The 53,953-nt window shown below is 40.8% G+C and overlaps 1 protein-coding gene across 1 annotated transcript; it reads left to right on the top strand.

Moving 5' to 3' along the window:
• The first annotated feature begins 1,274 nt into the window (after positions 1–1,274).
• On the top strand, positions 1,275–47,108 carry get3 (guided entry of tail-anchored proteins factor 3, ATPase). The gene is made up of 7 exons (XM_060899035.1): positions 1,275–1,443; positions 10,570–10,717; positions 13,102–13,250; positions 14,211–14,361; positions 27,805–27,912; positions 36,897–37,094; positions 46,950–47,108. The coding sequence occupies exons 1-7, from the start codon at positions 1,301–1,303 to the stop codon at positions 47,076–47,078; spliced, it is 1,026 nt and encodes a 341-aa protein (XP_060755018.1). The 5' UTR covers positions 1,275–1,300; the 3' UTR covers positions 47,079–47,108.
• The last annotated feature ends 6,845 nt before the right edge of the window (positions 47,109–53,953 follow it).

Genomic DNA, 53,953 nt, shown 5'->3' with positions numbered 1-53,953 from the left:
TAGTTCGAACACTGGTTGTACCAATGTTTTTTTTTTTTATTGCAGAGCATAACACGTCTTGTCACAGCCACTGCAAAGTGGGGCTGGAGCTGCCGATGGGAAAACGAAACCTAAGCCGAGCACCGTGGCTCTTCGGGGGAGGGCAGAGGACTCTGGCTGTGCGGGGCGTGGCATTACAGTCTAGCTGCTATCGTTTTTCTAAGCAAAGTCTCTGTTACAAGTTCCTGGCAGTTTCAAAAGCTTATGAAAAACCTACATCATATCACAGAGCGTTAATCTCGCGATAAAAAAATTATCGCCGTTAAAATTGAGTCAAGTTAACGCGTTAATAACTCGACATTTTTGACAGCACTAATATATATATATATATATATATATATATGAGTGATTCCACGCTTATGGGTACTGAAATGGGGACATGAACTTATTCACCTAAAACCATTTCTTTTTTTACCATCAGGTCACAAAACATGTAATCTTTAATGAATGATATGTTAAAAGATAACTTTAATTTTCTGAGATGTAATAAAAACATATTTATATGCCAAAGTCAAGCCTATGAGTTCCAAAATGATGTCTGTTACATTACTTCTGTTACGATTGTCCATCTCGCGTCTGTTACAAATTAATCACAATCTAGCTATATACCATGTTAATCTTATTGAAAGAATGTGTATGTTTATTCTACTACACATGTTTATTAATTATATTTGCTAAAACATCACCTTCCTATGTTTCAAAAAGTAATTCTACATTGTTAAAATTGAGAATCTATATGTCCACAACACTTCTGTTACGTTCTGACTTTGGCATATAAATATGTTTTTATTACATCTCAGAAAATTAAAGTTATCTTTTAACATATCATTCATTAAAGATTACATGTTTTGTGACCTGATGGTAAAAAAAGAAATGGTTTTAGGTGAATTTTTAAAAATAAGTTCATGTCCCCATTTCAGTACCCATAAGCGTGGAATCACTCATATATATATATATATATATATATTTTTGTATACTTAGTACTTTTGCACTACTCCTTCACTGTCTTTTTCTCTTTATATATTTTGCTGCTGTCACAATGTAAATTTCCCCTTGTGGGATAATAAAAGCCTATCTTATCTTGAAAACCCACCAGCCGACTGCTCTGTGACGTTTTAATTGTGCGACAGTAATGACGTAAATAACGGCGCGACAGATTAGTCTTCTACATAGAATTCCCTAGATAGTGAACAGGAAGTAGTGAACGAGTGAGTGATTTCGGACACAGCAGCGGTATATTCCAGACTGTATTGTTTCCAAGATGGCGGCTTCGTTGGAAGAAGAATTTGAGGATGCACCTGATGTAGAGCCTTTAGAGCCGACGCTAAAAAATATAATCGAGCAAAAATCTCTGAAGTGGATTTTTGTAGGTGGAAAAGGTGGCGTGGGAAAAACGACATGCAGGTAATTTTAGTGTAAAACGTAGGGTTTGGATCTAAAGCTAGCCGGCTAAAGTTAGCTACCTAACCCTTTCACTGTCTAGCTGTTAGTATTGATTGAAGTTAGTTAGCTAGCTAGCTAACATTGTACATTTTTTTCAGTTTAATTTATGATTTATATTGTTTAGAAACGATAGAGTTATTTCTCTTTCGCTGACATGTTTGCATTTCTGTAAAAAAAAAAAAAAGTTAAATAATCAATGTGAAAGTTGGTATGGCCATAAGTGCACTGTGGATTAAATTACATTAAAAAAAAAACAAACAAACCTCCACCTCGTTAACTAAACAGCCAGCTGTGATTTATTTATTTATTGTTAACATTAGCAGAGAGGAGTTTACAAGGCAGGCTTTAACTTCTTAGTAAAGAGATTTAAGTCCATGTTCAAGGCTGGAATATTGAATCAGAATCGAATTTACTGCCAAGTTTGTTTTCACATAAGGAATGTGCTTTGGTGATGGAAGAGTTAAATTAGAAGAATTTAGCAAAGACTCTGAAATACACAGTGGTGCTTGAAAGTTTGTGAACCCTTTAGAATTTTCTGTATTTCTGCATAAATATGACCAAAAACATCATCAGATTTTCACACAAGTTCTACAAGTAGATAAAGAGAACCCAATATTATACTTGGTCATTTATTTATTGAGGAAAATGATCCAATAGTACATATCTGTGAGTGGCAAAAGTATGTGAACCTCTAGGATTAGCAGTTAATTTGAAGGTGAAATTAGAGTCAGGTGTTTTCAATCAATGGGATGACAATCAGGTGTGAGTGGGCACCCTGTTTTATTTAAAGAACAGGGATCTATCAAAGCCTGATCTTCACAACACATGTTTGTGGAAGTGTATCATGGCACGAACAAAGGAGATTTCTGAGGACCTCAGAAAAAAACGTTGCTGATGCTCATCAGGCTGGAAAAGGTTACAAAACCATCTCTAAAGAGTTTGGACTCCACCAAAACACAGTCAGGGCCTCTGCATGCTCTTGCGACAAGGCTTTCGCAGATAGCTTTTCGCAGACAGTTGTAATTTATCGTTGAGCGGGGAGTAATAGGCGTGCGCGATGTTATTCACCGACACAACGCAAGGGTGCGCAAAGTCGCGAAATCGCTAAGAGTAGTTGGTGGGTGTGGTTAGTGGAGTGTTTATCCTCCGGTTACTTATAATGACTAGAACTGGAGTCGTATAGATGTACGCACTTCCTCAGTCCCTCGATCAACCGCTCTTCATGCTGCTCCATCTTCGCTCGTGTTTTTAAAAATGGCGGTCGTGAAAACAAACCAAACCGGGAAAGTAGGGAAGCGGAAGTGCGTGTACAGCGGATGTAGAGTGGACCAATCAGAGCCCTCTTGTCTGCGACGCTGTCTGCGAGGCTTCTGCGGTGGTCACAGTTTTTGGGAGGTGCGCGCAGAGCGTCTGCGAAGGTGGGGGGGAGCTACGCAGACGCCATCTGCGAGGACTGGGTTGTCAGCATAAATTGGCCTTCAGACAGATTGTGTACAAATGGAAGAAATTCAAGACCATTGTTACCCTCCCCAGGAGTGGTCGACCAACAAAGATCACTCCAAGAGCAAGGCGTGTAATGCTGTGTTCACACATATACCGGTACGATAGTGGTATAACTGTATCGATACAAAGTATACCGGTACAGTTTAATGCATCTGTCCACACTAGCGAGAAATGTTTGCGGTTTTCTTTCACGGTAGTTGAAATGCGCATGCGCGAAATGTTTCCGTGGTTACCGAGTAACTTCCCTCCGAGAATATGGCGGATGAAACAACGTGTGTCTGCTTTTTGTTGTCAATGTACAGTCTGTATTTCTGGTGGTCATTTATTCAGTCGAATCGTATAAAACGCGCGAGGCAGTTGAGAAAGAAATAAACGAATCTCCATTCTTCACTATTTTATTCAGCGAAGGCATCGATTGAGGTGTGTGACTTTGCGCATGTGCATTATATTTATATTGATACAGAACCGCTTCATCTGTCCACACTACAGCGAAGCGCTACAGTACCGATACTGTACCGGTACGAAACCCATACATTTGTGGGTTTCGTACCGATACAGTTATACCGCTACAGTACCGGTATAGTTGCTAGTGTGGACAGGTGTTGCGGTCCGAAAGTAGTATCGTATCAGTACAAAATCCCTAGTGTGGACAGGGTAAAATAGTCAGCGAGGTCACAAAGGACCCCAGGGTAACTTCTCAGCAACTGAAGGCCTCTCTCACATTGGCTAATGTTAATGTTCATGAGTCCACCATCAGGAGAACACTGAACAACACTGGTGTGTATGGCAGGGTTGTAAGGAGAAAGCCACTGCTCTCCAAAAAGAACATTGCTGCTCATCTGCAGTTTGCTAAAGATCACATGGACAAGCCAGAAGGCTTTTGGAAAAATGTTTTGTGGACGGATGAGACCAAAATAGAACTTTTTGGTTTAAATGAGAAGCGTTATGTTTGGAGAAAGGAAAGCACTGCATTCCAGCATAAGAACCTTATCCCATCTGTGAAACATGGTGGTGGTAGTATCATGGTTTGGGCCTGTTTTTGCTGCATCTGGGCCAGGACGGCTTGCCATCATTGATGGAACAATGAATTCTGAATTATACCAGCGAATTCTAAAGGAAAATGTCAGGACATCTGTCCATGAACTGAATCTCAAGAGAAGGTGGGTCATGCAGCAAGGCAACGACCCTAAGCACACAAGTCGTTCTACCAAAGAATGGTTAAAGAAGAATAAAGTTAATGTTTTGGAATGGCCAAGTCAAAGTCCTGACCTTAATATAATGGAAATGTTGTGGAAGGACCTGATGTGAGCAGTTCATGTGAGGAAACCCACCAACATCCCAGAGTTGAAGCTGTTCTGTACAGAGGAACGGGCTAAAATTCCTCCAAGCTGGTGTGCAGGACTGATCAACAGTTACCGCAAACGTTTAGCTACAGTTATTGCTGCACAAGGGGGTCACACCAGATACTGAAAGCAACAGGTCACACACTTTTGCCACTCACAGATATGTAATCTCATCTTATTATCTGTAGCCGCTTTATCCTGTTCTACAGGGTCGCAGGCAAGCTGGAGCCTATCCCAGCTGACTACGGGCGAAAGGCGGGGTACACCCTGGACAAGTCGCCAGGTCATCACAGGGCTGACACATAGACACAGGCAACCATTCACACTCACATTCACACCTACGCTCAATTTAGAGTCACCAGTTAACCTAACCTGCATGTCTTTGGACTGTGGGGGAAACCGGAGCACCCGGAGGAAACCCACGTGGACACGGGGAGAACATGCAAACTCCGCACAGAAAGGCCCTCGCCGGCCACGGGGCTCGAACCCAGAATCTTCTTGCTGTGAGGCGACAGCGCTAACCACTACACCATCGTACTGCCCCGTGGCTGCTGCTTATAACTAAAATAGTTTTCTGATCCCATGTCTATACAGTAAATATCGCATATGTACGTTATCAATTCTACTCGCCTCATCTCTGACGAGCGTCACCAAGCTGTGAGCAGCATCAGGGCTTGGAGTGTTTTGGTTACCGATTTGTTCAAAATCCAGTGCGGTGAACTAGATCTGTTTTCAAAACGGTAAGAAAACGCTCGTTCATGAATTGTCTTAGAAGCATTGTTTAGTACTAATGAGCACGTTTTGTTTCACAAGTGTAGTGTCAAGACTCAAAAAAAAAAAAATTAAAGCAAATAGCAGAAGTTTAATATCGGCTTCTCAATATATCTACCAAAAAACTCAACAAAAAAAAAAAAACTTTCAGAACAACCAAACAAAAGCTGTGATAATCAAAAGGTAAATTTTCTTCAAATAAACCCCACTTTCTTGATCTCAAGTCAGTAGCCTTGGCGAACCACGAGGTGGATTTCGTTAATCTTTTTATCTGCTGATTATCTTCAGATACTACAACGTTATAACGAGGTTTCTCTTCTGGTTCTGATCGGTTCCGAAGTTTATCAAGAAGTAGAACAGGTAATCAAACTCGATCGGGATAAGTGCTGATTTGGCTACGAAGGCTCACTATTGTTATGCTCATAGAACACAATGACATCATGGCTTCACCACTCGTTGTTTGATAACGCGAGATCAACTGTTCGTATCGCGAGATCACGATTCGCCGTTCTGCCGATTGTAATGCTTGTGTGTATGCGCAGTGCGCTATTGTTACTCATTCTTACCTTCTGACAACACTAGGGTTGGGTATTGAAAGGGTTTCATTCGATACCAGTGCCAAATCGATACTTTCAAAACGGTGCCGGTTCCTAAACGGTATTTAAATCTGTACTTTCAAAAAAAAAAAAAGCAGCACACTCGCACAGAATTTGTAATGAAGCAATGACTTTTTATTCCTAAGGCAAAGTCCAAGGTCAAATTGAACAACAACAGATTACTTTAAATCCCTTAAATAATAAATAAAGATAAAACAAATTCACATTGTACTGTACTTCAACAATTGTACACAACTGTACAGTACATTAACTTATTCTAATGACTAGCAATGCCAGTGCACATGGAACAGGATAATGAAATGCCAAATGTTCCATGAAATGAAAGGCGTAACTAGAAAGATCACAAAATATAAATTCATTTAAAATATCAATTCATTAATTTATTTTGAACATGCTACATAATGCTGTTCTCATAAACTCCGCATTTAGGACTATCGTTATTCATATGCTGAGCTGTTTTTTGCTACCGACTAAACGGCAACATTTCATAGGCTTACAACCAGAGTCGAACGCATTTAATGCGATTGATTCGTTGTGCCTTCTTAACGTGTACAAGTACAACACTTGCTCATCAAATATGACTTACCTAACCTGTCAGCCTGACAAACGCATTTTCACACAAGCTGAGAGACTGTATCTGTGCTACTCGAAACATTTACGCCTACATTTAACAATAGGAATTAGCATGCATCAATTGTTTAGCAGTGTTCAAAAAAATACTCACTTGAAGAACAAATGCTGCTATTATCATCATCATCATCATCATCCAGTATGTCCACGCTAGCTGGGCTGGGAGCTCCATCGCTTGGGCTGGGCATGGGGACTCCCACGTTGGATGCTTCCGATGTACTTGCTATAGAGGGCTACCGCATGACGTCACCGTGCCGCGAGATTTTGTTAGGCGCCATATTGGAAGACCAAGTACATGCACTCACAATATAAAACAAAGTACGAGCGAGAGTGAAGTGACACGATGGATGATAATTCGGGTTATGTGAGTACATTACCAGCTGCAGAAAGGGCACGGTATGTGGAGAAACTGGCTGTGATTGATGGGTTTGACCCATATGATAAGACTCAGAAAAAATTATGTGAATCCAAGCACACAGTTTAACGCAAAAGTTCGTTTATATCCTGACCTTGTCAGCTGTCAGATTTATGTTAATGGACCCAGTAAGCTGGTAAATAATATATATATTTTTTTTCTTTACCAAATTCTAACAGAAAACGAGAGCGCCCGAAAGGGAAAACCGAGCCGAGCCGCCTCACGGCTGTAATGCAAATTGCTTTCCTTCTCGGTATACAAGTGCGCTTCCATGGCAGGGAAAAAGAAACTACATTTTGCCGCCTATGTAGTCCCCTATTTAAACAAATAGGAGTCATTCAGGATTCAGCCATGTTTTTGCTCCGTGTTTTTACTCGACCAAAGTTATACAGTATTATGAGCTTTAAATTGCATAAATAAAACCATTTGGTAAAACTTTGAAGAAGATTGTACTGGTTTAAAGTTTTTACCTAACGTTTTCATGTCGACTCCAATTAATACACTAGTAGAATCGATGACTAGTTTAGTAGGCCAAAACTTTTTTCAATTTTTGACTGTACCAGCCTGAAAAAACTTGCGACAGTCAAATGGAAAAAAAGCAAGCTGGTCAGGTTGTACTGGACTAATCTATGACTGATGAGTACAGTCAGTGATACTAGTACTGATACAATAAAACAGACGACTGTAATCTGGTAGGCAGCACGATTTATATTATTTCTCCGTGTCAGATACATAAGGAGGACCGGACACCAATTCTGCCATCTGTTTGCTACCCAGACATTGTAAACTATTAGTTGTTTACACCCAGTGCCTACACTGCTGATGACTTGAAAGCCTACAAAGGGCTACAGGCTTAAGGCCTCTGCATGCTCGTGCGACAAGGCTTTCGCAGATAGCTTTTCGCAGACAGTTGTAATTTATCGTTGAGCGGGGAGTAATAGGCGTGCGCGATGTTATTCACCGGCACAACGCAAGGGGGCGCGAAGTCGCTAGGAGTAGTTGGTGGGTGTGGTTAGTGGAGTGTTTATCCTCCGGTTACTTATAATGACTAGAACTTTTTTTTTTTTTTTATAATGACTAGAACTGGAGTCGTATAGATGTACGTACTTCCTCGATCAACCGCTCTTCATGCTGCTCCATCTTCGCTCGTGTTTTTAAAAATGCCGGTTGTGAAAACAAACCAAACCGGGAAAGTAGGGAAGCGGAAGTGCGTGTACAGCGGATGTAGAGTGGACCAATCAGAGCCCTCTTGTCTGCGGCGCTGTCTGTGAGGCTTCTGCGGTGGTCACAATTTTTGGGAGGTGCGCGCAGAGCGTCTGCGAAGGTGGGGGGGCTACGCAGACACTGTCTGCGACGCTATCTGCGAGGACTGGGTTGTCAGCATAAATTGGCCTTTACAATTATGTTGTTAGTGGCTTGGTTCGTGATATTACAGCTGTTAAGAATAACCTACACATAGTTATGGCCAAGGTAATCTTGTTGATATTTATCTTTTAATAATATATCTTTTCAGTTGAAAAATTAATACTTTTTGTTACTATTAAGGTATCCATAATTTAGGTTAATTTATCCAAATTATACATATGTATTTATGATATATGCCTACACAACAACTATGCTTTATTTATATAATAGGAGGGAGAGCAAGCCCCAAACCATCCTAAATTATTATTATTAAATTGTAGAAGTCTGGGAGGCTTGCTCCTCATACAGTTATCAACTTGAGGTCAATTTATCATGTTTTAAATCTGAATTTCTTGCGTTTGCTTACCTCAGTGTCCGCAGATCATGCACAGACTTATCCATTATATCCACAGTTTTTTGCCAAGTCTCACACAGGTTTCTTTCAAGTCTACTGTTGGGCCAATAAATCATAAATAAAACAGCTCAGATTTGTTTAAGTCGTTTGCCACTCCACTTTATTCTCGTGGGTTCACATACCGCTGCCGTTATTTCCCCCTAATCACGAGTTTGTTGGTCTTCCAAAATGGCGCAGGGTCTGTTTACTTCCGGTTTCGGGTGACGTCAGTGAAAGGGGTCTATAGGGTCACGTTCACAGAGGCTGTCAAAAACGGTGCAAGCTTCGGCCTTTAGATGGATCCCATGTGTGACCAAATGTTTCATTAAATTTGACGTGTTCCTGCTTTTGCATGAAAATGTCCTCAAACGTTTGTTGCACGTGGAAGTTTCAGCATCCTTTCTTGTAAAATATAACCATACTTTGGAACGTTTGCTTGAGACAAGATCTTGACCTTTCTGCCTGCTGAGTGTGTAGGTCTACTGAATACGGTGCCGCTGTTAACAGTGAACACCAGAGGGCGCAGCTGTGTATTTTGTGGCACCAAAATTCATGTTGTATTTCGGACTGATTACTACCGTTGATGTTCGCCCCGGTGCCATACCTGTACCAAATTTCGGTACCCAACCCTAGACAACACGATGACATCGTGGCTACTGCCTCGCTTCGCCTCTATGAGGCAGCAGCCACAAAAATGGTCCTTCTCCTCAAAGTAAATTACCTCTTCGCAACGATTCCGACCCACTAATGCCTGGTTTAACTCACTTAATTAGATAAGTAAATTAGGAGGGGGAAAAAGGAGAGCCGTGAATAAATAAATCACACTATCCCACATAGACCTAAAAAAAAAAAAAAACCACGCACAGACACATCCATGAAATCCAAACACAGAGATAGGGAACCCCATTACTTAATACTTGAGCTCACTACGTCTGTCTGTTTTGGCCCTTTTCCACTACCCTTTTTCAGCTCGCTTCAGCCCAACACGGCTCGCGTTTCGACTACCTTAGAGCAGCACGACTCGGCTCGCTTCAGCCCTGCTTAGCACCCAAAACTCGCACGGTTTTGGAGTGGGGCTGAAGCGAGCCAAACCGAGCTGAGTGAGGTTGGGGGCGTGAGGAGACACTCCCCTGTGCACTGATTGGTGAGGAGGAGTGTCCTCACACGCCCACACACGCCCCGCGAGCACGCTGGGATCTGTAAACACCGTAAACCCGGAAGAAGAAGAATTACGAATTACGAGAATTTCTGAAGCCTTATGCGCCTCGCCTCATCTATACGCTCTTGCCAGTATCTGTTGGCGTTGTCGGTGACAACAAGCCACAGCACCAAGACCAGCAACACTAACGACTCCATGTCCTCCATGTTTATTGTTTACTATCCGGGTCGTTAGACTACCGCTTAAAAGGTCACTGATGTCACTGTTTGCGCTGCTTAACGACATCACGTGACGTCCACCCACTTTCGCTAACTCCACCCAATGTGTCCACCCACTTCCAGCCAGCACGGTTCAGCGCGGCTGTAGTCGAAATGCAACTCCAACAGCCCCACTCAGCTCGACTCAGCTCGACTCAGCCCGACTCAGCACGGCACGGCTCAGCCCGACTCAGCCGCGTTTGTAGTGGAAAAGCGGCATTTGTGTTTGTATTTCATGGATGTGTGTGGTTTAGGTCTATGTGGGCTAGTGCGATTTTTATTTATTGATGGTTCTTCTTTTTTTAAAATTGTCTTGCTGTTTTTAAACTTTGGTTGTTTTAAATAAATAGAATAAAGAAAAAAATGAAGATGGAGAAGAGACGTGATGAGTGCGTGAGAGGAAGAGAATATGTCTAATGGGCTAAATCAATAACCAAGCTGTACACCGTGTTCCAGACACTTGGCTGAACTTCAGGACACACACTTTGCCTCTCATGGGCTTTGTGAACAGTCCTGGGTTTCGTCACAGGTGTTTTGTTTATTTATCGTATGGCTGGTAATATATGTTTTTCCCTTCCTCTGCTTGTTTCGCAGCTGCAGTTTGGCCGTGCAGCTGTCCACGGTGAGGGAGAGCGTCCTCATCATCTCCACCGACCCAGCACACAACATCTCAGACGCCTTCGACCAGAAGTTCTCCAAAGTTCCCACCAAAGTGAAGGGCTACGATAACCTCTTCGCCATGGTCAGTTCTCTCCCTGCAAAACCCCTCGTGTTGAGGAACTGATCAGAGTTTTTTCAGTTGGAAGACACAATTATTTGTTTTTCCTGCAACATCTTTTCACAAAAAATTCTGTTTAATGTTTCTGTCTCTCGTTTCATGGTTTCCTTTCTCACCCCAGATACTGTTTCATTCAGGAGTATGACGTTATGGTTCATCAGCTTCCTTAAGGTCTTCAGTACTGATCATGTTACGTTTTCCTTTTTACAGTTATTGGTATTTTAAAAAAAAAATCATGAAATGGTCCACATAAGGCTAGATTTATTTTTTTCATTTTTACAAAAGAAAGTGCGAAAGTCCTGAGCAGGACAATGAGGATTAAAATCGAGCATTTTACAACTGGAGATATTTATTCCAACTAAATGCAGATGTTTACTCCAACTGTAGTCCTAAATGCAGATGTTTGCTTTGCCTGTAGGAACAAAAGCTGTCGGGCCAAAGGCAGGCGTTTGCTCTGGCTGTAGGGCCAAAGGCAGGCGTTTGCTCTGGCTGTAGGGCCAAAGGCAGGCGTTTGCTCTGGCTGTAGGGCCAAAGGCAGGCGTTTGCTCTGGCTGTAGGGCCAAAGGCAGGCGTTTGCTCTGGCTGTAGGGCCAAAGGCAGGCGTTTGCTCTGGCTGTAGGGCCAAAGGCAGGCGTTTGCTCTGGCTGTAGGGCCAAGGGCAGGCGTTTGCTCTGGCTGTAGGGTAGGGCTGGGTATCACCAGATACCTCACGATACGATATTATGGTGATATTTTGCCCACGATAATGATAATATCACGGTACAGCGATTCTGCGATAATCGATATATTGCAAGAAATTTCAACCACATCACGATATCTGTGTCACTGAAGAAAATCAGAATTTATTGACCACTGTAAAATTACATTTCACATACATAACTACACACTCTTGCCAGACATGTATTTGTCTCTATTCCACTGCTGGCAAAACCAAGAGTTGCTTCACTACAACATACAGAAAATTCCCATTTCTGTGCTAGTATTATCAACTTTTCTGTAAGCATGGACACATCAGTGCTGCTTAACAAGCAGAATCAAATTGCTTTATGAAAACTTAAAACTTGCACTGCATATACTTGCATATACTTGCAAAACTTGACTGCATATACATTTCAGTGCTAACACTAATCAATTTGTTCTTTGTAAACTTGAGAACATATACCGGAGAACATTTAACTTGTGCTTATTTTGCAGGAACAACACACTGTCTGAAACACATTGAAAAGTGCAGTGGGCATCTTAGTCTCCCTGAGCACAATTATGAAACAAAGCGCAGTGTGGGTCAGTGTCCACACACTGAAACTGAACTGAAACCTCAGTGAATCATGTTTCTTCTGAACTTTGAGTAAATACTCAAAATAAAATGCAGTGTCTCACACACACTAAAATTGAAAATGCAAGATAAAGTGCAGCTGCTTGCCTTTGGCCTTAAATGACAAAATTAAGTTCACAGTTACAGTAAGTCACACATCACTGAAGTAGACGGGAGGACTTTGGCGCTGTCCAGTGTAGTTTGCTTCAAGTCGGGTTTCGGTGGCTCCGGCTGAGCTAATATGTCAGGGTGGTGTCGTGCTAAGTAAGTTCGCAAGTTTGTTGTGTTACCTGAATATCTAATTGGAGCGAAACAGGTTTTGCAGAGTGCGTACTCTTTGTCCGGCTCACTGTTTTTTTTTTTCTCCTTTCCTTTGGAATCCAAAGTGCCTCCAAACATCTGCTTTAAAGTTCGGCGGCGTCTCTAGGTTTACGTTAACAGCCATGCTTGCTTGTTTTTTTTTTCCTCACTGCAACCGCCGGGGAAAAAAGAGATGAAGAGTGCCTTGCAGTGAGGGAGCGGCACAGCGACGCGGAGCGGAGGTGCGGAAGTCGTACTGGATTTACAACCCGTCTGAAACATGATTTATTATTTGAAAAAATATCGATATTCAAATTTTGAGCATCGATATTGAATCGGAAGACAAAGTATCGTGATATATCGCCATATCGATATTTTTGCACACCCCTACTGTAGGGCCAAGGGCAGGCGTTTGCTCTGGCTGTAGGGCCAAGGGCAGGCGTTTGCTCTGGCTGTAGGGCCAAGGGCAGGCGTTTGCTCTGGCTGTAGGGCCAAGGGCAGGCGTTTGCTCTGGCTGTAGGGCCAAGGGCAGGCGTTTGCTCTGGCTGTAGGGCCAAGGGCAGGCGTTTGCTCTGGCTAGATGTTTGCTCTGGTGGTAGGGCCAAAGGCTTTACATTTTATATTACCTTTTATATTATTTACACTAATATAAGTGCAGTAGAATGTACCCATTAAGTGTTGCTTGGGAATCGCCTCAATCCATCGCTCACTTCCCTCCTCCTCTCTGTCTTTGCAGGAGATCGACCCGAGTCTGGGCGTGGCCGAGCTGCCGGACGAGTTCTTCGAAGAGGACAACATGCTGAGTATGGGCAAGAAGATGATGCAGGAGGCCATGAGCGCTTTCCCCGGCATCGACGAGGCCATGAGCTACGCCGAGGTCATGAGGTCAGACACCACGCCCACCGGTGGCTCTTTTTAATGAACACTCATCCATCCATTATGTATCCCGCTGTGTCGCAGGACTAACAACCGCTCACACTCGCATTCACACCTTCGAGTAGCCAGTTGACCAAATCCACATGTATTTGGGCTGTCGGAGGAAACCGGAGCACCAGGAGGGAACCTCGCACAGGCAGAGAACATGCAAACTCCTCCATATAGAAAGGCTACACCACCCTGCTGCCATGAACACACACACGCCTAGATTTCTATTCTCTATTTGTATCCCTGAGGATTTTGTTCATGTCTGTATCGTCTACGTGTACTCGTAAACATCTTCGTTTAAGAGGTGAAAAGATGGATTTCTTCGCAATCCATGATATCGGCCTTATTTAAATCTGCTTTATCTGTTTAACGTGCTTCATATCAGCTCCATCAACAAAAGCTTTCCTTCAATTTGAAACATTAAACAGTTTTAACTAATTAATTAGCAAGTCTGAGTATCCGAAAAAAGGAATGAAAGGCATGTTTGAGAAAAATGAAAGCTCATGGATTGAGAGAAATGATTTCACTCAGTGTGAAGCACAAATTCATAACACAAGCCTAATCACTGAAATTTAATTATTTTTAAATTACGTTAAGTGGAAAGTCATTATCCTAACAGCATTGATATTTTTGATTATTCTGTATATAAATTATTTTACAAGAGCAGTTATATTCTTGTCAGTTTGTGTAAGATGTTTTAATTAAAATCAGGTCCTATTAATTAACATGTTGTTTATCTTTATGTAAAAATATATATTGTTAGAAATAGATATTTTTAATGAAATGAAATGAGATGTGGAAGTTTGTTTTTTTTAGCCACCAGGTGGCGCTAAGAGATCTGTCTGAATTATTCAGTCGACCCGCTTTACTGTAATTTCCTGATTATGTACATCGTCCTTTCTTTCTCACGCTCTGCTGCAGGTTAGTAAAGGGCATGAACTTCTCTGTGGTGGTGTTCGACACGGCTCCTACAGGCCACACGCTGCGCCTGCTCAACTTCCCCACCATCGTGGAGCGAGGCCTGGGCCGCCTCATGCAGATCAAGAACCAGATCAGCCCCTTCATCTCTCAGGTCTGCGCAACTGCATGCTGTGTGTGAGAACCTGATGGAGATTAGAAATTTAGTTTATTGCGGTTCGCCACAAAAGATAAATAATTACAATAATTAAAGTAAATGCAAAGAAAAAAAACCCCAGAATTGAATACAACCAAATACAGAACAATCAACAGGGTGGCAAGAGACAATAACGGGGCTCGTGCCCAAATTGAAAATTGTCCCTTATGCTAAAAAGGGGAAAAGAAAATTTATTTTTATATATAAAATATAACACAGTGGTGTTAGTGTTTGCCCCCTTCTTGATTTCTTTTTTTTTTTTTTTTGCATGTTTGTCACACTTAAATGTTTCAGATCTCATCTCATTATCTGTAGCCGCTTTATCCTGTTCTACAGGGTCGCAGGCAAGCTGGAGCCTATCCCAGCTGACTACGGGCGAAAGGCGGGGTACACCCTGGACAAGTCGCCAGGTCATCACAGGGCTGACACATAGACACAGACAGCCATTCACACTCACATTCACACCTACGGTCAATTTAGAGTCACCAGTTAACCTAACCTGCATGTCTTTGGACTGTGGGGGAAACCGGAGCACCCAGAGGAAACCCACGGGGAGAACATGCAAACTCCGCACAGAAAGGCCCTCGCCGGCCACGGGGCTTGAACCTTCTTGCTGTGAGGCGACAGTGCTAACCACTACACCACCGTGCCGCCTATGTTTCAGATCATCAAGCAAATTTAAATATTAGACAAAGATAACACAAGTAAACACAAAATGCAGTTTTTAAATGAAGGATTTTATTATTAAGGGAAAAAAAAAATCCAAACCTACACGACCCCGTGTGAAAGTGATTTCCTCCTCTATTAAAACATAAATTAACTGTGGTTTATCGCATCTTTGGAAAGCTGAGTTCAATTTCTCTGGCCACACCCAGGCCTGATTTACTGCCGCACCTGTTCTCAATCAAGAAATCACTTAAATAGGACCTGCCCGACAAAGTGAAGTAGACCAAAAGATCCTCAAAAGCTAGACATCATGCTGCGATCCAAAGAAATTCAGGAACAAATGAGAAACAAAGTAATTGAGATCTATCAGTCGGGAAAAGGTTATAAAGCCATTTCTAAAGCTTTGGGACTCCAGCGAACCACAGTGAGAGCCGTTATCCACAAACGGCGATGACATGGAACAGTGGTGAACCTTCCCAGGAGTGGCCGGCCGACCAAAATTACCCCAAGAGCGCAGCGACGACTCATCCAAGAGGTCACAAAAGACCCCACGACAACATCCAAAGAACTGCAGGCCTCACTTATTGTACCTCAGTTAAGGTCAGTGTTCGTGACTCCACCATAAGAAAGAGACTGGGCAAGAATGGCCTGCATGGCAGAGTTCCAAGACAAAAACTACTGCTGAGCAAAAAGAACATAAAGGATCGTCTCAGTTTTGCCAGAAAACATCTTGATGAGCCCCAAGATTTTTGGGAAAATACTCTGTGGACTGACGAGACAAAAGTTGAACTTTTTTTGGAAGGTGTATGTCCCATTACATCTGGTGTAAAAGTAACACAGCATTTCAGAAAAGGATCATCATACCAACAGTAAAGTATAGTGGTGGTAGTGTGAAGGTCTGGGGCTGTTTTGCTGCTTCAGGACCTGGAAGACTTGCTGTGGTAAATGGAACCATGAATTCTGCTCTCTACCAAAAAATCCTGAAGGAGAATGTCCAGCCATCTGTTCGTGACCTTAAGCTGAAGCGCACTTGGGTTCTGCAGCAGGACAATGACCCAAAACACACCAGCAAGTCCAGCTCTGAATGGCTTAGGAAAAACAAAATGAAGACTTTGGAGTGGCCTAGTCCAAGTCCGGACCTGAATCCGATTGAGATGCTGTGGCATGACCTTAAAAAGGCGGTTCATGCTTGAAAACCCTCCAATGTGGCTGAATTACAACAATTCTGCAAAGATGAGCGGGCCAAAATTCCTCCACAGCGCTGTAAAAGACTCGTTGCCAGTTATCGCAAACGCTTGATTGCAGTTATTGCTGCTAAGGGTGGCCCAACCAGTTATTAGATTTAGGGGGCAATCATTTTTTCACACAGGGTCATGTAGGTTTGGATTTTTTTTTCCCCTTAATAATAAAAACTTTCATTTAAAAACTGCATTTTGTGTTTACTTGTGTTATCTTTGTCTAATATTTAAATTTGTTTGATGATCTGAAACATAGGCGGCACGGTGGTGTAGTGGTTAGCGCTGTCGCCTCACAGCAAGAAGGTCCGGGTTCGAGCCCCGTGGCCGGCGAGGGCCATTTTGTGCGGAGTTTGCATGTTCTCCCCGTGTCCGCGTGGGTTTCCTCCGGGTGCTCCGGTTTCCCCCACAGTCCAAAGACATGCAGGTTAGGTTAACTGGTGACTCTAAATTGAGCGTAGGTGTGAATGTGAATGGTTGTCTGTGTCTATGTGTCAGCCCTGTGATGACCTGGCGACTTGTCCAGGGTGTACCCCGCCTTTCGCCCGTAGTCAGCTGGGATAGGCTCCAGCTTGCCTGCGACCCTGTAGAACAGGATAAAGCGGCTACAGATGATATGAGATCTGAAACATTTAAGTGTGACAAACATGCAAAAAAAAAAAAAAAAGAAATCAGGAAGGGGGCAAACACTTTTTCACACCACTGTATATATTGCCGTGGTGGGTAAGCTAACTTGACATTCCTAGACAGCCATAAGAGTTTGACTGGCGATACAAAGCAATCCATTTCTATAATGGCTTTTTTTTTTTTTAAAACCTTTTTCTACTGTCTTTTTTGACCCGAATTTTCATGTGCACTTGGGGAAAAAGTTTGCAGTTTTAACTTCTGTCATAAGTTAAAGCGAATCACTGGCCATAAGAGTTTTTTGGACTCAAGTTGGTCGCCACCGGAAGAAATTCACGTGCGAAATGGCGGATTTCTCAGGTATAACTTCTTATAATTTCTCCTTTTCTACCTTTATCATTCGCTCAACCCCTTCTGCACTGTTTCTTTTGCGAACATAGCATTGCTTCTTATGTATTTGAATCAGGACACGTCGTACGAATTTTCTTCTTTGCTTTACAGTACCACTCCAGTTAAGAACAGAAGGTACAACACCAGGTTTTAGATTTCTTTTTCCTTTGGTACTTGTTGTTCGATGATCAATTTCTTTCGGCGGTGACCAACTTGAGTCCAAAAAACTCTTTTACGGCCGATGATTCGCTTTAACTTACGACAGAAGTTAAAACCGCAAACTTTTTCCAAGTGCACACGAAAATTCAGGTCAAAAAAGACAGCAGAAAAGGTAAAAGCAGCTATTATAGAAATGGATTGCTTCGTATCGCTAGTCAAACTCTTATGGTCGTCGAGGAATGTCAAGTTAGCCTGCCCACCACGGGCTTGTTGCTACGGGGAAAATTGACATGTGACCAATTCCTGCAAATGACCTGTAGTAGTTCTTACGGAGGGGTGGAGCACAGAGGATGGCAGGACAGAGATCAGGTTCAACAAAGAGTTTTATTGTTACACTTTTCAGTGAACACAATATGTTGGGCACAGACACGCATGCACACACATCAGGTGTCTGGTTCGGGAGAGATCTCCTCTGCTCTCGCTGTCCCTCCCTAAATAGGGCTCCGCCCTCCTGTCACAGACCGGTGCTTGACCACGCCCCCGCTGCCACATGGCCTATTGACCATAGTTAACTGGTGATTAATTGAACGTTTTTTTCATCTTTTCTAAATGTACCCTAAAAGGATATTTTTCAAGTCTTTATGGTGTGGGAGTGGACAGATCTACTTGCTTTATGCAAATGCATGTGGCCAGGTCAGGAAGGATAAGGCTGGACACAGCAAAAAAATATTTTTAGTTGGTATTTTATTCCCCTGCTTCATTAAAAAAAAAAAGGTATCCTATGTGTACATGTGGCTGCTGCTTATAAATAAAATAGTTTTCTGATCCCATGTCTATACAGTAAATATCGCATATGTACATGTTATCAACTCTCCTCGGCTCATCTCTGACAAACGTCACCAAGCTGTGAGCAGCATCAGGGCTTGGAGTATTTTGGTTACCGATTTTATTTACTGTTTTTTGAACTAGATCTATTTTCAAAATAGTAAGAACACACTCGTTCGTGAATTGTCTTCGAAGTATTGTTTAATACTAATGAGCACATTTTGTTTCGTTTCACAAGTGTAGTGTAAAGACTCAGAAATTAAAGCGAATAGCAGAAGTTTGATATCGGCTTCTCAGTATATCTGCCAAAAAGCTTAAACTTATGCCATGTACACACGTAGCCGGGTATTTTTAAAACCGAACATTTTCCCCCTCTCCGTTTATAAAAATGTTTTATCCACACCACCTCGTCTTCGAAAAAAATCCCTTCCACACATAACCGAACATCTGCGTTTTCAATCACATTCATAAGCATTCCAAACCTGTAGATGGTTATTTCCCCAAATCCTACCCCCTAATCACATCGCCTGTGCTCTTGGAGCAGTAGTTGGGCTTCTAAGATTAAACATGTAAATAGCACCTGCACAATAATTAACGCTTTCGGCACTACTCCGATCCATTACTCTTTAGCTAGCCGCACACTACGCCGATTTTCAGCGTACCGAGCCAACTGAAGTCGCGAGTCAGGCGTAAAGACTAGTTTTCGATGGTACCGACTCATCTCACAGCCGATTCGAAAAACTAATCGGGAGCCAGACTGATCGGCGAGAGTCGCTAGCAATAGCCAATCATATCTTTCGCATATAACGCGTGACATCATTAAACACAATTTCTAGCGCGAGAAATACGTGTTGGTAGCACCTAATGCAGGTATATACTGTAATTCCATAGACTGAAGCTTTATCCATAGACACAGTGGGCTGGAAAGCCACTCTGCTCAAGTTGTGTGGCTGAATTCCAAATCGCTTTAACTCCCCTATATAAGTGCACTATTTAAGGTTGGGAATAATAGCTCATGCAGCCTAGATAGTGCGCTACATATTCCATGTTGTGTCATTTGTAATTCAGCCTGTAGCATCTTCAAGTGTTGGATTTAACAGTAACTATATCCAGTAGCCAATCACAAAGCTATTAAGTTGTCACGTGTCGCTTCAATCGCGACTGCACTCGTCAACAGTCGGGGGATATGTGCGTGCCCTGTCGGGAGTCGGCTCTGAAATGGGTCGGTTCGGTACCGCGTGGATCGCCGTGGTGTGCGGCTAGCTTAAGTCCATGCTTAATCTGGCTTCTGCAGTAAACAAAGGTCGCACGTTTGACGTCAGGGCAGATTTGTTGTCATTTTTTTGGCGCAGATTGTGACGTTCTAAAACGCAAAACTCCGGTTATCTCTGTCTACACGAAAAGGCATACACGGAGTTTTCAAAAATCTTCACTTTGCCCGGAGTTTTTTTAAATATTCGTTTTTGATGTGTTTTCATGTGGATGACAGGCCAAAACGTAGAAAAATATCTTCGATTTAGCAGATACCCGGCTACGTGTGGACGGGGTCTTAGACTACCATTCAAAAGTTTGGGGTCACCCAGAGAATTTTGTGTTTTCCATGAAAAGTCACACTTTTGTATGTAGTAAAAGTTCATTATGTCTAACTAATTATAACTATTCTTTAAGTTCGTTTCTTAAGACAAGTATTTTTTAGGATGTTACCTTGTTTGTTGACAGTTTCGGCGAACACTTCCGCCTTCTTCAAAACAGTCACCAGATGTCGAGTGGTGACGTGCCTTATCAGCTGATGTACTCTATGGAGGCGTGAACGTCCTGCCCAATTGGACAGGTAGTCCATGCCTCCTGCTGTCAGGTCGCTGCCCCAGGACTGCACTCCAGGTGTGTGACAGCGCGTACGCTCCCTCATCCCGGTTCATCGTCCTCTGCGCCCGCTTGCGTATCTCCGCAATTCGCGCTGAAGAAAATAGATACCAGCGTTGGATTTTGGAGGCAGTGGAGATACGCAAGCGGGCGCAGAGGACGATGAACCGGGATGAGGGAGCGTACGCGCTGTCACACACCTTGAGCGCAGTCCTGGGGCAGCGACCTGACAGCAGGAGGCGTGGACTACCTGTCCAATTAGGCAGGACGTTCACGCCTCCATAGAGTACATCAGCTGATAAGGCACGTCACCACTCGACATCTGGTGACTGTTTTGAAGAAGGCGGAAGTGTTCGCCGAAACTGTCAACAAACAAGGTAACATCCTAAAAAATACTTGTCTTAAGGAACGAACTTAAAGAATAGAAAAGTCACACTTTTTTATTTACCACCATAAGTTGTAAAATGAATAGAAAATATAGTCGAGACATTTTTTCTGGCCATTTTGAGCATTTAATCGACCCCACAAATGTGATGCTCCAGAAACTCAATCTGCTCAAAGGAAGGTCAGTTTTATAGCTTCTCTAAAGAGCTCAACTGTTTTCAGCTGTGCTAACATGATTGTACAAGGGTTTTCTAATCATCCATTAGCCTTCTGAGGCAATGAGCAAACACATTGTACCATTAGAACACTGGAGTGAGAGTTGCTGGAAATGGGCCTCTATACACCTATGGAGATATTGCACCAAAAACCAGACATTTGCAGCTAGAATAGTCATTTACCACATTAGCAATGTATAGAGTGGATTTCTGATTAAAGTGATCTTCGTTGAAAAGAACAGTGCTTTTCTTTCAAAAATAAGGACATTTCAAAGTGACCCCAAACTTTTGAACGGTAGTGTACAAAACCTTTCCTTTGACCTTTCAGAAGGGCTAAACAAAAGCTGTGATAATCAAAAGGTAAATTTTCTAGAAATAAACCCCACTTACTTGATATGGAGTCTGTAGCCTTGGCGAACCACGAGGTGAATTTTGTTTATCTTTTTATCTGCCGATTATCTTCTGATACTACAACGTTATAACGAGGTTTCTCTTATTTCGTTTCTGGTTCCGAAGTTTATCAAGAAGTAGAAGGGGTAATCGAACTCGATCAGGATGAGTGCTGATTAGTTACGAAGTTTCGCTATTGTTACACTCATTCTTGCAACGCGATGACATCATGACTTCACCACTCGTTTTTGCGTACCTTTGATAACGCGAGATCAACTGTTTGTATCACGATTCGCCGTTCTTCTGATTGTAACGCACATGGGCAGTGCGCTATTGTTACTCATTCTTACATTCTTCCAACACGATGACTTAGTGGCTACTGCCTCGCTTCGCCTCTCTGAGGCAGCAGCCACAATAAAGCAGCGTTAACTTTATAATTTTAAAGGACATGGGACATGGATTTTTTTCTGGGTATAATTATGTATAAAGGACATAAGAAATGCCATCGAAATCACTGCAGGGCGTCAAAAATGTGAAAATCATCACATTATTCAACTTTTTTATACATCAGCGTAAAACAATGATTCGTTAATTAGCTAAGTGGTCACGTGACCCGTGACGTCACAAAAACTTTTCAAGGAGCCAGCGCTTGGGTATCTAATGTAAACAGGTTACCGAAATGGACACCATCGACAGTGACATTCCCGATGTTTCCCAGAGATGTGAAGTTAGACCCTATCAATTCGAACCGATAGCTGGAAATTCACATGAACATGGATCTTGTCTTTACTCTGACGGGTCAGATGATTCTGAGAGTGAGAGTTCATTCAATCCCCATGAAACTGAAAGCGGTCGGCTCGATAACACTTCCTGGTAAGTTAAAAACAATTCTGCTCAAAGGCTAATGATCTGTTGAAAGAAATATTATTTTTGTATCATACACTGAAAGTTCATCATAGATCTAGCTAAAGTCCGTTGCAAGCTAGTTATTTTTTTGCTGATATTTTTCGAGATTGATTGAGATACAATGCTTCCAGAGTCCGAGATGAAAACATTCAAAATGGCGAAACGAGTCAGAATTATGATAATCAATAATTGATACACCCAAAATTATAATACTAATCCTTACCGCATGAGGCCCATGGTAAAACCACACTTCCAGGAGGGGCTGCCGTCTGCCTCCCAAGCCGGCCGAGAGCGCTCCTCGTCGGGCACGGCCAGGCGGGCGAATGCCCTGGTCCGTCCGCCCTGTCTAAAAAATAATGGTACAACTCCGAGTGAAGGTATCAATGCGCTGTCGAAGCGCGCAGAAGGTGTTCGTACGCCTGTCATTATAGTGCGGACTTTCCATAGCATAGAAAATCGCCACGTTTCAATTTGTGTAACTGAACTTTGTTTCATGTCACTGGTCATATAAACCTAAGTAAACAGGAAAAACGCGGAAGAGTTTGGTCGCATCTAACTACAGCCCCAAAAAATACCATTGGCCATGCTGAGCCTAGCTACATTGCTAACAGGAGTAACAGCGCGTCTGACTGACTGGGAGGTCGCAATACACCATGATGTTCAATGTACGTTAAACACTCTAAAAACGAAACAATTTTCTTGTCATCCAAGACACAAAAACTATTTTGTCGCATTCGTCATCACGATTCACACTTCTCCATATTCATCTACCCGCTTGTGCTGTACCCGAAAGTTTTTGTGACGTATGATCACGTGACGGCGGCTCTTCCGGTTGTAAAATATGCATATCGGAGCTCGAGCAGAAATGCCATATAATCATCACGAATATAACGATTTTGCTGAATTCAATAGATAATTTTGTATTTGTTGATGCAATTATTTCATATTTTTAATGGAAAGAAACTGATATAGCGTGCATTTATGTTTCATGTCCCATATCCTTTAAGGGTTTCAGCACAATTCACTGTGAACAAAACAATACAGTATTTTCCTCTCGTTCCAGCCTCAAACTGTACGCTAAAATAAACTAAAACTCGCTGATGTGGACTCTGGACAGCAGTGGTGGCTATCTTTTAAATAAAGAACATAAAAAAATACAAAACCCAAATAAATACATTTGTTGAGCCACACAGCTCATAAAGATGTTTAACAGTAAAATGCAAAAACTCGGTGGGAAATATACAGAACATTCATGAGCAATAACTGCATTTATACACACTTTTGTAGATCACTCATGCATTTCTCAGAATAAAAGAATCTTTCTCACTCCAGTGTACAGCCCGTCTGCTTACACACCTGGACCTTAGCGCATCTTTTCTCAACCTCTGGACTATCAAAATACACTTTTTTTTTTTTTTTTTACATAAAATCAGAACGCAACAATCTAAGTTGATTCTGTACGTGAGTGCACTTTATCATGACTTTCGCCGACCAGCTACACGCTACATCGCTCACTCGCGCTTCCCTATTTCACAGAACGTGCATGCATCAGTCGCACGTAAAAAAAAAAAAACCAACGACCTTGATGGCGTTCAAAAGCATTTGCGTTAATGTGTTGTGATCGCGTTAACTTCGACAGCCCGGATCGAAATACAAAAGTCAGTGATTCATTTTGCTCCTAATGACTATGAGTCAAACTGACTCACCACATATTAAATCAGTGAGTCAAAAATTTCCAAAGCGAGTCAAAATTACAATACACACTTTGAAAACAAAAAACACAATAGTTATCACTGTCACACTTAAATCATTTAATTCCAACATGTGAACAATTGTGTGAGTTATTCATCTAAGCAAACAATAACAATAACAATTTTCAGAATAAAAAAAAGAAAAAAGTATGGAATTAAACAGAATAGTTACCGTATTTTCTGGACTATAAGCCGCTACTTTTTTCCTAGGTTTTGAACCATGCGGCTTATACAAAGATGCGGCTATTCTGTGGATTTTTCTTCCACCGCTAGGGGCGCTCTAACCGGAAGTAGAATCAAAAATAAGATAGACGAAAAATCAATGCAAAGAAGAATTAGCAGATCTTTAGCAGATAGAACACGCACGACAAATTACTAACTGGTAATTATTTTCAAATCCAGCGAAGATGATTAAAGTGACTTGTGGTTTCAAACACAGGAGAAATGAAGGTAAATAAATACCGGTTATTTTCTCTCGGTTCTGTTCCGTTTTAATCAGCAAAGTTGCTGCCGTGTTAAAAGGCACTGTTCGGAAAGAATCTGTTCAGGTACATACATGTACATTTACAGTACAAAATCGTTCTGTACATGCAGTAAATATCTAATTTTTCAACACAGATATCTGCGGCTTATAGCCCGGTGCGGCTTGTATATCTTTTTTTTAAAAATAGAGCGGATGCGGCTTATATACAGGTGCGCTCTATAGTCCAGAAAATACGGTATTATGGCTGTTTTGACTAGAATTCAAATGCTCCCGGACCCCACAAAGAAATCAATTTGCTTTGCACTTTCATGCGTTTATTTGGCATGATTTTCACATTAAATGCATTTTCAAATGTACTGCAGTAGCGTTGTTAATGTAAACACTCCTTATCGTTGACCGATGCTACTTCCGCCTAGTGTTTCTGTTAACTCGATCTCGATTGGTCAGTCTTTTTATATCATCCAATGAAAAATTTTCTACTATTAATTCATATTTCCTAAATTTCTAAACCTTTTTACTGAATACCATAGCAAAACTTTAACTGAATTTCCCATTTGATAGGCGCTATTCATATGTTTGTTAAGTAGAAACAAATTTAGATCAATCTTTTATTACCGCAAAGAAATGCTTTGGCAAACATAAATTTTATCGATTAGTACGAGAGAGCTATTTTCACTTGCTTCAAATCGAGGCTGGAAAGGATTTGCATATGCCGAAGCTTTCCAGCCAATGAAATTGCCGACACGTTGCTGACGGAATTAAACGAAGCTAGATATAGGCCCGCCAAGTAAAAAAGACTATAGTAGTCGATAAATGAAGCATTATAACAACAGTTCAGTCATGTTGAACGAGAAGAATATAGCGTCGTTAGGACCTTGCCACTCAGAACAACCTCGAGCTACATCCCTTCGCTCTATATCCTGAATGAAGAGAAGTAACTCGAGGATGTTCCGAGTGCGACCTTGCGTCAAAAATACGCACCACAAGCAAAACATCTGCGTCATTTATTTTAAAATTGCGTAAAATACGCATGACGCAGGGCAAAATGAATCACTGAAAAGTGCAGAAAAATAATAAAATTAGTAATAAGATAATGCTGCAAAGAGTGTTACATGGAAGAATATAAAAACTTATGTATATCGATTTTATAATGTACTTTGAAACATGTAATCAAGAATAAATACATAAAGAACAGTCGGATTAAGGAGGCTGATAATTACGTTGTTTGTCTTTCAGAAACTGCAGTAAGGCAGGATTAAACTAACTTAAAGTTGCACTACTTTTGCATGAAAATGGCAGATTGTTCCAGAAGTTCGCAGCTCTCGGGGAGGGGGGAGAAAAGAAAATCTGAAGTAATTTTGTTTCTTGTGGTGGATGACGCAAACAAGTTGTTTGAGCTATGGCGACGGGTGTTATAGTGAGAAATGGCAGGTTTTAAAATATGTCGCTATGTTGTTTATGCGTAAATCCAATTTTAAAATTGAAAAGCATAATTGCATCATTTCTGTCTCTGCGATATTCAAGTGGCAGCAAGTTCAACGTCAAGAGTCTTTATCATCAAGAAACATCAGCTGGGTAATTCAAGATGAACTTTGTAGCACGTCTGTAATATCTATGAATTATAGTAAATGTATATTAATTAAAGCCTCGGTCACAACCGGCCGTACGTGCTCCTACGGCTGGTCTACGTGCAAAAAACGCAAGAAATGCACGGAGGGCACGCGTGTGACGTGCTGATTTTCGAGCCGTAGACTGGCCGCAGACCGGCCGCAGAGGTTCTTTGTCATGTCAAACAAATTCTACGGGCGCTTACGGTTTCAGGTTGCAAGACAAACTTGCGGCCAACGTGCGTCTTTCTCCATGAACAAAAAAAACGCAGCGATTTGGGAAACGCCAAAAATCGCACGGCCAAAAAATCGTACGTCCGGTTGTGACTTAGGCTTAACTAAATCTCTCTCTCTCTCTCTCTCTCTCTCTCTCTCTCTCTCTCTATATATATATATATATATATATATATATATATATATATATATATATATATATATATATATATATATCAGGGATGTGATTTTTCCGCGAATTCGCAGAATTCCGCTTTTTTCACCTCAAAACTTGAAAAAAAATGTTTCCGATTTTCCCCTCAAATCCACATTCGTATCCTATTCGTTCCGACTTTGTTTGAAAGATGGCAGCCTCGGATTTGCATCTTTACGCCTCGATCACGGAGGCTGCCATCTTTCAACTCTTTGTTTGAAGCGAGCGCATTCATTGGTTGTTACAGAGCGATGGGCCAATCATGTACCTCGTTTCATCTCATTGATGCAATTACGTCATTGAGATAAAACGAGGTACGTGATTGGCCCATCGCTCTGTAACAACCAATGAACGCGCTTTGATAGCTGTACGTAAGCTCGCTTCAAACAGAGTTGAAAGATGGCAGCCTCCGCGATCGAGCGTAAAGATGCAAATCGAGTTAAAGAAATCGACAGAATAGTGAAAAACAAGTTCCGCTGGGAATGGTTGGAGAAAGAGGTTGCTACAGACGTTGGACATGAGACTGTGAGACATTTGTTCAGCGATTTTGTTCTTTGGGGAGAGGGCAGAGGTCTCTGGCTGTCAAGTTTGGGGATACTGGGACCTCCCCTGCCCGAGCTACGAGCGTCCAAAGTCGGGTTGGAGCCCGGGATAGAAACGAAACCTAAGCGGAGCGCCGCGGCTCGCCTCGGGGCGAATTACGTCCCAAGGCGTGGGGCTAGCGGGCCCTGCCGCGCTGATTCTTTGGGGGCGGGGTGAGTTTGTGTGTGTGTGTGTGTGAGAGAGAGAGAGAGAGGGTGTGTGTGTGAGAGAGAGAGAGAGGGTGTGTGTGAGAGAGAGAGAGAGAGAGAGTGTGTGTGTGTGTGAGTGAGAGTGCGCGCGAGAGAGAGAGAGTGTGCGTGAGTGAGAGAGAGCGTGAGAGAGGGAGCGCGCGCGCGCGAGAGAGAGCACCAGTGAGAGAGAGCATGAGAGAGAGAGCGAGAGAGAGTGTGCGAGTGAGAGAGAGAGTGAGCGAGAGTGTGTGTGTCAGAGTTGCATGTTGACCATTATATTGGCTTGAATTTGTTAATCATGACAAGTTTTTTCTTGTGTGTTTGCTTGCCATTTTAGTACAATTTTTAAGTTAGAAAACCCCAAAACCCAGGAGCTTCGGGGGGCTTCCCCCCTTGTCCCCCCACCAGGGTGCTGCCCTGGACCAGCTGGGGGCCTGCGGCCCCCAGACCCCCGGCTAAAATTTTCAGATAATTTCACCAGCCCCAAATCACATCCCTGAGATATATATATATATATATATATATATATATATATATATATATATATATATATATATATAAATTAAAGATCTATTATAAATAGCATACATAATTAATTATCTATTAACATTACAGTGACTGATATCTGATCACCTCCTGAGACCTGTTTACATTATTTACGGTGGGAAAAACTCACACGAGATTTTTGTTTTCTTGCTGTAGATGTGTAACATGCTGGGGCTGGGCGATATGAACGCAGATCAGCTGGCATCCAAACTGGAGGAAACGCTTCCTGTTATCCGTTCTGTCAGCGAGCAGTTTAAAGACCCGGTGAGTCCTAGAACACACTGTTAAACACTTCATACACACGCAACGCACTATTTCCCTCACTCTACGTATCTTACATTTAAAACTTTCCCCCTTTTTTATTCCTCGAGCAATACGGTTGTTTCTTGTTTAGCGCATTTATAAGTCATGTATTCACAGAGAGACAGAGAAGCATATCTGTTTAAAACATCCTGACTTGTACTAAGTGCCCGAATATGGTCTGTGTAGTAAATTGATGGAAGAGATCATAATTTACATATCCATGTTAACTCGGGATGTCATAAAAGATATGTTATTTACCAGCTGGGAGGTCCGTATCGTGAAATACCGTGACCGAGGTCTTGAAAGTACTGACCAAGGCCGAGGTCACGGTATTTCACCATACGGACCGACCTTAAGCTGGTAAATAATATATTTATTTTTTTCTTTACCAAATTCTAACAGAAAACGAGAGCGCCCGAAAGGGAAAACCGAGCCGAACAACCATTTTGAATCCTCATTCACGGCTGTAATGCAAATGGCTTCCTCCTCGGTATACAAGTGCACTTCCATGGCAGGAAAAAAACTACATTTTGCCGCCGATTTATACAAAATTGAGCCATTCAGGATTCAGCCATGTTTCTGCTCGGCGTTAGCAAGTTAGAGGTTTTTAGCTTTCTCCTGAAATGTTTTCTTTTATTTCTTCTTCCTCAGGGTAGTAAAACTCGCTTTCACTGTGAACACTGTCGTTATCGCTATCCATGCTGTAAAATTAATGCTATTCTCCTGAGAAATGCTGGCAAAAATTTATAAGATTTTTGATAATCTTGTAAATAAATCTTATAAAAAAAAGATAAATATTGACAAATTCTACTATGTTTTGTTGTTGTGAACAAGCGAGTCGCCAGAGGTCCGTAACCGGGGTCCGTATCGTAGGATACAGACCCGCTCGCCAGCCAGTCAGAGCGCAGGATTTGGACCGTGAAAAAAACCCAATGATGATTATTATTATTATTATTATTATTATTATTATACATACAGGGCACTTTTTTTGATGGAATAAAAACGTGTTCTATTCCCTTCGAGCAGGTGTCATTCATTTGGTTTGATAGCATGCAGTATCGTTAGCATATCGCTTATCCTACGTGTATTACGTCACTTTACCCAATGGAGAATGAGTGTTGAATATGGTTTACGATATTGCATGGTTGTCAAGACAACATGATGTCAGACGTCGGAGATGTAAAACTTCTGTTCTAGTGAGCGGCTGTGAAAATTTGTAAACAAACATGGCTGCCAGGTTTGCTTCGTTAAATACGGAAGAGTTTGAAAGAGAAAGACTTGTTGAGCACCTGAAAGGAGAGTGTGTGTGTGTGTGTGTGTGTGTGTTATAATAATAATAAAAAAATATTATTGGCTGGCTTTTTTTTCGTGGTCTATCAGATATATTCCATTCAGCTACTCGTCTTTGACTCGTTCAATATCATGCTAGCTGAATGGAATATATCTGATATACCACGAAAAAAGTCAGCCCATATTACTTAATTGATCAGCACGTTATTTTAGTGACGTGTTAAAATTAGCCGACATTTAAATGAGAGGTCTAAAAGCATTACTTTTTGAACGATATTATTAATTATGAAAACTTTCTTACAATTTGAATACTAACCTTCGTTTTTGATTGTTTTCATAATTTTTTAAATACGTGTAAACATTAATATAAATATGCTTTGTTATAATTTATTTTTCATCTTTTATTGTTAGGGATTATTTATTATTATTATGTCTGTGTGCATTTTCCAATTCGTTCATTTGGTCTTCCATTTTAGGTAGTCTGGAATCATAGCTTTAATACCACCAGGGGGCGATATAAACCCTAAAAGCCTTGTATAGTTATTACTCGGTTATCTTGCTCGTTGACAATGAGGTAGGCTAATATGACTCTGTCCTTATACAACACTCAATAGCAATTAAAGGGCATATTCTGGACCAATTTCTTTTTTTTTTTATATGAAAGTCTGTCCCTTTACACACTCATCCAGAAGGGTAATTTTGCACAAGGCCATCTGTCTACAGCAGAAAAAAATAAAATAAAACGCGTCTGGAAAAATCCCAAGGGAGTCTGGAGCCAGATTCATGACGCCTGCGGAAGCGCCAGCAGGCTGCGAGAGCTTTGCACAGTTTCAGTGCACAGCCTGTGTAGACCAAGCGCTCCCATTTCTCTCTCATTGTCCGGTCTTTTGGGAAACGATGAGTACTAATCCCATCAAGATTGGTGTTGCTACACCCTCCTATGATACATCTGTTAACCATTTTAATAATTACGCGATAACGTTGAAGAAATTTGCAGAAAACCACCAGGTCGTTTTCTCATAAACAAACCAGCGCTGGCGTAGGATTCAGAGGGAGGTGTCCTGCATGCGACATCACAAATCATTGTTTGCCGGGAAATCCAAACGGCAAGTTTTTTCAGAGGCGGACCAATTCGCCTCAAATGGCTTGATTTCAACTGAATTTTTCTGGTATTGTGCAAGATAAGTTTTTACAAAATGCAGAATGTTACAGATATTTGACCAAAGTTTAATATAAAATAGGAGAATTACATTGATCTTGCTCCTGAATTTACCCGTGATGTGCACTTTAAACCTTCGTGACTTCTAACTAAGGCTTCATCTATTTACAACCCCGATTCCAAAAAAGTTGGGACAAAGTACAAATTGTAAATAAAAACGGAATGCAATGATGTGGAAGTGTCAAAATTCCATATTTTATTCAGAATAGAACATAGATGACATATCAAATGTTTAAACTGAGAAAATGTATCATTTAAAGAGAAAAATTAGGTGATTTTAAATTTCATGACAAGAACACATCTCAAAGTTGGGACAAGGCCATGTTTCCCACTGTGAGACATCCCCTTTTCTCTTTACAACAGTCTGTAAACGTCTGGGGACTGAGGAGACAAGTTGCTCAAGTTTAGGGATAGGAACGTTAACCCATTCTTGTCTAATGTAGGATTCTAGTTGCTCAACTGTCTTAGGTCTTTTTTGTCGTATCTTCCGTTTTATGATGCGCCAAATGTTTTCTATGGGTGAAAGATCTGGACTGCAGGCTGGCCAGTTCAGTACCCGGACCCTTCTTCTACGCAGCCATGATGCTGTAATTGATGCAGTATGTGGTTTGGCATTGTCATGTTGGAAAATGCAAGGTCTTCCCTGAAAGAGACGTCGTCTGGATAGGAGCATATGTTGCTCTAGAACCTGGATATACCTTTCAGCATTGATGGTGTCTTTCCAGATGTGTAAGCTGCCCATGCCACACACACTAATGCAACCCCAAACCATCAGAGATGCAGGCTACTGAACTGAGCGCTGATAACAACTTGGGTCGTCCTTCTCCTCTTTAGTCCGAATGACACGGCGTCCCTGATTTCCATAAAGAACTTCAAATTTTGATTCGTCTGACCACAGAACAGTTTTCCACTTTGCCGCAGTCCATTTTAAATGAGCCTTGGCCCAGAGAAGACGTCTGCGCTTCTGGATCATGTTTAGATACGGCTTCTTCTTTGAACTATAGAGTTTTAGCTGGCAACGGTGGATGGCACGGTGAATTGTGTTCACAGATAATGTTCTCTGGAAATATTCCTGAGCCCATTTTGTGATTTCCAATACAGAAGCATGCCTGTATGTGATGCAGTGCCGTCTAAGGGCCCGAAGATCACGGGCACCCAGTATGGTTTTCCGGCCTTGACCCTTACGCACAGAGATTCTTCCAGATTCTCTGAATCTTTTGATGATATTATGCACTGTAGATGATGATATGTTCAAACTCTTTGCAGTTTTACACTGTCGAACTCCTTTCTGATATTGCTCCACTATTTGTCGGTGCAGAATTAGGGGGATTGGTGATCCTCTTCCCATCTTTACTTCTGAGAGCCGCTGCCACTCCAAGATGCTCTTTTTATACCCAGTCATGTTAATGACCTATTGCCAATTGACCTAATGAGTTGCAATTTGGTCCTCCAGCTGTTCCTTTTTTGTACCTTTAACTTTTCCAGCCTCTTATTGCCCCTGTCCCAACTTTTTTGAGATGTGTTGCTGTCATGAAATTTCAAATGAGCCAATATTTTGCATGAAATTTCAAAATGTCTCACTTTCGACATTTGATATGTTGTCTATGTTCTATTGTGAATACAATATCAGTTTTTGAGATTTGTAAATTATTGCATTCTGTTTTTATTTACAATTTGTACTTTGTCCCAACTTTTTTTGAATCGGGGTTGTATTTATGTTTTGATAATCATCTGGAAAATTTTCTGATTATTAATGTATGAAAAGGCGTCAGTGTAAACTTGGAAAAACCACGTCGCAAATGAACACGTGGATGATTTTATACATTAAATATAAACATAAATGTAAAATATACGTCAATAAAATTGTCAGCATTCATAATAATAATGTTTAGCTAGCACTCACCGGCCACTTTAATAGGAACTTGTTCTTGATTCTAAGATCCCTGTTCTTGGCTGCAGGACTGGAACCCAGGCCTAGAAATTCGTATATTTTTTCACCAGCCAGCTGGACTAGTTCCCTTCCAAAGTAACTCGCCAAACAGAAAATCAACTAGCCAAAATTTGTTCATGTATGAATTTTACTTCTGTCAAAAATAACACAAAAGAGAGTAGTTACCATTGTTCATGACTAATGTGCATTTATTTCAAGACCCGAGTATTTTGATACTGTTGTTAAATACATAAATGAGAACAACACAGAGCACCGTAATATAATATCAACAAATAATAATATATTGGAAAACTTGGCAACTTGGTGTATGAGTATTGAAAACAAATCTACTTACTATCATGACTATAGCACCCAAAATATGTCCAACATGTTTTCTGTATTTAACCATTTATGAGAGAGAAAGCGTTAGGAGCTTCATATTGACGAGGAATCAACTTGAAAAATTAATTATTCCGTAAAAATCGTATCGCAGCCAAGGCCTACCCTGCTCCCACGTTTGCTTAAGTCCTTTGTCGTTTCTCCTTCTCGTACGCTTTATCGGCGGCCTTTTTCTCCTCTTCAGACCAAGGTCGCTTTATCCCTGTCTCTGGCAGTTTCTGTACACATTTCAGAAAATTCCACATCGCAATGTAGCTTTGGTAGATGTAGATGTAAACAACAAAAAAAAGCACGTGTTTAAATGGGCGATAATGTGGCCACATCTTTTGAATTTGATAACGTGATTACCGCGATATTCAACGAGATGCATTATATGCATGCGCAGTAGTGAAAAAACGGACAGCCTGACTCGTACACGATATGATTCGGAATTCTTCGGTGTTTTCCGTCCTGCCGATAAACACATCAATTAACACAGACACGGCACACGCTTAATACAGAGCCTAATCCAGGGCGCGTAATATGCGATAATATGAGTTTTTTATCTGTCTGTCGCACATCCACTTTTTGGGCGCGAGAGTGATATCGCGTATCTATTCATTTTGTCGCGCGTTTATAAGTAGAGAGCGTGTAGTCGCGTTTTACTGAATCTTGTGTGTATCAATTTGTCAGCACCCGCTAGCAAGCACTGCGGTAAATACAACATTGTTTACACACCAATCGGAAAATATCGGAAAGGACCGAAGTATTCCGAATGGTTTATTTAGCGGGTAAAACAGTTTTGTGAACTATTATATCATTGATCACTGAACCGGAAGACAGTGTATCTCAACCAATCGTGTGAAGTGTTTTAAAAATACCCAAAAGCACATGGCATATCTGTCTCATCCAAACATAACAGTCAGACCCTCCAGGATTTCGCGATTTGCACCATCAATGCAAATTCAACCAATCCCCGCGAATTCAGGGCGGTGTTGCAATTCTATCCAATCACCGCAACTTTCCCGCAAATTTGACCAATCGTTGGCGTTGTCTTGCAGTGACGTCGACAAACTACCTTCTGCCTTACTTCCGTGTATACGTTCAAGAGAAGCAGCATGTGCGCAGTGTTGCCAGATTGGGCGGTTTTAAGTGCATTTTGGCGGGTTTTGAACATATTTAGGCTGGAAAACGTCAGCAGTATCTGGCAACACTGCATGATGTGCAAGTCAGTGTTTATGTAGGCTTAAATTCTGTTACTGAAAGTGTGTTATGTTTACAGTGAAGGACTGTGTGCACTTTACATTATTATTATTTTTTTACTTAATACAAGAAATTAATGGATGCCAACATTTTTGCCAAAACGGTATTTTATTTTCCATTGTTTAGGCAGCTTCAGCATCATACTGTGAGATTCTATTCAAATTGTTTTTTTTCTTCTATGAAGCCGGAGCCATTTATTTTATTAGTTTATAATTATTGTTTAATTTAGTCTTCAGGAGAGACTGCCTGCACACAGCACTAGTATTAATAGTTTTTTTCTTACATGAAAGCTGAGGCATTTATATTATATTTTAAGGTAACTTCATGTTGTGCTGTGAGGTTCTCTGCACTTTAACTTTTGAACCAACAGGTGCATTTGGATCAGTAAAGCCTATTTTTATGCATTTTTGTAGTCCTGGTAATCTTACACATTCTACATGATTGCTAGTTTTTTTTTTTTTTGAGTAATTTGTTTAATTTTTCTTGTTGAAAGTTCAATTTAGTATTATGTTAATGATATTCTAAAAGTAAAGATTAATAAAACTGTTCTGTTTATAGATGTACTCTTGAAAATATCTACCAATGTATTACTTATTTTTCTGTCCCCACTAACTGGAACAAATGAGGGATATTTTTACCCATGTTAATATTTTCTGTCCCTTGTTTCTACAACTAGTGAGGGATCTGTCCCTTATTTTCAATTTCCTAGATTAGGCTCTGTTAATATGTGGCAGCTTTAGTTGACGGTGTGTCTGAATCTTTGCGTCATATATATAAAATTTTTATTTTCAACTAGCCAGCCGGGGTGGCTAGTGACAGGAATTACCCACCAAATGACAAATTAAGTCACCTCGGGCGACCAGACCACCGCGAATTTTGAGCCGTGGAACCCAATGTGGTGTTCTGCTGTTGTATGCTGAGATGCCTTTCTGCTCACCACGGTTGTAAAGAGTGATCATATTATATGAGTTACGATATCCTTCCTGCCAGCTCGAACCACAAATCTGTCCATTTTCCTCTGACCTCTCTGATCAACAAGGCGTTTGTTTCCACCCGCAGAACTGTCCCTCTCTCACTCGCTCGATGTTTTGTTTTTCGCACCATTCTGTCTGTGTAAACTCTAGAGACTGTTGTGTATGAAAACCACAGGAGAAGATGATCAGTTTCTGAAATACTCAAACTAGAGGTCTGCACGGGACAGAATTTTCAGTCCCGCTCCTGCATTGTGCAGTCCCGCTCCCGCAAAGAATTATGATTTTCAGTCCCGCTCCCGCCCGCGCCTGCCATATTTTGTCCCGCTCCCGTCCGCAAATCCCGCATGATGCAGACGTTTGCGTTATTTCTCACGAAAGTTCTTGTCATTGTTCGTCATCAACAACAGCTCTTCTAAATTTGACTGCCCCATCATCTACATGACGTGACACAGTTGTTGGATGGGGCAGAATATCTCGCACATCGAATTTGCCTATTGTGGCTGCCGTGTCAACTAAGTGTTGGGCTAAGTGAACTAATCCCCGACCAGCAATGCTGTCATACAGGCGGAGGTCCGCAGCAACAAAATCAATGCATTTCTCCACGGTCTTTGCCTTCAACGCATCTGTCACTTTTGCGTTGTTCCCTCTGAACTCCAACAATTGTCCTTTTAACACAGTACATACATGGCGATTCAGGCCTGATGTACCTGATTTATGGCCGTTGTATGTCAGAACCTTTTGGCACTTATCACAACAAGCAAAGGGCAGCTGAGCTGATTTCCCTCTGCATCGTATACGAGTGAGAACGACTTCCAAATGTCTGATTTCAGGACTCTTGACTTTTTAACGGTAAATGTACCTCTTTTTAAAGCAGCACTTACTTCTGAAGCACTGTGAGCTTCACTAGAGGAGCTCTGCTCTTCTGCCATGATCGGAGATCTCAAACACAGAAGAGCGGAAAGGAATCGGAAACGTACGCGAGATTAGACCACATCCGCAAATTTTAGGCATCTTAAAATGTTTTTATTAATGCCAAATAAAATATCCAGCACAAATTATATATGATAGACCTAAATTAATAATTTATAAATTTTATTTTAAACACGTTTTTAGTTAGCGGGACTGCAGCTCATCACCGCTCCCGCATTGTGCACTCCCCCTCGCGCCCGCAATGAGCTTTCAAAATTTGTCCCGCGCCGCACTGCTTTGCGTCGGGTCCCGCGGGACTCCCACGGGAGTGCAGGGCTCTAACTCAAACCAACACTCATACGACAGTGAAAGAAAGTCACACTTCACTGTGAGATCACAATTTTTCCCATCCTGATGTTTGAATGAAGTGAACATTAACTGTGGCTCTTGATTTGTATCTGCATGATGTATGGGTGTACCTAATAAAGTGGCTGGTGTGTGTATATATAGTGCCTTTCTCACACCCAAGGTCACTTCACTGAGTATGGACACACAAACAGGGAAAGGGGAAAAAAAAAAGTCTGGTTCATGTCCTTTACGTTCAAAAGATTTCAGGTTTAAACCTGCTTTTTATCTTCAAGAGCTTTGTGGTTGACGCGATCTGGATGTAATGCAGATCAAGTCCGTAAAATGTGAAGGATTTTCAAAATTGTGATCTCCAGTGATAGAAAGCATATCTTGAAATATCTAGGAGCTGATTTTAGCTGGAAATGCTTTTGATTTATTTGTAGCAAATTTAAAACTAATATACTCATTTTTTTTCCCCCAGATTCAACCATACAGAAGCTGAATTTTTTTAGATTTAAGAGTGGTTTATTTTTTTTAATTATTTTTTAAATTTATTTTTTGTTGAGAAATCCATCCCCAGGTTAACAGAGCTCTGATCCGTCTTGTTCGTTTCCCCTCCGCTGCGTCGAAACAGGAGCAGACGACGTTCATCTGCGTGTGCATCGCAGAGTTCCTGTCCCTGTACGAGACCGAGCGGCTGATCCAGGAGCTGGCCAAGTGCCGCATCGACACACACAACATCATCGTCAACCAGCTGGTGTTTCCCGATGCCGAGAGACCCTGCAAGATGTGTGAGGCCAGACACAAGATCCAGTCCAAATACCTGGACCAGGTGAGTGTGTGAGGTGTACTTTACCTGTGTAAGACATGATGTAATGCATTTATAGCTCCAGTCATATGCCAGTGCTTAGATTTATTCATTTATTCGTGGGTGAGCGAGTGAAGGATGACGGTATTGTAGATCATCCAGCGCCCCAGGAGAAGATTGCGTCCTCGGAAACTTGACCACATGATTTGACCCTTCTTCCTTTGTTATGAAGTGTTTCAGAGTAATATTGATTTATTTTATATATATGTAGACGGGTCCGTCTCAGAAACTGCTCTCTCATTTGGGACATTATGGTCAAATTTTTTTTTCTAATTTAACTTTTTTTTTTTTTGCATTTACCGAACACTCAATGTTTCTTTTGTCATGTTTAATAAGAATAAAGATAGTATCTTGCTTTATCTGGCCTCCACTGTGGAAAATTGTTTTGATTACAATTCAGATGCTTTTGTAAAATTGATTTCCGTATAAAATAACTCCATCATGAAGAATTAAAGCCCCTCCTTCACAGATGAGTGAAAATATTGAATAAATTTCCTCTTTTTGATTGCTTGGGTTAAAAATGCCAAGTTATGATGACTGAATTGATTATTCACTTGAATAATATGATACATTTTGGGTATTTGATATGGCGAAATAGGACACAATGGAAAAATCAAGAACGCACCGGAAAGATGAGAATAACGGCGGTGGTAAAAGAACAGCGACTGTACCGGCTGAAGGTCGCGCGGGTCTCTGCTGCGGCGCGCGAGCAACAGGACATCACTACCGCACCGGACGGAGCGCGAGGCGGGGGCGGGGCAAAACGACTAGCCGGAGATTCTATCAAAAGTTCGATCTAAATTGACCATGGTTGCAAAATATTGGCCAAAAATACGCAAACACCACGAAATATGAAAGTAAGATGAAAAAAAACATTCTATTGCCTTATACTGCAAGACTAAAACAAAATAAAACTCTCAAAACTCACCTTTTCAGTGATAACGTCCGAACAGATCACCCGCGTAACAGAAAGACCGCAAATGGAAACACGATCAACTTCTAACTGCTGGAGTGGAAAATTCCATTCGACACATGCAAATTGTTAATGTGTGTCCTTCCCCGCACACAAATAACACGCTACGGTAAAAAATAGACCACAACTCATTTTATAGCTCAGAAATTCATACAAGACCAGCTACCATCGTAACATATTCTGTAAGAAACATATTCTATACCGAACTTTCAGCTTTCGTTTTAAAAAACAACATCGCAGATTTATAACTAAATGTTTATATGGCGTAGTGATTTTAAGTTCCTACTTTTGGTGAGGTCGTGACCTCGACCCTGAGGCTTTCCGTTTAGATCAAAACACACGATCGTATTGGTTTTGGGTTTGCGGAAAATGGAGTTGCAATGGTGATCAAATATTTTGCATGATGTTTTATTACGGTTATGATTATTCTGTGAGCGCACCAATCCTTAGGTGGATAAAGTTACAGCTTAAAATACAATTAGTGATAACTGTAGACTTTTCAGTGGACTGCAACCTTTTTAAGGGAAAGCGATGCAGTCGACCGTTTATCATGTCCCAGATCAAGCCGCCATTTTTCCACAAATCTGCAGAATTTTTGCCAAATCCTGAATAGAGTATTCACATCAAAGATTTAGTTTTATCTGTATTATTTCTTTCATCATTTTATTTCAAATTAAAACCAACATCACCATTCAAAACCATATAGTTTACTGACTGAGAGTATATTTAGTGGGGGACCCCCACAGTACCCAGTTTCTGAGACAGACCCATATATAAATGTATTATTAGTAAAATTATTAAATTAAAAGTTTGAAAATTAATAAATTGTTTTATTAAATAAATTATATATAAAATTAAATTGAAAATGAATATTAAATTAGAAATGTAATACATTTTCATTAGTGTTTATATATAAATATATAAAATTAAATTTATATATATATTTTTAATTTAATAAAACAATTTATTAATTTTCTGCCCATTCAATTAAATTCAGTTTTATGTGCACCTACGTGACCTGCCCGTGCACATATGAATAAACCAGTCCTTGTACAACATCCACAATCTTCTTTTTTTTTTTTTTCCTCTCCCTTTCATAAATCTTCATTTAAATGAACCCTCATCAAGAAATTTTGTTTAGAGATTGAGGTTTCGCAGACTTCCTGCTTGGCAGTGAATACGCTTTTAAACGTCAGGAGGTGGAGTTTAATGGACTCCATTAAAAATGAACAAAACCCAAAAATAAACTCCTTTATACTCACAGATAATATCCATACAAGACATGTTCAAGTCTTCTTGTTCATATTTGTCCCGGTGTACAGATTTTATTTTAAAAGAAAAACCATGTCCCTGGGCGCCGACATCTTGCACTCGCCAAGGTTCAGATATCGCTCTCTGAGGACAAATCGTGACGTCACTCACACCCCACATGGATCACTGAGGCTAGGGGCTCTAGTGGACACATCATTTCTAAATTGTCGTAAACAACCCTAAAGACGCCCGAGTGTCAAGCATTTATGTGTAAAAAATAAACCCGATCATTTTTATGTGACATGCTGCTTTTTTTTTTTTTAGATTCACTGATGATAAAAATGATCTTGTTAGACGGCAAGAATCACGTTGCTATGACGAAGACCTTTGTTGACTAGTATCTGTGTCAGTACTGCGTATGCGTTATCTAGCTGTGTGAGATTTAAAGTGCGTATTCTGGACCAATTTAGTTTTTTTTTTTTTTTATATGAAAGTATGTCCCTTTACACACTCATCCAGAAGGGTAATTTTGCACAAGGTCATCTGTCTACAGCAGAAAAAAATAAAACGCGTCTGGAAAAATCCCAAGGGAGTCTGGAGCCAGATTCGTGACGTCACCTGCGGAAGCACCAGCAGGCTGAGCGAGCTTTGCACGGTTTCAGTGCACAGCCTGTGTAGACCAAGCGCTCCCATTTCTCTCTCATTGTCCGGTCTTTTGGGAAACGATGAGTACTAATCCCATCATGATTGGTGTTGCTACACCCTCCTACGATACATCTGTTAACCATTTTAATAATTACGCGATAACGTTGAAGAAATTTGCAGAAAACCACCAGGTCGTTTTCTCATAAACAAACCAGCGCTGACGTAGGATTCAGAAGGAGGCGTCCCGCACGCGACGTCACGAAAATCAATGTTTCCCGGGAAATCCAAACGCCAAGTTTTTTCAGAGGCGGACCAATTCGCCTCAAATGGCTTGAATTCAACTGAATTTTCCTGGTATTGCACAAGGTTAAAAAAAAAAATTGCATAAAATACAAAATGTGACAGATATTTGACCAAAGTTTAATACAAAATAGGAGAATTACATTGATCTTGCTCCTGAATTTACCCGTGATATGCACTTTAAACCTTCGTAAAAGTGAAGTCTGATTCGTGGATTTTGTTGCCAGTAAAAATCATACGGTTACAAAAATTTCTAAATTTTTTTTTTTTAAGAATTATAAGCCTTTGTCACACACATCACAGTACTGTGAAGTTCTTTCTCTGTATAATATAACCCATTTGAACCAGTGCGCACACAGCGCAGTGGTGCCTGGCGAGGTTTTTAATTTTATTTATTTATTTATTTATTTATTTAAAATAATATAAAGAATTCGAAGCCTTGATTTGATGGCTCTGTGTAACGAAGGTAAACAATGTACTAATGAACTGGTAACATCATGGATGGATACCTGGTTTCAGCACAAAAGGCTATTTTTAGCAAAATCATAACTTTATAACAGTTTATCCATTTTAAAAGTTTTATCCCCTGCTGGCCAAAAGGCTTCAAAAGGGATCATGTCGTTGTGATGTGATGTCTGTCCATCCATCCCGGGAAGGGTGCTGACCTTCTGAAATCAACTCCTCTCTCAATTTCTGGAGGAATTTCATGAAACTTGGCAGGATACTTTGTTATACAGTACCGTTCAAAAGTTTGGGGTCACTTTGAAATGTCCTTATTTTTGAAAGAAAAGCACTGTTCTTTTCAATGAAGATCACTTTAAACTAATCAGAAATCCACTCTATACATTGCTAATGTGGTAAATGACTATTCTAGCTGCAAATGTGTGGTTTTTGGTGCAATATCTCCATAGGTGTATAGAGGCCCATTTCCAGCAACTCTCACTCCAGTGTTCTAATGGTACAATGTGTTTGCTCATTGCCTCAGAAGGCTAATGGATGATTAGAAAACCCTTGTACAATCATGTTAGCACAGCTGAAAACAGTTGAGCTCTTTAGAGAAGCTATAAAACTGACCTTCCTTTGAGCAGATTGAGGCCCTGTCCACACGGCAACGGATTCAGGTGACTCCGATACAATTGCTTATCGTTTAGGCCTGGCGTCCACATGGCACCGGCGTTTTGGGTGCCCAAAACGCAATCTTTTTGAGAACGGGTTCCAGAGTGGAAAGATCTGGCAACGTTGCCGTTGTGAAGTCGTCTGGATGAGAGCAATTCCAGCGTTATGGACGTGACACTTGAACTCAAAATGGCAACAAATGACCCAGTGCATGTTTTATTGTCTCCCAGTATTTAAACAGGTGTTGCATATTTTAAGGCTGTACCATACTGGAGAAGTGATAGAACAAGAACAATTCCCATAGTACATCTAGGGCATGCCAGAAAATGCCAATAAAAGATGCGTTATGGATGTGACAGAAAAAGTATCACTTTTCTTGGGTGACTGTACATTTTTATCAAACTCTGTGAAATTGTAAACCTAATGTCGAAATGGAGATATCCATTTGATAGAGGGGTCCAAGGTGAATATTAAAAATCTTTGTTTAAAATATTTTGTATTTCATGCAGAGTTTCAGAAGGAAAAGTCAGCGTTATGGATGTGACGAAATTCCGTTATGGATGTGACGCGTCTGAAATAGACATGGCGTATGTTTAGAAAATCAGCAATTTAACCACCATAACCCTTTGAAAAACTCTCTAAATATCAGCTAAAACTATCAAAGTTCTTAAATAATATTTAGGATGGCTATTGTTTTGCTGTTTTGTGGATTTTAGCATACATTTCTGTGGCTTGTGGCAATAATATAGAATTGTACATGATCAAAGTTGATTTTAGCTTGGGTTTTACATTATAAGAAAGAGACTGACAGTGAAATATTAGGTTGGTTACAAATTGGTTCAACTTATTCACATCTGTAAAATACAGGCCTAGGTGATATCTCTGGGAGTGGTTTTGATGTATTACATGTTGCTTTAATTTTGCATGGTGAGGTTGACATTTACATGGAATTGCCCACGAGTAGAACGGATTTGTTTACGATGATGTCACAACCACATGTGCTTCACGCCGGGTAGAAGTGTAACGAACTCGATGCGAGTTGTCAACAAATCCTATAACTTGGTTCATGAAACGCGCTTACAAAATATTTTCACTGTGAATATTTATTGTGTAATGGTGCAAAGTGAGAGAGAGAGAGAGAGAGAGAGAGAGAGAGAGACTCTGCCCTTAGGGCAGAGTCAATCCCGCCAGCAAAAATAGGGAAAAAAAAGAGCGATCTCACCTCTTCAGATGTTGGTTTAAGTCCGACAATACATTCCTCAAAAAGGGCATAGAAGAACAAATTAATCCATCAACGTGTAGCATTGCGGGCAGCACGGTGGTGTAGTGGTTAGCGCTGTCGCCTCACAGCAAGAAGGTCCTGGGTTCGAGCCCCGGGGCCGGCGAGGGCCTTTCTGTGCGGAGTTTGCATGTTCTCCCCGTGTCCGCGTGGGTTTCCTCCGGGTGCTCCGGTTTCCCCCACAGTCCAAAGACATGCAGGTTAGGTTAACTGGTGACTCTAAATTGACCGTAGGTGTGAATGTGAGTGTGAATGGTTGTCTGTGTCTATGTGTCAGCCCTGTGATGACCTGGCGACTTGTCCAGGGTGTACCCCGCCTTTCGCCCGTAGTCAGCTGGGATAGGCTCCAGCTTGCCTGCGACCCTGTAGAAGGATAAAGCGGCTAGAGATAATGAATGAATGAATGAACGTGTAGCATTCAATTTATTCCGGACCATTAAAGACGCCGCCTTCCGCGTAGAATCATGCGTCATCCTCGCCGCCATATTGGAGAGGTCAAAGCGGAGAATAAAGATTCATGTGCTGCGTTTAACTGTACCAACAGGTTTACCGTCCAAACGAGATCACATGGGATTACCTTTCACAGGTGAGAAACAACAAATTAATCCATCAACGTGTAGCATTCAATTTATTCCGGACCATTAAAGACGCCGCCTTCCGCGTAGAATCATGCGTCATCCTCGCCGCCATATTGGATAGGTCAAAGCGGAGAATAAAGATTCATGTGCTGCGTTTAACTGTACCAACAGGTTTACCGTCCAAACGAGATCACATGGGATTACCTTTCACAGGTGAGACTGGAAAAATACTTTTCATTGTATTTGGTCATTATAATGTAATTTTACGAACAGATTTTCCTGACTTTGTGGCTAATATGAAGTCTCGCGCATAATAGTTTATGCACATGCGTCCTTACTTCTTCTATTGTTCTGGTGTCTCCGAAGGGACCGTCTTACAGCGCCCCTAGAGGTGTGGCATGTGTATTGCATCGTTTTCAGCAAGCGTTGCGTTGCCATATGGACCTGATATTTTACTGATCGTTGCCCATTTGGACGCGATATATTTTTAAATAACATCTCGTTGCCGTTGTCGTGTGGATGTAGCCTGAGTTTCTGGAGCATCACATTTGTGGGGTCGATTAAATGCTCAAAATGGCCAGAAAAATGTCTTGACTATATTTTCTATTCATTTTACAACTTATGGTGGTAAATAAAAGTGTGACTTTTCATGGAAAGCACAAAATTGTCTGGGTGACCCCAAACTTTTGAACGGTAGTATATGTTGTTAGTATGTTATTTTGTTCAGTTCGGTCACATTTTTCCCAGAGTTACAGCCCTTGGCTAACAACCTTTGTAGTTTCACAATTTCATGAAGGTGTGCTCGCCTTCTGACATCAACTCCTCTCACAATTTTTGGACAAATTTCTTGAAGCTTGGCAAAGGACCTTGTTATATGACGGTAATATGCAGATTGCGATTTAATTTCGTTTGTGAAAATTTTCCCAGAGTTTTGACCCTTGATTAAATAACTTTTGACAATTTCATGAGGGTGTACGTTCTTCTGAAATCAACTCCTCTCACAATTTGTGGAGGAATTTCACCAAACTTGGCAGAAGGCTTTGTTATATGACAGTTATATGCAGATTGAAATTTAATTTAATTTGGGCAAATTTTCCCAGAGTTATGCCCTTATCAACAAACTTGTACTTTGGCAATTTCATCAAGGTGTGCTCGCTTTCTGAAATCAACTTCCCTCACAATTTCTGGATGAATTTCATGAAACTTGGCAGGATTCTTTGTTATATGTCGTTAGTACGCATATTGTTTTGTTCAGTTCGGTCGCATTTTTCCCCAGAGTTACAGCCCTTGATTAACAATCTTGTACTTTCACAATTTCATGAAGGTGTGCTCGCATTCTGACATCAACTCCTCTCACAATTTTTGGCCGATTTTCTCAAAGCTTGGTAAAAGGCCTTGTTATATGACGGTAATACGCAGATTGCGATTTAATTCCTGTGTGAAATTTTTCCCAGAGTTTTGACCCTTGATTTAAATAACTTGTCCTTTGACAATTTTGCGGGTGTACGTTCTTCTGAAATCAGCTCCTCTCAATTTTTGGAGGAATTTCACGAAACTTGGCAGGATTCTTTGTTATATGTCGGTAATACGCATATTGCAATTTTGTTCAATTCAGTCACATTTTACCAGAGTTATGGCTGAGTTGCCAGCGGGGGATATTGTACCCTCCGAGCACTTTTTTTTTTTTTTTTTTTTAATTTAAATGTGCGAAGGGCACATCAGGGCACTTGCCATGATCCGCAAACGGCGTATATTTTTGGGTTTTGTTTGACTTTAATGGCTCCCTATTGGGCGAGAGTGAAGTGATTTGCTCGTCTGTCATGGCTGCTCTCAAAAACAATCGTGTTTAGTGTTCACTTTGAAGTTTTGGCTTAAATTATTTTAGATGGCTTTGAATCATTTCATTATTTATCCTAAGCCTTGTATTAGGAACAAAGACGCAAACATCAGACACCATGTTTTGGTTAATCGACTATATTTGTACTGAATTTGAAATGCTGTTTAACATTTTCACTGGTTCTGGTAATGTGTAGTGTCGATTACTTAAAAAGAGCATAAAACGAGTATTATAACGATCAGGAAGTTCATTATTGGTTCCCAAATTAGTCCATGGATCTGCTTTTTCTTTCTTTGATTGATTTGATTTAGGGATCGACCGATATGTATTTTTTTCAGGGCCGATACCGATTATTATGGAATTGGGATGCCGATAACCGATATGTGCAACCGATAAATGTAAACATTATAATTCACATGAAATTAAACATAGCACACACTGACACAGACCTTCATATCCATGAAATGTATGTTTAATTGTAAACTTGAACATGAAATTTTGTGCAGGGAGATGCCAGCAGCATTTGTACAATAAAGTCAAACATTAGTTAGAATAAAATGAGAAATAAAATAATAATAAAATAAAATATTCACCAGTAAAAAAAATAAATCACTCCCTACTATATTACAGCTCACCATTTTCAGTGGAAAATAAATGAAAATACACTCTGGATTCTTTTACACTAAGAACTAAGTAAGACTTACCAACTTCAAGTAGTTTTTAAATCACAAATCAAGTGTAGGGAGCTGCCTGCAGCATTTTTTAAAAAGTAAAATCAAACATAAAGTAGGCTATCACTCCCTATTAGGAGCGGCTGCTCCTTTAAGAGTATATCGCTTTCCGAATCAGAAGCGCTAGCGAGGAGAATCACTTGCGCAAGAATTATAAATACTAGTCACACCTGGCTTGTTTAAATGTTCAAATAGCGCTTTATAAAGTTACCTAACATATACAAGTGCAATGCGCTTTCTGAGCACGAGTCACGTCATGAAGTTTACTCATCACCATAACAAATAGCCAGTAGGCTTGCGCTAGCCTACAGAACACAAACACTACGTTTTATTTCATCTTCCCTTGACCACCTCTCTGTATGGCTGTCATTCTACTGTTTGAGTAGAACTACTGACACATTCACAACGTTTCCAGACGGGGATTTAAAAATGACTGCAGCCTACGTTATGCTGGGGACTGCTTACTACAGACAACATTACATGTAGTTTCAGCGAGGCTAGTTGGTTGTAGGCTAATTCAAGTGCTTCCTTCCGTAAGCCAAGTTTGCCTGGCTACACAGATACAAATGGACAATTTTAACGAGTAGTAGATGAAGAATGTAAACATATAATGATGTTGTGCTTTTGCAGCTTGTGTGTTTGTGACTTATTGTAGCAAAAGCAGCGTGTCCTTACCTTGAAGTGGGATCTGCTTCTGCCCGAGTGCCCATACGGCTGCCTTGAAACAGTTCACGCCGATTGGCTGTATCCCTTGTACCAAACAAATCAGATGTGGTGGTGGGCGGGACCGTGTTCTTGAACTCAGAGGCGAGTGCAGGAAAGGACGTGCAGTGACGGTCGCGTTAGGAACGAAATGGCTGCAAAAAGGCATGTTATCGGCATATCGGTGGAAATTATGGCCGATACCGATAACCCTAAAAATGCAGAATATCGGCCCGATATATCGGCCAGGCAGATTATCGGTCGACCCCTAATTTAATTTGCATAAACCACACAAATGAAATGTAAGCAAGAACAAATTGTGATTAAGATTTAGGTTTCAGTCATTTAACTGTGTGTGTGTGTGTGTGTGTGTGTGTGTGTTTTTTTTTTTTTTTGTCCCCCCCCAGATGGAGGACCTGTATGAGGATTTCCACATCGTCAAACTGCCTCTACTGCCTCATGAGGTTCGAGGAGCAGACAAAGTCAACACGTTTTCCAAACTGCTCCTGGAGCCCTACAATCCCCCCAATAAGTGACTTACCTTCCCTTAAACACACACACACACACACACACACAAAAAAAAAAAAAAAAAAAAAAACCTTCCACTGGTCCATTAACCCTCTCAGACCCTGCAGCAACACATCTTCATCCTCCTCCTCATCAGATCTGGAAAGCTTCGTTATAAAGGCTCATAAACACTGCATACACCTGTGTCTCTGTGTGAGTGTTTCTCTCTCTGTCTCTCCATCACACTCTATTTTTCTGCCTCATTTCTCACACAGAGGTTGTTTATTTTACTCTCAGCCATTCCTTATTATTCTCCATTAAAAACCATCGAGTGATTTATTTTATTGTGTGTAAAATCTGGGTATAAAACCTGCTTGAGAAATGATGAAAAAACGTCTCTGATCTGTGACTGAGAACGTAGCCGATAGCAGAAACGTGCAATGTTTTTCTATAACTTTGACAAGTAGGCGGTGTACTGTGCTGTACTGTCAGATGGTGTGATGTAATATATGAGCCCTAAGTGATTGTGCCCAACAAGGAGAAAAAAAACAAAAACATGCTTGTGGTAAATAGTGGTGGATTTTTAACACGTGGTGAGCAGAAGAGCACTGTTCAAAAAGGAAAATGAAACCACATCCTTTTTTCCTCCTTTTGAGTCATTTTGGTCAAAATCTTTTCCTGCTGTCCCGAACAAACGTATATAAATAATAAACCGATGTTAAATATACAGTTGTGTTCAAAATAATAGCAGTGTGTTTAAAAACGTGAGTAAAGCTCAAAATCCTTATAATAGTTTTTATTTCCATGCATTGGGAACAATGCACATTATATTCTACATCAAAACATGAAGAAAAATGTATCAATATTTTAATTACTTTACAGAAAATGAAGAAAAATGAACATTGGGCTGTTCAAAAAAATAGCAGTGTCTGCATTTTTCATTACAAACTCCAAATATTTACTGTATAAACTGAAAAAATCTTAAGGATTTAGTATTCCTGTGAATCACTAAACTAATATTTAGTTGTATAACCACGGTTTCTGAGAACTTCTGGCACCTGTGAACAGGTATTCCAGCCCAGGATGATTTGACAACATTCCACAATTCCTCTGCATTTCTTGGTTTTGCCTCAGAAACAGCATTTTTGATGTCACCCCACAAGTTTTCTATCGGATTAAGGTCCGGGGATTGGGCTGGCCACTCCATAACTTTCATTTTGTTGGTCTTGAACCCTGATGCTGCTCGCTTACTGGTGTGTTTGGGGTCGTTGTCTTGTTGAAACACCCATTTCAAGGGCATTTCCTCTTCAGCATAAGGCAACATGACCTCCTCAAGTATTTTGATATATGCAAACTGATCCATGATCCCTGGTATGCGATAAATGGGCCCGACACCACAGTAAGAGAAACATCCCCATATCATGATGCTTGCACCACCATGCTTCACTGTCTTCAGAGTGTACTGTGGCTTGAATTCAGTGTTTGGGGGGCGTCTGAAAAACTGTCTGCGGCTCTTGGACCCAAAAAGAACAATTTTCCTTTCATCAGTCCACAAAATGTTTTTCCATTTCTCTTTAGGCCAGTCGATATGTTCTTTGGCAAACTGTATCCTCTTCAGCACGTCTTTTTTTTAACAGTGGAACTTTGCGGGAGCTTCTTGCCGATAGATTAGCTTCACACAGGCGTCTTCTAATTGTCACAGTACTCACAGGTAACTTCAGACCGTCTTTGATCACCCTGGAGCTGATCATTGGCTGAGTCTTTGCCATTCTGGCTATTCTTCGATCCATTCGAATGGTAGTCTTCTGTTTTCTTCCACGTCTCTCTGGCTTTGCTGTCCATTTTAAAGCACTGGAGATCATTTTAGCCGAGCAGCCCATCATTTTCTGCACTTCTTTACAGTATACGTTTTCCCCTCTCCAATCAACGTTTTAATCAAAAGCACGCTGTTCTTCTGAACAATGTCTGGAACGACCCATGTTTCTCAGGTTTTCAGAGAGAAATGGATGTACAACATGTGCTGGCTTCATCCTTAAATTAGGGCCACCTGACTGACATCTGCTTTTTCACAGAATGAATGATCTCACTAATTAAACTCCACACTGCTATTATTTTGAACACGTCCCTTTCACTTAATTATTCGATTACACAGACTCGGGAGCATGCATATCATGAATGTTGGGTCTGTTGGTTTTCTATGACTCTACTACACCTACTGGTAAATTATTTGCCATGTAGTAATATAATTTCCACCAAAAACAGTGATTGATCTGGTTAGTCGTGTTGGACTGCTATTATTTTGAACACAAGTGTATATACTTGTGAAAGCTATGTAAGTGAGCATCTCTGAACAAGTTCAGAACACCTGGGGAAGGGGGCGGGGCTTTCAGGAAGGGCCTGTTTTCAGAACACCCGCGCAGATCGTTCCAGATTCACATGTCGAGTGGCTCATCTGCTGTTTAATCGAGGAGAAAAAGACTGCAGTTTTAGCATGTTTTTGAGCGATAACTTGTAGTCATGTTACCTTTCGTGCTCAGGGGAGCTTCTGTAATTTCCCTAAATAAACTACGCATCAGCAAGTGCACCTGAAGAATAACCGTTTACTCTCTGACTCTGGCATGATGTGTTTACAGAGCTTGTAAAACTCGTGATGTAATAATAAACCTGGCGACAGAGGTGGACAGTAACGAAGTGCATTTACTCGAGTACTGTAGTTAAGTACACTTTTTGAGTATCTGTACTTTACTTAAGTTTTTTTTTTTGGAAACTTATGACTAACTAAACTACATTTGAAAGACAAATATTGTACTTTTCACTCCACGACATTTCTATCAAGGTCCTCGTTACTATGAAGCAGCTTTGAAAGTGGATGTTTTTTCTTTTCTTTTTGAAAACGTGATTTTTTTTTTTACCCCCCAGGTGACACTGAGACAGTCTATCAGTAATCACTAGGGTCACGTCACGTCCATAGACTGTATAAAATCAAGTTCAGTGATTTCTCCGTAGCTTTATTTAACACGATCAGTTGTTGGCAGAATGAAAGGAGGCGGTTCTTCTGAGGAATGCACACACATGGCCCATGAACCCATGTTTCAGTTTTCTGAAAGGATTAAAGATTCATTTCATTTTAACTGTTTGCTTCGTTTACCTAAAACGAACCACATCACGGCCTACAAAAACTCGCCGTCCAACCTGCGGAAGCATATTGAGGTGTACACTACCGTTCAAAAGTTTGGGGTCACTTTGAAATGTCCTTATTTTTGAAAGAAAAGCACTGTTCTTTTCAATGAAGATCACTTTAAACTAATCAGAAATCCACTCTATCCATTGCTAATGTGGTAAATGACTATTCTAGCTGCAAATGTCTGGTTTTTGGTGCAATATCTCCATAGGTGTATAGAGGCCCATTTCCAGCAACTCTCACTCCAGTGTTCTAATGGTACAATGTGTTTGCTCATTGCCTCAGAAGGCTAATGGATGATTAGAAAACCCTTGTACAATCATGTTAGCACAGCTGAAAACAGTTGAGCTCTTTAGAGAAGCTATAAAACTGACCTTCCTTTGAGCAGATTGAGTTTCTGGAGCATCACATTTGTGGGGTCGATTAAATGCTCAAAATGGCCAGAAAAATGTCTTGACTATATTTTCTATTCATTTTACAACTTATGGTGGGAAATGAAAGTGTGACTTTTCATGGAAAACACAAAATTGTCTGGGTGACCCCAAACTTTTGAACGGTAGTGTATAAACTACATTTGAAAGACAAATATTGTACTTTTCACTCTACGACATTTCTGTCAAGGTCCTCGTTACTATGAAGCAGCTTTGAAAGTGGATGTCTTTTTGAAAACGTGATATTTTTTTTTTACCCCCCAGGTGACACTGAGACAGTCTATCAGTAATCACTAGGGTCACGTCACATCCATAGACTGTATAAAATCAAGTTCAGTGATTTCTCCGCAGCTTTATTTAACACGATCAGTTGATGGCAGAATGGAAGGAGGCGGTTCTTCTGAGGAATGCACACACATGGCCCATGAACCCATGTTTCAGTTTTCTGAAAGGATTAAAGATTCATTTCATTTTAAATGTTTGCTTCGTTTACCTAAAACGAACCACATCACGGCCTACAAAAACTCGCCGTCCAACCTGCGGAAGCATATTGAGGGATATAAACGTTTTATTCCAAGAAAAAGCTTGCAACGAAGTTGTCTGTGCGTTTAGAGCTAGCGATAACGTTGCAATAGCTATGCAGTCTGGTTAGTCAAATGACTTAATATGGATTTGCCCAAGTTGCCGTAGCCTTGTCCACGGCTAACGTTGACACATAGCCAGTTAACTTGAACACCGTTATTTAGCGTGTAAAAATGGAGTTACGCTAACATGAATAATGTTAACTTATCTGAAGTCCTTTCAGAAATATGTTTTAGCATAATCTTGCCAGATAAACAATGCAGAAATCTTTCTTTTCTAGTAACATTAGATACCCAATATGATTTTGAGTTTGAAAAGTGTTTGCTAGCATGTCAGGTGGAGGTTCGCTGACTAGCTAGCTTAATGTTAAACCATCATGATGCACAGCATGCGTTCATTTTGTGAATTCGCAAAAATAATCCAGTCGGTTGCTTCAGAGGCGTTAGGTTTTGTAAGCGTTGTGGCAATAATACAACAATGTGTTGACAGAAAATGTACTTAAGTATTTTTAAAAGCAAGTACTTTGACTGGACAGCTTTCACTTGTATCAGAGTAACATTTGACCAGTGGGATCTGTACTTTGACTTAAGTAATGAAGTTGGGTACTTTTGTCCACCTCTGTCTGGCGATAAACATCACTGGATATTGCGGCAGTGGAACGATAATATCGTTATATGACGCAAGCCCTAGTGGTCATCAGAAGTGAAAATGGTAGCAAGATGAAATGTGATGAGCTGTTGTGTCTTAAAGTAACGGTTTGGTCAGAATCCAAATTTCCAGAATTTCTTTTTTCATCTGAATGTAGTCGATCACTTGATCTCTAGCTCTCTAATGCTTGCTTGGTTTTAGTTTTGCACTATAGCTCCGGTGAAGTTTGTCTTGACCCACGTCCAGCTATTCAATGATGTTCAAACAGACTGAACGCTGGAGTTTTATGGCGACGGCCATCTTCAACTACCAGTTTGAGATCACTTGGCCCCGCCTCCAATATTTCAACGGGAGCTTGTGTTAAAGAGAGACGGCCTTTCGATTTCAGCTGAAATTTAGTTCCCTCTGAAATTTGGTCACTGTGATGTATGTTTATTTAATTTGAGGGGATTAAAGCAAATAACGTGCATGAAATTGCTCACTTTGTGCAGTCAAGCAGACGGAGGAAGTCCGTGTGTGTGTGGATACGCATGCGCAGGTTTACCTTTGTCCGTGCACGGACAGTTCCATCATTCTGTCGCTAAACGAACAGCTGATCACACCGAGGTGCTCGCTGACCGCTGATATTTATTAGTTTGATATTTCCTGCGTTTCCTTCCCTTCGTATATAACAATGTCTTTTTTTCTCGCGTCTCGCTTTCCGTTACTGTAGTCGGTCTTTAGCGTTTCATTCGCGCACTCAGGTCATCCATTTTTCTCTCCCGTTTCAAATTTGTATCCCACAATGCTTTGCGTGAGCGGGGAAAGCCCACCACGTGATGTGATGCATGATGTACTGTAGTATCTTGTATTGGGTCATGGAGAAGCAGGAAATAATAGTGCAGAATTTAGGGCCATGTTGCCCTAAATTCATTAATTGTTCTTTTAGGGGGGAAAAAAAATCTAATAAAATTTGAAGTCTGTGTTCAAATTCAGTAGCTTTCGGTCCACTAAACAGAAGTAATTGGGTGTCGGGGAAAATTCTCTTTATGACCTACACTTGAAAAATCTGAAAGGCAGTCTAGCTTTAAATATGGACGATTTGTACCTTTTTAATTTATTTGGGAATGAGATGAGATTCCAGGACTTGTGATGATCTGAATTGTAGCGGAGGTTGACTTTCAGGATGTTTTTGTTGCTCCAGCACACACACACACAAAAAAAAACCTTTATAGAAAAGTTGTGGAATAATATTAAACCTCGATTTTTTTTTTGGGGGGGGGGGGATGGAACCCCATGAGTTTTATGTTGTGCATATTTAATTTGGTTGAGTCAAGCTAATATCTACTTTCAGTAAATTTCACATGAACGGTAATGATGACGGTGTACAAAAGTTTTAGCGGTCAGATGACGCAGGCGGTGTCTCACTGGGAGAAGCTACATCTCATCACTGTGCACCTTTGCTTTGCCGTAAACATCTTTGCATGGCTTTTTTTCGTTACAGTTTCCTCTCAGTGAAATATTTCTATTTGTAATTATTGTGTACAGACTGTAATTATGACGGTTAATTATACAAAGTGATGCTGACAGTATTCCTGTTTAGTGGCGTTTGGTTTCAGCAGGATGTTTCTCTGAATTCTATTGAAGCACATAGTAAAGGAAAATGTTCTACCTGCTTCCCCTTCCCCTCTCTCTCTCTTTCTCTCTGAGCTTTTTGAACAAATTCAACAATAAACAGTATATTTGAATCTAAAGAACGTGAAAGCATTAATTATCTGTCACCTTTCTCTCCGTCTTACATTTGCTTAAAATTACAACCCCAATTCCAAAAAAGTTGGGACAAAGTACAAATTGTAAATAAAAACGGAATGCAATAATTTACAAATCTCAAAAACTGATATTGTATTCACAATAGAACATAGACAACATATCAAATGTCGAAAGTGAGACATTTTGAAATTTCATGCCAAATATTGGCTCATTTGAAATTTCATGACAGCAACACATCTCAAAAAAGTTGGGACAGGGGCAATAAGAGGCTGGAAAAGTTAAAGGTACAAAAAAGGAACAGCTGGAGGACCAA

The sequence above is a fragment of the Neoarius graeffei genome, chromosome 18 (genome assembly GCF_027579695.1).
Source record: "Neoarius graeffei isolate fNeoGra1 chromosome 18, fNeoGra1.pri, whole genome shotgun sequence".
NCBI classification, from domain to species: domain Eukaryota; kingdom Metazoa; phylum Chordata; class Actinopteri; order Siluriformes; family Ariidae; genus Neoarius; species Neoarius graeffei.
Note: the sequence above shows the minus strand (reverse complement) of the source record. Positions and strands in the feature narration are given on the sequence as shown.

Coding starts and splice junctions, on each gene's coding strand:
- get3 (XM_060899035.1), top strand. CDS start 1,301: ATGGCGGCTTCGTTGGAAGAAGAATTTGAGGATGCACCTGATGTAGAG. Junction 1,444..10,569: donor GTGGGAAAAACGACATGCAG/GTAATTTTAGTG, acceptor CTTGTTTCGCAG/CTGCAGTTTGGCCGTGCAGC. Junction 14,362..27,804: donor TCAGCCCCTTCATCTCTCAG/GTCTGCGCAACT, acceptor TTCTTGCTGTAG/ATGTGTAACATGCTGGGGCT.